General features: G+C 37.4%; 1 pseudogene; it reads right to left on the bottom strand.

Moving 5' to 3' along the window:
• Nucleotides 1–24,935: 24,935 nt before the first annotated feature.
• On the bottom strand, nucleotides 24,936–53,739 carry LOC122755191 (annotated as a pseudogene).
• Nucleotides 53,740–72,089: the final 18,350 nt, after the last annotated feature.

Here is a 72,089-nt window from a genome sequence, read left to right as displayed (position 1 = left end):
TTAAACCCAAATCACTCTAGCTTTCACTGATTGGCCAGTCATAGGTCCCATACCAAGCCTCGCTGGCTCATTGTTTGGGTTTTGATGGTTCAGAGTAACTGTAAAGAGCAACTATTTCTGTTTAGGCCAGAATCTCTGAGGGTCTTTCTCTCCCAAATTGATTCTTAGGCTATCTTTTGCTTCAATTCCTACCTAACCCTTAATTATTGAATGGATGTTGCCTCAGACAAACTGAGACCTGGAAAAGACCCCTTGGTTTAAAAAAGTCATGGTCTCCCACTGCATCTGGGGTCATCTCCATTCATCTTGACCTATGTTTTGCCACTAGACTTCAAGAACTCAGGAGGAGAGAATAAGGCTGACTTTGTACAGCTCTGCCTCACTTAAATCCAATTCACTTGAAAGTCAAGACATCACCCTTCCGATGTCATTGGTCCCCTTCAAGAATGAAGGACAGAGGGGCAGCTAGATGGCGCAGTGGTTAAAGCACCGGCCCTGGATTCAGGAGTACCTGAGTTCAAATCCAGCCTCAGACACTTAACACTTACTAGCTGTGTGACCCTGGGCAAGTCACTTAACCCCCATTGCCTCACTAAAAAAAAAAAAAAAAAAAGAATGAAGGACAGAAAACAAATCCATCTTTTCACTAACACATGTCTTACCATGTGATATTGGTTTTGAAGATTCTAATCTCAGTGCCCTTCCCCAGAAGAACTATCCAGGGAAAGACTTACATGAATTAATGCTGACTGAAAGGAGCAGAACCAGAAGAACATTGTACACAGTAATAGCAACATTGTGTGATGAATGATGGTGATAGACTTGGCTCTTCTAAGCAATGCAACAATCCAAAACAGTTTCAAAGAACTCATGATAGAAAATGTTCTCAACATCCAGAAAAAAAGAACTGTGAATTATGAATGCAGATTGAACCATACTGTTTCTACTTTTGGACTGTTTTTCCCCCTTCTTTTTTGAGGTTTTTGCCTTGTGCTCTGATTCTTCTTTCACAAAATGACTAATGTAGAAATATGTTTAATGTGATTGTACATAAACAACCTATATCAGACTGCTTTCCATCTTGGGGAAGAGGGAAGGAAGGGATGGTGGGAGAAAAAAAATTTGAAACTAAAAGTCCTGAGAAAACAAGTGATGAAAACTATCCTTACTTATATGTAACTGGAAAATAATAAAATACTTAAAAAAATAACTATCCAGGGGATGTATTTCTAGCTATGCTTTAGGATTCATTCAAACTAATAGATTCAAATAATGCCAGTCTGCATCCCTGTGGCAATTTGGAGAGAAGGTTGCTTTATGAAATGATGAGGGAGCAGGTTCAAGTTGGGGAAGGAGGAGGAGGGGATTGGCCAACTCCTTTAAGCCCATGACTACCAGGAGTTGGGTTACCTCTTCTTCAGACTACTTGTCTTGTGCTCCCCCTTCTACCCACAAAAACTCTTTGGGGACACAGGGTAGATTTTCTAGGGATAGTCTCTCCCTTCTAATGGAATTTAACAGATGCCTAGATTCCTAGTCTCAGCTTTGGCACTGAGTCCCAGATATCTCAATGATCTAAAAACTGTTTCCTTTCTAGCATGAATCGCTTCATTATATACTTGATCTGGTCCAGCTCCTACTCATATCTTAATTTTTTTAGTGGCATTTGTACTCCCTTATGTACCACGCTAGGGAGTATGATGCCAGAGTGAAAATCCATTGACTCCAGTATGAATGATGGAGAAAATGGTTTGTTACTGAAATGTTGACAGATCTTTCTTCATCTTTCATTTGTTTGTTGTACTCATATTTTTATCCTCAAATGCTCTTGGAATAATTTGGCTTGAGTCTCAGATCATGTTCCACATTGGCATCTAGCCATTCAACCTATTAATCTTCCATCTCCCTTGTTTCTGATCTCCCTTTTTCCTACTTGGATCAATTTCCAGACCAAACCACCAGAAAAAAATGTTCTCAGTCCCTGAAAGAGGGACTCATTCCTGGACCCTGCTTTGGAACTAGGTTTTCTTGACTACTGAGTGCATTCTCAACTAGACTATTATATGAGGCAAGTCCTAGACCACCAGGGAAAAACATGCTTCATGTTATATCTAGCAGTCTACCTTGGCCATATTGCTATGTATCCCATCATGCATAATCCAATCCTATTTCCACCTCTTGCTCTAAACTGAATAAACAAATCTATGCTGCTATATTACCATTGTTCCTGGAAAGAGTACATTAACTGACTGCCTTATGAATGAACTCACCATTCCTGGAACTCCCCAGGCACTATCTTCCTTGATACCACCCCCCACTCCCATATATAGCCACTCCCATTAGAATATAATCTCCTTGGGGGCAGCTAGGTGGTGCAGTAGATAAAGCACCAGCCTTAGATTCAGGACATCCTGAGTTCGAATTCAACCTCAGACACTGGACACTTACTAGCTGTGTGACCCTGGGCAAGTCACTTAACCCTCATTGCCCTGCCAAAACCAAACACACTAAAAAGAATATAATCTCCTTGAGGGCAGGGATTGTCTCATTTCTGTATCTGTATCCCCAGCACTTAACTGAAATTCTGGGACATAAACACATAATAAATGCTTTTCATACATTCATTTATTCGATTCTGATCTTCCTGAACAGTTTCCCACTCCATCCAACCCCTTTCATTGATTCTCCCTATTCCTCCTCCCCAGGCAGTATTTTCATAATTTGCCACTACGCTTTTCCATGTGATTTTGCATATGAGTATTCTAGACCAGTTTTGTCTCTGGCTATCATATTTCTTCACTTGGCAGAAATCTTAAATCTTTGCTGGTTGAGGCAATTTCTGGGTCTTTTTGTCCTTGTCATGGTAACTACTTTATATTAATTAAATTTCCACAAGTCTATGAACCATCTAGCCCATTGGAGCAACTTCCTGGTAACTTTTGTTTTCGGTTATAGTAAGAGTATCCTTTAACATCCTTTGGCTTCTTCAGAAGTATATCAGATACCCACTGATCAATGAACAAGGATCTTGCACCTAAAACACCAATAGTTAAGTGAAAGTTTGTAGATTGTGTCATAAATCTGTTATTCTTAACACTCTGCCCTCTTTTTAGTCATCTGGACATTGTCACTGCAGAAGCAGATAAAAGGGCTCACAGTACTGAGTGTCATTCTGCATTCTCCTTTTATTTAAGGATTGCTCTTACCAAAAAATTAATCACCAAGTGGTCATACCGGTGGTGATGTGTCTATTGTACCCACTAGACTTCATTTCCCACCCAACTAATATCTTTAACTTTGTCATTTTCTCCAATCACTCACCTTCCTGCAAGATGGTATCATCTCTGAAGCTCACACCTCATCAATACCGCCTAGGCTGGGAACCTCTTCATTCCCTCTATTTGGAGAAGTTGGAGGGTAAATATCAGAGAGCTTCTCTCAGATCTTCCATTTAAGGAGGGGATGTAGGGCACTATCCCATCATTTCCCACCTTCATCATGATTCCATACAAACACCTCTCTCCTGCCCCTGCTTTTTAACTTCTTTTTGTTTATTATCTGCCCATTATATTGTGAACTCAAGGGTAAGTACTACTGTCTTTTGCCTTTCTTTGTATCCCCAACCCTTAGCACAGTGCCTAGCACATAGTAGACATTTAATAAATGTTTATTGACTGATTGAATGGATTCATATTCATAAAGCAGATGTAGTCTGTCATGAGAACAAACCTTGAGGCCTTCTTACTTAAGCTGATCTGCCATAACTCGTACTTCATTGAAATAGACACTGAGAACCCCAAGACCACAATGAGGCATCACAGAGTAGGACTATTATAAAGGAAAAAATAAAATTTAATAAAAATAAATGTAAAGCATTACACTTAGGTCTAAAAAACGCTTCACAAATACAAGATGGATATAGAAAATGGTTCATGTGGAAAGAAGATCTAGGGATTCTAATGAATTGCAGTCAGCTCAAAAAGGTCAGTATTGTAATATATCATCAAAAAAAGCTAATGTAATTTTGGGCTGCATTTAGAGGGCCTAGTATCCAGAAATTGAAGGTGGTAGTGGAGCTGTACCCTGTCCTGCTGAAACCACATTTGGAATATTGTCTTTAGCTATAGGTCCTACCATTTTAGGAAGGACATTGAAAAGCTGAAGAACATCCAGAATGCAATTTTGTGATTTTGAAGCCAACCAAGAACATGAGATAACTAGAGCACAAGCCCTTTTAAGATAGACTGAAAGAAGAAATCAAAGCTATCAATAGTCATATAAAAATGTTCAAATCACTATTGATTAGAAAAATGCAAATTAAAATAACTGAAGTACTACCTCACACCCATCAAATCGACTAACATGATAGAAAAGAAATATGATAAAGGGTAGAGGGGATATGGAAAAATAAGTATACTAATGCACAGTTACTGGAGTTATAAACTGATCCCATTATTCTGAAGAACAATTTAGTACTATGCCCAAAAGGCTATCAAACTGAACATACCCTTTGACCTAGCAATACCACTACTAGGTGTATATCCCAAAGAGATACCCCCCCAAAAGAGAAAAAGACCTATACATTCAAAAATATTTATAGCAGCTATTTTTGTGGTGACAAGTGATTGTAAATTGAAGGAATGCTCATCAATTATGGAATAACTGAAAAAGGTGTGGCATGGGATTGTAATGGGATACTATTGTGGTATAAGAAATGATGAGCAGAATGGTTTCAGAAAAACCTAGGAAGACTTTTTTGAACTGATGCAAAGTGAAGTGAGCTGATCCAGGTAAGATTGTACACAATAACAGTGATATTTTAACGATGCTACTCTGATCAAGACAATTCTCTGATCCAAGAAAATTCCAAAGGACCTGTGCAATCTACCTCCAGAGATGAATTCTAAGTACAAATTGAAACATATTTTCATTTCCTTTCTTTTTCTTGCTTTTTGTTTTGTTTTTGTTCTTTTGGGCTTTTTACAACATGGCTAATATGTAAGTATGTTTTCTATGACTTCACATGTATAATTGATATCAGACTGTTTGCCTTCTCAAAGGGTAGAGAAGGGATAGGAAAGAGAGAATTTTTTAAAAAGAATGTCATATATATGTATGTATGTATTTTTTAACTAGACAAAGAACTGCAAAGTAGAAGACGTGATAGCTATATACAAGTATTGTAAGAAAGATATGTTGTGTGAAAGAGGGATAGTACTTGTTTTTACTCAACAGGCATAACAATTAAGGACAATTCATTCATTAACATGCATTTAGTAAGCACCTGTTATGTATTAGGCACTGTGCTAGATGCTGGTAATGCAAGGATAAAATGATGGCTAGAAAGTTGAGAGAAAGACTAGGGCTTAATCTGAGGGAAAACATCTTAACAATTAAATCTATTCAAAAACAGAATTGACATGGGTAGGGGTTTACTGGGTTTTCCCATCTACCTTATACAAAAGACTAGATGACTTCTTGTTAGTGATGTTGTAGTAGTAATTACTATTCTGATATTAATGGATAAATGGCTTTCTATGTCTTTTTTCAGTTCTGAGAAACTATTCTGAGTGGACAAGATCTCAATAGAGAATATGGGAAGAGGAAGGAAGAGAATTGAGTTTTGAGATAAATTCATTTTTAAGGACTGTATGTCAACAGCACTGACTTCTGTTACAAGAGTATCCTTAAAAATTAAAATTGTTTGATCAGCTTAATATCAGCCAGATTCCTCCTGATCTCTTTGTCACCATCAGCACAGACAGAGAAGAGCTGACTAAAGAACACAAATAAGGATACCTTCTCAGTACTTCTAACCAAGGGATAATGCAAGTTAAATGGACACAGAACAATGGGCACCCATAGAATCCTGGAACATTGTCACCACATTGTATTCAAAATCTTCACTCACTTGTTCATATTTCCACCCTACTGTTCACCTTCCTCCCACAGAATGATATTACCAGTCTAGAATCATCATCAACTGACTTATCTGTTCTTTTTCTTTTTTTAAAAAAAGTCAATTAATTATAACTTTGTAATTATTTTTCCTAACAAATAATCTAATAACTAATAAAGATTTCATGATCTATACTCTACTCCACATAATAATGTGAATAATGTGATAATCTTCCCAATGTACTACTATGATCATATAACTCTTACAAACAACAATAACAACTACAACAACCACCTCCAGGAGCTTTCTTATACCAGAATCAATAAAACAAAAAACTTCTCATTTTGGTATTTAGGGTCCTACAAAATCTAACTGAAGTGTAACTAGCCTTATTTCACATTCCTTTTTATATATTCTACATGCCAACCCAACTGGGCTAATCTAGGTCTCTTGACTCTGCTTTTGCTCATGCCTGAAATGGACTTTCTCTTTCTCTCTCTCTCTCTGTCTCTCTGTCTCTCTGTCTCTGTCTCTGTCTCTCTCTCTCTCTCTCTCTCTCTCTCTCTCTCTCTCTCTCTCTCTGTCTCTCTCAGCAATGAGGGTTAAGTGACTTGCCCAGGGTCACACAACTAGCAAGTGTCTGAGGCCGGATTTGAACTCAGGTCCTCCTGAATCCAGGGCTGGTGCTTTATCCCCTGTGCCACCTAGATGCCCCCGACTTCCCTTACTCCCAACAACTTCAGCTGCTGATGTCCCTTTTCCTTCAAGGTTCACCTACAATGCTACCTCCTGCAAGAAGATTTTTTTGACCCTCTTCCCTAATTTCTCATACAATTAATTGTGTCTGAATTTCACCTGTGTACCCACATCACTCTGCTTTCTATTAAATTAGATAACATATGTAAAATGTTTTACAAAATGTAAAGCACTATATAAATGTTGGCTATTATTTTTTCATTGTTTGAAAAACTTGGGTTTCATTCTTCTCATTGTTTATCATGGTTTTTCATCTACTTGTCCTTCCTCTCATTAAATTCTAAGTCCTCTGAGATCATGACCTGGGCCATATCTATTTTTATCTCCTGGTGTAGTGCCTGGCATAATGCCATACGGTAAGTGCCTTATAAATGTTGCTTGAATTGAATTTTGTTGACTGTGAACCATAGGTTAGTGGGCAAGCCATTATGCTTAAGTGGCTGTTGTGGCCAGAGTCCTTGCACTGAAAGCCGAAAAATGCTCATCTTAATTCAAAACCCCTTGTTGAGAGCTTAGCACAGTGCTTGGCAAACAATAAACACTTATTAAAAGCTTATTGGTTGGGGCAGCTAGATGGCACAGTGGATAGAGCACCGGCCCTGGATTCAGGAGGACCTGAGTTCAAATCCGGCCTCAGACACTTAACACTTACTAGCTGTGTGACCCTGGGCAAGTCACTTAACCCCAATTGCCTCACTAAAAAAAAAAAAAAAAAAAGCTTATTGGTTGATTGATTAGCTTCTCAAAAGCTAAGATTAAACTTTTAAATGTTATAAAAGTTTAGTTATTTCACTAATATCAACTAAGCCCTAAATACAATAAATTAGCAAAACTTTTCTTAAAAAGAGAAAAAAATTCCTCTTCTAAAACTCACAAGACATACTTTTAAAATATTTTGGTTCTCAGAATTGTATTAAGAATAAGAATGGGGCGGCTAGGTGGCGCAGTGGATAAAGCACCAGCCCTGGATTCAGGAGTACCTGAGTTCAAATCCGGCCTCAGACATTTGACACTTACTAGCTGTGTGACCCTGGGCAAGTCACTTAACCCCCATTGCCCCACAAAAAAAAAGAATAAGAATAGGATTTTCTTCTATACTCAAATCTATATTATTAGCAGAACCAGTATAAACCTTTTTCTTCCCCTTTCTTTTTTCCCTTTTCTATAGCAAGTACATAGGGGAAAAAAATCTTAATTAGAAATAAAAAGAATTAAAATTTTAAAATGCAATTGCTTGGCTATCTTTTTTAACCCCTGCCCACAAATTACACAAATGTGCGCATTTACGCACACGCGCGTGCGCACACGCGCGCACACACACATAAATAATTTAATACCTCACAGGGGTATATAATTGACTGACTTAAAAGGGAAGAATAAACATATGGATACTAGTATAATTTAATAACATTTGTCAACATGTTTTTATGAAGTTTTAAACAACTAACCATGTTTTCTGTTTTTAATAGTAGTCACTGGTTAATATTAGTAATATGTGAATTCCTTAGTCCATCCTTAAAGAATATCTAAGATTGTTTTTAAGCATCTTTCCAACATTTCCTCTTCCTAACACTCAAATTGCCCTCATGACATAAAAATTCTGGAAAAAATGGCCAGTTTATTGTTATAAAGAACAAAATGTGTAAAAACCGTCGGATGATCTGAAGCCTTATAAATATATTCAAAACCAAATCCATCAAAATTGTAGCTGATTAGAGCTTCCAAAATTCTCATTTGAAAGTAATAAGCCACCAATCTAAACAAATTGTATACATACAGTCTTAAAGAACTTTCCCCGTTGACTACAAGGTATTTATTCATTTCTACATGCTGTACCTAGGAGAATGGAACAACAGAACTGAGTGCAAATGGTATAACACGCAGGTGCAATCCATGAACTGAAACCAATTTCACATGTCTAATTTTAGATATGACAACCCAGACTCTTGAAATAACCTTTCAGAGTGGCTAAAAGCAGCGTGAGAACCTTTAAGTGTGAAAAAATTGCATTTTAATAAATATCCAACGTGTGGCTGGTAAATCTCACCATCTGCCATCTTGACTGCTGCAGAATGCTACCAGAGGAAGTCACAAAACCATGCTGCTGGGTACATGACAAATTCATGCTAAGAAACTTCAACTCACCCCTCCCTGAATCCTGTCATTCACCTTTGACTCCCTATCATACTCCCCACTAGAGCTATTCCAAACCTGTCCCTCCTCTTTTCCTCAGGAGACATCAGGACTCCTACTTTACTGAGAATGGTCATCTGTGCTGACCTCCTTCATCTTCCCTTTTCTATACATCAGCATTTTTCCTGTCCTATCTATTCTCTCATTCCCCTAAATCTCAGAAGATAAAGTAGTCAAAAATGCACAGGAAGGTGGGCTAGCTGTACCAAATCTGAAGCTTTACTATAAAGTAGCAATCATCAAAACTATTAGGTACTGGCTAAGAAATAGAGTGGTGGATCAATGGAATAGGTTAGGCACAGGAGACACAGTAGTAAATTACTTCAGTGATGTACTGTTTGATAAACCCAAAGACTCCAGCTTCTGGGATAGGAACTCAGTATTTGACAAAAACTGCTGGGAAAACTGGAAGATAGTATGGCAGAAACTAGGCATAGACCAACATCTTACACCTTATACTAAAATAAGGTCAAAATGGGTACATGATTTAGACATAAAAGGTGATACCATAGGTAAATTAGGAGAGGAAGGAATAGTTTACCTCTCAGATTTATGGAAAGGAGAACAGTTTATGACCAAACAAGAGATAGAAAATATTGTGAAATGCAAAATGGATTATTTTGATTACATTAAATTTAAAACTTTTTGTACAAACAGAAGCAATGCATCCAAAATATGAAGGGAAGCAGGAAGCTGGGAAACAATTTTTATGGCCAGTACTTCTGATAAAGGCCTCATTTCTAAAATATATAGGGAACTAAATCAAATTTATAAGAATCCAAATCATTCCCCAATTGAGAGATGGTCAAAGGATATGAACAGGCAGTTTTCTGATGAAGATCAAAGCTATCTACTGCCATATGAAAAAAATGCTCTAAATCACTATTGATTAGAGAAATGCAAATTAAAACAACTCTGAGGTACCACCTCACACCTATCAGATTGGCTAACATGACAAAAAAAGGAAAATAATAAATGTTGGAGAAGCTGTGGAAAAATTGGAACACTAATGCCTTGTTGGTGGAACTGTGAACTGATCCAACCATTCTGGAAAGCAATTTGGAATTATGCCCAAAGAGCTATAAAGCTGTGCATACCCTTTGACCCAGCAATACCACTTTTGGGTCTTTTTCCCAAAGAGATCATAAAAAAGAGAAAAGGACCCACATGTATAAAAATATTTATAACTGCTCTTTTTGTAGTGGCAAGGAATTGGAAATTGAGGGGATGCCCATCAATTGGGGCATGGTTGAACAAGTTGTGGTATATGAATGTAAGGGAATACTATTGTGCTCTAAGAAACCATGAGCAGGCAGATTTCAGAGAAGCCTGGAAGGACTTACATGAACTGATGCTGAGATGAGTAGAACTAGGAGAACATTGTACACAGTACCAACAACATTGTGTGTTGATCAACTGTAATAGACTTGACTCTTCTCAGCAATACAATGGTCCAAGATAGTTCCAAAGGACTTATGATGGAAAATGCTCTCCAAATACAGACAAAAAAAGAACTATGGAATCTAGATGCAGATTGAACCATACTATTTCTATTTTTTGTTGTTTATCTTTTTTGAGGTTTTTTTCTTTTTGCTCTGATTCTTCTTTCCCAGCATGACTAATGCAGAAATATGTTTAATGTGATTGTACATATATAACCTATATCAGATTGCTTGCTGTCTTGGGGAAGGGGAAGGGAGGGGAGGGAGAGAGAAAAATTTGAAACTACAAATCTTATAAAAACAAATGTTTGGGGCAGCTAGGTGGTGCAGTGGATAGAATGCTGGCCCTGGATTCAGGAGGACCTGAGTTCAAATCCAGGCTCAGACCCTTGACACTTACTAGCTGTGTGACCCTAGGCAAGTCACTTAACCCCAATTGCCTTACCAAAAGAAAAAAAAACCCAAAAACAAATATTGAAAACTATCTCTACATGTAACTGGAAAATAATAAAATACTTTTATGAAAAAAGAAGGTAAAGTAGTCTTCCTTATAGAATATAGCCCTTCCACATATGCCTTTGATCCTACCACTCCTTCATCCTCTGGGATCTTGCTTCAGTGATCATGCCTTCTCTTTCATCTTCAATATCTTTCCATCTACCATCTCCTATCTGCTTTTTATATATGCTCAGATCTCCTCCATTCCAAAAACAAACAAAAAAGCACATTCTTAATTTTTTCTCCAAGCATATATTCTACTCTATATCATACTCAAACCTCCACAGCTTCTCAACCTGTGCAATTTTTTCTGTTTTTATGCAAATCCTCCATAAAGGATCCATCTAACACCCTCTTTTACTTCTTTTAATGTTTTGTAGGTGCCAGTGCTGTAACCCAACATGTTTTTAATAATAAACATTTATAAATAAATAAATAAACATTTTTATTTATAGTTTTGAGTTCCAAATTTTATCCCTCCACTCCTCCCTGAGGCAGTAAGCATTCATATATAGGTTATATGTGTATGATTATGTAAAACTCTACCATATTAGTCATTTTGTGCAAAAAAACTTGAATAAAATTTAAAAATGAAAAAGTGAAAAACAGCATGCTTCAGTCTGTGTTCAATCAATATCAGTTCTTTCTTTGGAGGGGGATAGTATGCTTCATCATTAGTCTTTTGGGATTGTCTTAGATCATTGTGTCGCTGAGAATAGTTAAGTCATTCACAATTCATCAAACAATATTGCTGTCTCTGTGCACAATGTTCTCTTGGTTCTGCTTAATTCACTATACATCAGTTGATACAAGTCTTTCCAGGCCTTTCTGAAATCATCCTGTCATTTCTTGTCATTTCTTATAGCAAAATAATAGTCCATAACCATCATATACTACAGCTTGTTTAGCCATTCCCCCAATTGATGGGCATTCCTTTGGTTTCCAATTCTTAGCCACAACAACAACAAAAAAGCTGCTATAAATATTTATGTACAAATAGGTATTTTTCTCTCTTTTGGGATGTCTTTGGGGCATATACCTAGCAATGGTACTGTTGGATCAAAGGGTATGAACAATTCTATAGCCCTTTGTCTCAACATGTTTTTTATTATTTTTATGCTTCTCAATGTGGACTGTTTTTAGTAATATGTTACAGCTTTCTGAAAACACATAATTCAAGTGTGTGTTATCCTTTTGGTCAGTTACAATTCTGATTTGTGAGAATTCATGGCATTCCATGAGTCAAGGCCCTATAACTGAATATTGTTATTAAAAACATGAGCTACTATGGTAGTTAACAGCTTAGAATCACTAAAAGCACAATGAAATCACTCAGATGTAATCTATCTAAATATCTTCATCCCATTTTTTGCCAAGTTCCTTGTCTGTCCACAGTGTTTGTTGAAGACATAGATTGACTTACTCAGTGTGGGTATTTCTACACTCAGACATGTTCATTTGAGGAAATAAATAATTTTAGACAATGTTTTTGTGGATAGAAGGATAAAACCAACATCGGATTAAAAAGGTTAAAGACAAGAAAACACTGAACAATTTTAACAAATTTAACCTTAACACCCAAACCAGTTGACAATATTGAAAATTAGGAAATGGAAAAAAGTCAAGATATTCCTTATCACCATCTCCTACAGAAGTTGAACCAGTGTAAAGTCGTTGCTACAAAAAATGGTTATACATGACCAGAAATCCCCTTAGTCAGAAAATGTTTTCCTTACTAAGCAGAGAAGAATCAACATCCCTTTATAATGCAAACATTAGGGAAGATGGCAAAAGATTATGAAATTACTATCTCACAAGACAGTGAAAAGCAGTGGAGACAAAAACCAAATCTTTGGAAAGGTTGGCAAGAGACCCAACTGAGTAACATCATCCCAACAATATTCAAAGATAAAACTAGCACCAAGTCAGTAAACAGATGAAAAATGGAACGAATTTGTCAAGTCAATAAACATTTAATGATTTGAGTTGATATGCCATATAGCAATCAATTTTCATCATCAATGACAATAGAACCTCCACATTTTAAATTCTCACATCTCAGTTTCCTATCTGTTTAACTTTGCCAATTTCTTGGTTTTCAGTTTGTTGGTAAAGTTAAAACTGATGTAACTCACATATCATGCTTTCTTCACATCTTTATGTGTAAGGGTAGGATCAAAACCACCCCACTCTATTTTGGCCTTGATACCTTAACCAGGTGAGAACATGTCTCAACCAAGCAATCTTGCATAGGTCTTAGACTAAGTGTTAAAAGGCTTTTAACTTTGCACCAGAATTGTGAAAGAATAAGCCTGAGGAAATTGGGTCACACTCCAGGGATCATCAGTAAATTATCAAGCAAGTTGAGAAGGGACTGAATTTGAGAAATTGCAGTAAGCATGGAGAAGGAACTACTTAAACAAGAGGAGAGGACTTGGTATCAGTCTTAGAGAGGTATGTTTCCTCTTCCCCAACCTTTTTGACCAGAAAAGGACTTTCAGCTTTGAATGGATCTAAAGAATGTTTGATTTCCCATCTTTACCACCCCACAGCTGTTAGCAGTGTCTGCATTATTGGTATTCAAGAACATAGTGGACCCAACTGCTGTAAAAGGAGCCCAATAGACAGATTTCATCTCAGCATCCCACGAATGGAAGAAAGGGACTTGTAGCAACAAAGATTTGCTATAAATTATCCCTTTGTCACATATGATCTTTAAGCTTGAGTCCATTTTCTTCTGGATTCAGTATGTACATGAGGGAGAGTGTGTCACCAACTTTTGGTGGGATGTTTTATACCAACTTGAGAAATACACCTTTCTAACATATATTTAAGGCTGCCTGACTAAATTATTCTTAACTGATAATCTTGGGAAGAAGTACACTGGCAAAGGCTTAAGCCAACTGCATTGCAGAATTATCTGTGACCTCACAAGGTTACCCCTAGGACCCTGAAGGACAGTTGTAGCTAGCCAATTAGGTTCTGTGGGCTCAACAATGGGAATAAGTTAAAGTAATTGTGCATCAGAGCAACAAGTACTTCATATGTTTTCTCCTACTTTGGCATTGATTTTGACTTTTGTTCTAACCAGTCAATCAGAGTACATGGAAGATGGCTCATCCTGAAATTATCACCACATAGATAATTAGTCATTTCCTTTCCATTAATTGGGTATATACCTAATTTCTGTGTATGTGTGTGTGTATTATATCCAATACCTTATTCTTGATGTGTAGATGGGAGGCTTTTGAGAAGACTACAAACCTTTGATCTCTTATATTTATTGATCCAGGCCAGTATTTTTCAAACTACTTTTTGCTATCCTTCCCTGTAACTACCTTTGTAGTAATATGAAGTTATATTTTGGCCTCGTTTGGAGCATCTTATCAAATTTTTCAAAGACTTAACTTTCATTAACTACAACAACTTTGGGGGCAAAATCTGACATTGTCTTTATGTTGGGCTGTTTGCTTGTGACCATTGTGACTCATAATCATTGGTAGATGAGATTGCCAAATCTCATGAAATATCCTTTTGCCTATGCTCACATAATGTAATAACTCCTTTATTTGCACAAATTCCCTGGAAAAAACTTATAAGCTGTCCCTTCATATGCACATTCTTAATTCAATTCAACAAATATCCATTAAGCACTTTTGTCTTCTGTCTTCATTTAAAACAAAATGTCAACATAGATTTGGTTAACTTCCTCTAGAGGTATATCAACACAATGCTTACTGACATTGCGCATTAAAAGACTCAATGATTAAATTAAAGCTTTGGACACTCTATGAACTGTTAGATTCTTAGCTCATCCTGACAACATCACTGAGGAAGTAGAAGGAGATTGCTCAGGATTAAGGTCTGTTTTATGATTTTCCTGAATCATTATGGATAGTAAAATTCAACCTAGAATTATTATCATGATCTCCTTTCCCTCTCCCCTGATTAAAACCTGAACAATGATACAAATTAAACATGCTTTCCAGAAAATGAGTACTTAATAATTACCCTTTGATTATGCAGTAGATAATTCAATCAATTAACAAAAACTAAGCACCTATTTACCATATTCTGCCTATCATCCTTTGGTGGACACAGGGACTCAAAAAAGATTAAGGCAGACCCAGCCCTCAATTTCTTAAAATGTTTAGAGTCTACTTGTAAACACATGTCTAACTCATGGCTAAAACTGATTCGTGTAACACAATAGGTAATCAATCTAAAGCTCTAAAGAATTCATGATATATTACAAGGAGTGGTTTCTATGCTAGAAAAACGAATTTTAGGTACATAATAAGTAATAAGAATTTTTATTTTGAAATAATCTGTTGTGACAATGAAATCAGCAATAGTATTATCTATTCCTCACTAATACACAGAAAGGTATTTTTGAAAAGTATAAAGCACCACAGGAGGCAATGAGACAGAGTGGATAAAGAGCCGATCTTGAAGTCAAGAAGACCTAAGTTTAACTCTCATTCTCTACAATCAAATCCATCACCCCTTTGTCTTATCGTTGATCATGCCTTATATATTCCTCTTACAATCCTCTGCCTATGCTCTTATTCATGTGAAGCTGAATCCAGGGTCAGTGCTTTATCCACTGTGCCCCCTAGCTGGAGGAAATAAGGAAACTGTGGCAACTATTTCTACAACAAATTTATGTTTACATAATCCAAATTGGCCCTCACTGCAGCCAGGCAATCCTTTCACACCTCCATAATCATTTCACTTTCCTGCTCAGCACAGTGGCTTTTCCTTCTCACACCTCCTCAGGGCTCTGTATCCTTCTTCCCTCAGCAAAGGATTTCACCTAATGTTTCACTGAAAAAACTGAGACAAGAACTCCCTCTTATCCCTTCCTCCTCATCTCCCATCACTAAGATACTTCCCCAACTATCTCTTCTCCTCAAGGAGAGGAATATAGATACAGACAAGCATCCATATGTCTGTCCATGTGTTTGTGTGTGTGTGTATATGTATATATATGTACATATATACATATATATATATACATACACGATGTATGTGTTTGTGTATTCTCAGTCCTATCCTGTCTTCTCTAGACTGTCATTATATCATCACCACTCTTTCTAATCTTCAATCTCTACCTATTTGCTTCTTTCCCGACACTAACAAACATTCCATGTACCCTATTGTTAAAAAAAATTCTCACTTGATTCTACCATCTTTTCTAGCTTTATCTCTTCTCTTCTAAGCTAAAAACCTTGAGAAAACCATTAATACAAGTTACCTCCACCCACTTCTAAACCCTCCAACCTCATCATTCAATTGAAACTGCTCTCTCCAAAGTCACCAATGATCTCTTAATTGCAAGATCCACTTGTCTTTTCTCAATCCTCACCCTTCCCAATCTCTTTTTATTCTTCGACACTGTTAGTCTACTTCTGAATACTACCTTTTTTCAGGGTTTTCATGACATTGCTCTCTCCTGGTTCCTTTTCTCAATCTTCTTTGAAGAATCTTCATCCAAGTAGTGTACTCAATGGTGGATGTCTCCCAAGGCTTTATTCTGGGCCCCTTTCTTCCATCCCTGAAAAATATTGTGAATATTCAGAAAAGAGAAAGATAATTGTTGTCTGTGATACTAAGGAAAGGCTTAATGAATGAGTTGAGATTTACCAGATAGGAAATAATAAAAATAACGGTGATGCAGAGAAGGGCATTCTAGGTAAAGAATCAATAAATTCATGGTATGGTGTCAGAAGTAAGACCCTGACCATAGGCAGACTATTCCTAAAAATAATATCCAACTTCTGACTAACCAAGAGACTTTGACTTTTTTTCTAAAGATATTTCATTAATCACTTCCTCCTCCTCCTCCTCCTCCTCCTCCTCCTCCTCCTCCTCCTTCTTCTCCTTCTTCTTCTTCTTCTTCTTCTTCTTCTTCTTCTTCTTCTTCTTCTTCTTCTTCTTCTCCTTCCTCTCTCTCTCTCTCTCTCTCTCTCTCTCTCTCTCTCTCTCTCTCTCTCTCTCTCTCTCTCTCTCTCTCTCTCTCCCTCCCTCCCTCTCTGGGGCAATGAGGGTTAAGTGACTTGCCCAGGGTCACACAGCTAGTAAGTGTCAAGTGTCTGAGGCCAGATTCTTCCTGAATCCAGGGTCGGTGCTTTATCCACTGTGCCACCTAGTTGCCCCAATCACTATCTTCTTAAGTGCTTTTGATGAACTTTGATGACTAGGGCAGGAGGAGAAGGAAGAAAAAAATAGAAACTCGATCCTAATCACTCAGCAATCTGTCTTCCTTCGAAGTTCACACTGTACCTATATTATTCTCTTTAGCTCCTCTTTGCCATAAATTGGCTCGTGTGACTAAAGCTCTGGTTCTTGAAATGATTTCCTGATCTTTCAACTATAAAAAGTCATGAAGAGTTCCACTTGGGCCTAATGTGTTTTTTTCTGGTGGACTATCATGAGCATCTCAGAAGCAAAGAAAGCCTTAGCTGAATCATTGAGGTGTTATACTGAATATCTTTGTTGAATATCCTTCTCCTGCTATGGCTAAGTAAATTTTGTTTTGTTAGCTGTGAGATTTTCTACAAGTGTTTCCTTTTGTTCTGATAAAAAGCTGAGGTACCAGACTGACCTAATTAGCTTTAGCCTGCAAAAGGTAGGTTGCCATGGATTAAAATTTACAAAGGAAGTAAGCCCAGTTTGGATTGGAAGCTCTCAAGAATTCTATTTTTTTTTTAAGAAATCTAAGAGGGGGGGGCAGCTAGATGGCGCAGTGGTTAAAGTACCAGCCCTGGATTCAGGAGTACCTGAGTTCAAATACGGCCTCAGACACTTGACACTTACTAGCTGTGTGACCATGGGCAAGTCACTTAACCCCCATTGCCTAAAAAAAAAAGAAAAAAGAAAAAGAAAAGAAATCTAAGAGAAATTAAGAGGAAAAGGGACATTTGTCTGAAGAGACTGATGTAGACACACTGGGAATTTATCCCATGAAAGCTTGAAGAGATTAGAAATTTTGGAACAGTCACCATGGAGAGTGGAATTGTGAATCAATTAGGGAGGAATAAAAGAATGTCTTGCTGTAATAAAGATCCAACTGGGACAAGATAACATAAATCTGTAATGGACCAAAAGCAGCATGGATCTGTGATTGTCTCTAGCTCTTTTTCGTAGCATATAAATCCAGGATTGAGGTTTGTAAGGTATGATCATCAAAAGAAGCAAGGGAAAAGGGATATAGAATAGAGTGTAGAAACGAGTTAGTTCATCATGAGGTTGAAAGAGGAAAGGGAGAAAAGTGCAGCTATTGCATGGGCTGTGACCTGGGGGGAAAGCACAGTGCTTGGCACGCAATAAACACTAAAAAAAATTCATTCCAGAATGTTAAATCACAGAATGAATTGAGGCTTGTGAGGAAAGCAAAGGACAAAAAAATATTTTTTTAGCTACATTGGGGAAAAGAGGATTGCCAAAGAAAGAATAGGACTCCTTGCTGCAGGTGGGTGGGATGATGCTAATTAATGCAGAGAAAGCAAAACTGTTCACCTCTTATCTTGCTTCTGTTTTCTCTGCCAGTAAGAATAATCTTTGAGCTGGAAAGGCCAGAATAAACACAACAAGTAGAGAATTGATACCCACGGTAAGCAAGGCCATAGGAAGAGAGAACCTAACTGCTTGTAAAGAATTCAAGTTACCTGTCCTAGATGAACTAAATCCTTGGATTTTGAAAGAATGGGCAGAAAATGATTACTAAGTCACTGTCAGTGCTCACTTAAGGATCATATAGAATGGGAGAAGTAACATAGTTCTCATCCTGATTTTGAAAAAGAAGAATGTGAAAACTATAGGCTTATGAGCTTGACTTTGTTTCCTGGCAAAATTCTAGAATATATTATTAAAGGAATCCATGAATATATAGAAAGGGGTGAAAGTGATCACAAGAGCCAGTGTAGCTGCAGTAAAAACAAATCATGCCAGGCTAACCTTATTTTTTCTTTTAATAGGGTTACTAGACCATTACATCTTCAACAAGGGAGTGCTTTAGAGCAGTTACCTAAAGCTATTTTATAAACAGGTTGGAGCGATATGATCTAGAAAATAATATAGTTAGATGGATCCAGAAAAAATGAATGAAATAAGAATAAACATTAATAGTTCAATATTGATTGGGAATTAGCTCTACAGTAGAATCTTCTAGCAATCTGCTTGGATCTGTGTCATTTCATATTTTTATCACTAACTTGGATAGGGGCATTAATGGCGTGCTTATTTACATATTTACAGATGGCACAAAGCTGAGAATAACCAACATACTGAAGGATTGAGTCAGTATTCAAACCAATCTTCACATGTTAGAACACTGCAACAAATGAATGATGAAATTGACTGGGATAATTGTAATGTTTTGCACTTGGTTTCAAGAAATCAACTTCAAGATAGAGAAGATACAGTCTGACAGCCTTTTCCTGAATGAGATTTGGGGTTTTCAACAGTATGAAATGGAAGCCGAGATAGTTAATGCAAAATTAGAGACCGTTAAGAAAGGCATGCTGCCCAGGACAATGGAGATGATGATTCCATGATTTTATTCTGCTCTGGGCTAGGGTTACTGGAGTATTGTATTAAATTCTAGGCACACTCACCTCCTAACAGAAAGGTGATGAACTTAAAATACGGGAAGAGACAAATTTTTAGACATAGGATGTGAATTTGGCTGGACTTGTGTTGCTATGTATTGAAAGCTTTATTTTTGGTTTTATTTGCTGACTGGGAGAGGGATTAAAATGTTTGTTAAATGAAAAATAACAATAAACAATAAAAAAATAATTCTAGGGACTCCATTTTGAGAAGGACATTAATAAAGTTTAGAGGAGGGCAATTAGAATGGTATTGAAAGAGAACGGAGACCACATTGCATGAGGATTGAATGAGCTGGGAATATTTAGTTTGGAACAGGAAACTGAGAGGAAACACGATAGCTGTTTTCAAACATTTAAAAGGATATCATGTGGAAAGATTGGTTTTACTCTCGCCTCAGAGGGCATTTTTATTCTATAGTCATTTCAGTTGTGTCCAACTCTTTGTGGCCCCATTTAGGGTTTTCTGGGCAAAGATACTAGAGTACTTTGCCATTTCCTTCTCCTCATTTTTTTTTTAGGTTTTTGAATAGAATTTTATTTTTTCCAGAATATATGTAAAAACAAAATTTTAACATCAATTTAAAAAAAACTTTGTGTTCCAACTTCTCTTCCCCCCTCCACTCCCACCCCCCACTCACAAGAACTCAAGTAATTCATAATAAGTTATACATGAGTAGTCATGGAAAAATTCCCATATTAGCTAGTTGTGAGAGAAAACAGTCAAAAAAACTCAAAACTTCAGATTAAGGAATTGTCAAAGAGGAAATGAAAAAAAATGTTTTAATGTGTTTCCATCTGTTTTCAGATACTATCAGTTCTTTCTCTACAGATGGGCTGCAATCTACATAATTCTTTCAGGGTTATATTGGATCATTGCCTTGCTGAAAATAACCACATGCTTCCCAGCAGATCATCCCCAACTATTGCTGTTATTTTGTATACAGTACATTTCATTCTGCTACAGTTCGTGTAGAACTTTCCAGGTTTTTCTGATAGTATCCTGTTCATCATAACCTTTATATAGTACCTTAAGCTTGACAGAGAATTTCCTTCATAAAAGCCCAGCAAAGTAGGTACCATATGTTTTGCCATTATAATCAATCATCATAACTATTTCCCTCCATCCCACTCCCTTCCCATGGCATTTACTCTATCTTCTTTCTACCTATTCCTCCTCAGAGGTGTTTTACTTCTGACTATCCTCTCCTTCACTCTGCACTCCCTTTTTTCACCCTTCCTTCCTTATCCTCTTCTCCTCCTATTTTCCTGCAGCGTTAAATAGATTGCTCCTCCCAATTGGGTATGAAAGCTATTCCCTCCAAGAGCCCACTCCAATGAGATCAGGGTCCCTGAGCTAATTCTGTGTTCTAAATTTTTCTTCCTCCCTCCCTCCTCAACCCTCCCTATGAGATCAAGCAATTCAATATATCATACTGGTGCAGTAAGGCAGAACATCTTCATCTTCCTTGAAAGTGTTTTGCTTTTTACTGTTCTCTCCCCCAATCTGCCCTTTCTTCTTTCCCTTCTCCCCCGCCCCTTTTCTCCCTCCCCCCCCCAGGGCAAAAATATATTACTATACCTACTTGAGTATGTATGTTAGTCCTTCTTTGAGCAAATTCTGATGATATTAAGGTTCACTCCCTCCCCAACTCCTTCCCCCTCTTCTACCCTCCTCCATAAGCTTTCTTATTGTTTCCTTCATGTGAACTACCTCTCCCCACACCATCTCTCCCCTTCTCCCTCCCCCAGTTTATTCCTCCTACACCTCAACCCTATTTTAATGATGTCATCATGGATTAGTTGGGTAGAACAGTGGAGAAAGCACCAGCCCTGGACCCAGGAGGCCCCAAGCCCAAATCCAGCCCCAGACATAAGACACCCCACCCTGTCTGCCCTACAAAGAACAAAACATAAATGCTTTACAGATATCATCCCTTCATATTCAGTTCAGTCCTGTCTTCTGTGAATTTCTTACTGAGATAGTTATTATGATTTCAAAGTATTATCTTCCCATGTAGGAATGTAAACAGTTTGATCTTTTAATATCCCTCATGAAGTCTTTTTCCTGTTTACCTTTTTATGCTTCTCCAGGATCTTGTATTTGAAAGTCAAATTTTCTATTCAGTTCAGGTCTTTTCATCACAAATGCTTGAAAGACCTCTTTCTCATTGAAATCCCATTTTTGCCTCTGAAAAATTATACTCAGTTTTGCTGGGTACATGATTTTTGGCTGAAGTCCCAATTCCTTTGCCGTCTGGAATATATTCCATGCCCTTCAGTCCTTTAATGTAGAAGCTGCTAGATCTTGCTTTATCCTTATTGGAGCTCCACAGTATTTGAATTCCTTTTTTCTAGCTGCTTGCAGTATTTTCTCCTTGACCTGGGAGTTCTGGATTTTGGCTATAATATTCCTGGAGGTTTTCCTTTTAGGATCTCTTTCAGGAGGTGATCAGTGGATTCTTTTGATTTCTATTTTAGCTTCTGCTTCTAGAATATCAGGGCAATTTTCCCTCACAATCTCTTGGAGGATGGTTTCTAAGCTTTTGTGTTGGTCGTGGTTTTCAGGTAGTCCAATGATTTTCAAATGATCTCTCCTAGATTTATTTTCTAGGTCAGCTGTTTTTCCAAGGAGATATTTCACACTGCCCTTTATTTTTTCATTCAGTTAGATTTGCTTTACTGTGTCTTGGTTTCTCATAAGGTCACTAGCTTCCATTTGTTCAATCCTAATTCTTAGGCAGTTATTTTCATCAGACAGTTTTTTAATCTCCTTTTCCATTTGGCTTTTCAAAATGTTGACTTTTTTCTCATGACTCTCCTGCATCGCTCTCATTTCCTTTTCCATTCTTTCCTCCTTTTCTCTACATCTTCTTTCTATTTCTCCTGCTTTCTCTTCAAAGTCCCTTTTGAGAGCTTCCATGGCCTGAGACCAGTTCATATTTTTCTTGGAAACTTTGGATGTTGGAGCTTTGACCCTGTTATTATCTTCTTCTTCTGAGGTTGTATTGTGGTCTACCTTACCCCCAAAGAAGTTTTTGATGGTCTTCTGCTTTCTCTGCCTACTCATCCTTGTTTACTATTGCTTGGCTTTTAACTCCTTCTTAAAGTGTGGAGCTGCTTCCAGGACACACTGTTGAAGCTACAGCATGGCCCGGGGGATGGTTGGGCTTCTTCTCAGCTTGCCTGGCCTTGCTTTCATTTGATTTTAAACTCTCCAGTGGGGGGTTGGGAGGGGGAGGGGGAGGGGGAGGGGGGGCGCTGCTTCTCAGCTCCACTCCTGTTCTCAGCTTCAGAGGGTCCCAGGTGTTTTGGGTTGGGGGGCGGGGCAGGCTTTAATCTAACCTGGCCTGTTCTCAGGTCCAGAGATAACCTCAGGCCTACTTTACTAAGCTACCAACCAGCAAAGCTTTCTGTGGTGTGGTTCTCAGTTTCTGATGAGACTGCTCCCCTGCTCCCCTCCCCCACCTGGTTCTCCCACCACTCAGGATTTCTTCCTGGTTCCCCGCTGGGGTGGGACAGTTGAATCCTTCCCCCCAGTCCACTGGTACCCCTGCACTTACCCCCCCCCAGCTGTTCAGTCCGACCACACACTGTTCCAGAAGACACCGGTGCTGCAGCCGATTCAGAGGCACTAGGGCAAATTCCTCAGGCAGGTGTCTGGTGTGTCGGCCCAATTGCAGGGTTAGGCTTTGTTCATGGCCCAACACGGCCCCCTAAAATCTATCTATAGCTGGAGAAAACTCTCAGCCCATATTTTTGTGTGTTTTTCTGCCCCAAGGGTTCTTTTATTGCTATTTTGGGGGTGATTGTATCAGGAGCCCTGTGGGTTTAATGTCTTTCCTCCTCCATCTTGGATCCGCCCCCTCTCCTTCTCATTTTAAAGATGAAGAAACTGAGGCAAACACGGTTAAGCGACTTGCCCAGGGTAAGAGGCTGCATTTGAACTCAGGGATTCCTGACTCCAAGCCCATTGCTCTTTCTACTGTTCCACCCAGCTGCCCTCAGAGGGCATAGAGAGAAGCAATGGGTGGGAATTGCACAGAGGCAGATTTAGAGCTTGCACTTCCTAACAATTAGAGCTAACTAAAAGAGGAATGAGCTGCTTTGGGACATAATGAGTTCCCCTCAATGGAGTTCACCAAATAGAGATTAAATGACCTTGACAGCCATGTTCGACAGCAGTGGTATCCAAGTCAAATAGAAACAGATCCCTGTGGGCAGCATCTTGACTTAGAAAAACACAAAATAGCATTATCTATGTCATATTGTAGTTTTATTTTGTTAACCAATTACCAATTCCATTTTCATCTGTTTCAGACTTCATTGGGGAGTTTTACCAGCTCTGTAGGGCTCAGTTTGACACCACCATTGTAGAGGGAATTCTTTCAGGAATGGGTTGAACTAGATGACTACTAAGGTCTCTTCCAATTCTGAAATAATCATGTAAGTCTCTTTTCCAGCTTTATTTTACACTACTCTCCTTTGCATATTCTAAATTCCTGTCAATCTGGACCATTCATTAGCTGTCCCCTGTTTTTTTCTATTTGTCTTTATTCTCACAGGTTGTGTCATTATTTGGATTATACTCCCTGCTCATTTTCACCTTTCAGAAAACGTATCCTCCCTCATAGCTTAGCTCAGCCATCTAGCCTCTATCCTCAATTATTTCTAGAATATTTAATCTGCATCTCTCCTTTGTCTCCATTACTCCCTACATTGTACTTATTGTCCTCCCTCCCCATCACACTACCTATGTCCCCCAAATCCCTTTAATAGAACATAAGGTCCATAAGGTTAGGAACTATATAGTTTTTGTCTTCATATCAAACCAGTCAAAAAACATTTATTAGACACCTACTATGTGTCCAGCACTATGCTAAGCACTGGTACCTATCACTATGGCTAGACACAGTAGATGTTTAACAAGTATTTGTTGAACTGAATGACTACAATTATTCCTGTCACCCTGACAACTATACCCTTCCCTCTTTTTCCTTCTAATCAGTTGTTAAATCTTATTATTTTTATCTTGGTAGTTTCTTTCATATTTCTCCTCTAGTTCTTTATTATACTTCCCATGGACTAATTGTTCTCCTTGTCCCCAGTGTTGCAATCTTACAATTCAATTCAATTCAATCATCACCATGATGCAAAGTATCTAGGAAACAAGGAAGAAAAAAAAAATCCATTTACAAAAACCCCATAATACAATCTAGCCTATGCATGCCTCCATTGATTCATAGCATCATAGGATTTAGAGTTGGAAGAGAGTTCAAACTAAACAATCCCCTTGATTTTATTTGTTTACCTTTTGACGAGGAAAATGTTTCTCAACCTTCATTTCAAACTTTAATTAAAAGCTTATTCAGCGTAGTTAGTCTACGAAGAATGAATTGGGTATTAGCAATAAATGAAAAGACTGCAACAGTCAGGGGGTTTAAAAATATTAGATTTGTAATTCTTGAGATCCATGAACAAGAGAAAAAAGTGGAAATATAACTTTTCAATTCTTAACTTTGAGAAGTTGATAATTTAGTTGGCATCATTATTAGAAACCTCATCAAAAATTTCAATGAGACATGGCATGGTATTATAATCATCCTTCCCATGGCAAGTGGTGCTTTTTCACTAATGGGCTGTTTGGGCAGAGCTTTTGCCAGTCTTTTAAAGCTAGTCAGACTGTCAGTTCCAATCTAATTTAAGATGCCAGAGAAAATAGGCTGTTTTGTCTCAGTATGGTTTGTAATAATGAAAGAATTTTTGTGCAACAATGCCTGAACATTAGGGATGTTAAAATGGATCAGTGTTATCAGATAGGCTAATATGACCAAAAAAAAGGAAAATAATAAATGTTGGAGAGGATGTGGGAAAACTGGGACACTAATGCACTATTAGTGGAGTTGTGAACTTATCCAACCATTATGGAGGACATTTTGGAATTATGCTCAAAGAATGATAAAACTGTTCATGCCTTTTGATTCAGAAATACTACGGCTAGGTTTATATCCCAAAGAAATAAAAAAGTAAGGGAGGGAAGGACCTATTTATACAAACATATTTAAAGCAGCTTTTTCTTGTAGTAGCTAAGAACTGGACATCAAAGGCATGCCCATCAACTGGGGAATGGCTAAACAAGATGAGGTATATGATTGTGATGGAACATTTTTGTGTTATAAGAAATGACAAGTAGGAGGATTTCAGAAAAAAAAACCTAGAAAGACTGACATGAACTGATGCAAAGTGAAGTGAGCATAAGAAGAACATTGTACATAGTAACAGTAATATTGTGTGATGAAGTACTGTGAATGATTTGGCTGTTCTCAGCAATACAGTGATCTGACAATTCCAAAAGACTCATGATGAAGCCTGCTATCTGTCTCCAGAGAAAGAATTGATCCTGTGTGAATACAGACTGAAGTATGCTATTTTTCACTCTTTCATTATTTTTTTATTCATCTTCAATTTATATGATTTCTATGATATTAAATGTTTTACATCATTGTACAAGAATAAACTATATCCTATTGCTTACTATCTCAGGGAGGGGGAGAAGAGATGAGGAAGGAGGGATAGAATTTGGAATTCAAAGCTTTTTTTAATGTTTAAAAAATTGTTTTAACATGTAATTGGGAAGGGGTAATGAAATACTCTTTTTTTTAAATGGATCAGTGTTCCTACGTTGGCAAACATATTAACCTCTTAAATATCAGAGATATTGTTTATTCCATTTTCTTTCTTTCTTTGAAACAATTGAGATTAAGCGACTTGCCCAGGTTCACACAGGTCAGATTTTAACTCAGGCCCTCCTTACTGCAGGGCTGGTGCTCTATCCATTGTTCCATCAAGCTGCCTCTACTCCAGTGTCTTTAAGAAAAAGTGAAGAGGCGTGTAACGATTGGAATGACGCCACCTGCTGGAGACTTACTGTAGAAAAGCTCCACCATGAGGTGAAGACTTCTGAGGGCAAGCCATGTGGTCAAGGTCCTTAGCATCAGGAAGTGACGTTTGCTCGTGGGTACTGTCTATCAAGGCTACCAGCCAATCAACTTGAGGAGCCGCCCATTTCTGGGAGGGGGACATGAAGTAGGAAGCAGATGCTGGTGGAGGGGTTCTGTCTCTTTTGGTTCCTGACCTCGCCATGGTGGGTTGGATGATAGGATCTCTTAGAAATAGTTAGATTTTTACCTTTCTCTCTGATCCTAATGCTCTTTAATAAATATTTAAACACTTAAATACTCTTGCTAAAGCTTATAATTTATTGGCTATCACTCATTAGATTTTAAATAGTTTAGCTAGAATTTTAGCCCTTATACACAGCTAGGTGGCACAGTGGATAGAGCACGTGCCCTGGATTCGGGAGGACCTGAGTTCAAATCCGGCCTCAGACACTTTACACTTACTAGCTGTGTGACCCTAGGCAAGTCACTTAACCCCAATTGCCTTACCAAAAAAAAAAAGAAAAGAAAAAGTGAAGTTTCTTATCATCTACTATGGTGTCTTACCTAAGAAGCACCTTCTTTCTTGGGAAGTTCCTTTTCTACCAATCCACACCTGTGCCTGCAGCTTGGCAATTTTCTCTTGATTCATGATTGTCTTTTATCTTGACATAGATAATTTGGAGCTGGAGAAAGAGCTGACAATAGGAACACATATGTAGGTTAGCAAGATGGCAGCCAGAGAGAGGCCTGAACCCTCCATTTTATACATTAAGAAACTGAGTCCAATGAGGGAAAGTGGCTTGTCCAAACTTGAAGACAGCTTCAAACTCAGGTACAAATCTATGGCTTTTCCCACTATACTACATGATATCTTCTATTACCCACTGAGTAAAATGCATAATTCTTAGCTTAAAATTCAAGGCCCTTTGCTGTTTGGCCATAACTGCTCTTTCCAACTTTATTTTCCATTATTACCTCTAATATTCACTTAACTCTAAATAAGCTATTTGTTCTCTAAAATATACCCTGTGCTGGTCCTCCCTCATGCCTTTGCTCACAATTCAAGTCAGTTCAAAATAAGGAACATTGATATACCATATGCACATTTGTGCTAGGTTCTAGGAATATAAAAAAATGAACAAAATCATTCCTGCCTTCAAAGAGTTTACATTCTACTGATGTTACAACATGCAGACAGAAAAATATAGCATTAACTGAAGAGGGATAGAGAGCATTGAGCAGGGACAGGGAAAGGGTTTCTGTAAGAGATAACACTTGAGCTAAGCCTTTAAGCAGGTTAAGCATTCTAAGGGAGGGGAAAGGGCTTTAACAGGCCTGTGTTGAGACAAGAAGAAAGGAGATGGAATTCTGACTTTGCAAAGATTCAGTAGACTACTTGGGATAGAACATGGAGTACATGGAGCTAGGAGAGTATTTAATGCTGTAGAGAGTTCAAGAAAGATGAAGAATGGAAAAATTCTATTAAATTTGGCAATTAAAAGATCACTGCTCAGGGGGTTGCTAGGTAATGCAGTGGATAAAGCACTGGCCCTGGATTCAGGAGGACCTGAGTTTAAATCCAACCTCAGACACTTGACACTTACTAGCTGTGTGACCCTGGGGAAGTCACTTAACCCTCACTGTCCAGAAAAAAAAAAAAAGGAATTATATAGGGGCAGCTAGGTGGTGCAGTGGATAGAGCACTGGCCCTGGATTCAGGAGGACCTGAGTTCAAATCTGGCCTCAGACACTTGACACTTACTAGCTCTCTGAACCTGGGCAAGTCACTTAACCCCAATTGCCTCAACCAAAAAAAAAAAAAAAAGATCACTGCTCACTTTGGAGAGAGCCATTTCAGTGACTGATTAGATCAGAATACAGATTGCAGAACCTCTGCGTTTCAGGAAACTATCTAAGATAGTTATAGACAGACAGGTTGAGATTTACACTGGTGATAAGAGTCTCACATTCTACAGTGTCACAGGCCCTTGACCTATTACCCATATCAGTGTATTATTTGGCAATCAGAGACAGTGACTAAGAATTTGATACTATGATAAATATTCTATTCTATCTACCTCACATAGGTATTGAGGACCACTGCATTTATGGAAGTTACACTCTGAAAAATACCTTATGTTGGGGGCAGCTAGGTGGCGCAGTGGATAGAGCACCAGCCCTGGAATCAGGAGTACCTGAGTTCAAATCCAGCCTCAGACGCTTGACACTTACTAGCTGTGTGACCCTGGGCAAGTCACTTAACCCCAACTGCCTCACCAAAAAAAAAAAAGTGTATAGTTTTGGGGCAGCCAGATGGTGCAGTGGTTAAAGACCATGGGCAAGTCACTTAACCCCCATTGCCTAAAAACAAACAAACAAACAAACAAAAAAAAAAACCTTATGTTAGTTATGGAAAAAGCATCAAATAAACATAAGAATCATGCTAGCTTAGAACTTGTTATAATATTTATAGAATGAGGGGGAGGAGGATCCTTCATTCTCTTTCACTTCAAACTTGATGAATTAGAGGTATCCTAATGATGAATGTCCTGTTCATGTGTACCATTCAATAGTCTCTTGATCTCTTACTGTCATATTCCTCATTTGAAAAATACATGGGGGAGGTAGTGTTTCCTAGATGGGAAAGCATACTATCTGGCTTTCCCAAGATTGCTTAGTGGGGCACTAATATATTCAGTAATGGAAACCAGAACTTCCGACTTTCATTCCAGAACTTTACCATACTCAAATTACCTTGGCAACATTATACTGTCCCCAAGTTGGAAAATGACAAAAATTTAGATAGTAAAAAGGAATTTAAGGCTATAGAAAAACATGTCTAAATAACATCTGTAAGTATACTAAACACCTTAAAAGTGGTTATCGAGGAAAATATTTATGTACCAATAACTTGAATTCTATACTTGACACAACCTTCCAAGGAAAGTACTCCAAGTTGGGAAGGGAGAAATGAAAAGAATGCCCCCCAAAAGGTCATAAGATGAACAATTTTACAGATACCTTCATCTAATGACAGGAATTCAAAACAATAGTCTGAGTAGAAAAGTTTATTTGAAAAAAAAAAGCAGGGGAGAGATTTGTTTGATTTTATCTAACAGTCTTCCTGCCCATAACTATGTCTACTCAGAAACATTGTATAAGCAGCTCAGTTTCTCCAAAATCCAGCTTCCACCTACCATCCTAAGTACAGAAAATGAAAGAAACAAATAATGTTGTGCAATAGAAAAAGGAGGAAGAGAAGGAAATGCAGTTTCATTGTTAAGGTTTTTATTGAGAAATAGGGGAAGAGGGTAGATTAAATGATCTCTAAAGACCTAATGCCAAGATACCAGCATTGTAAGATTCTCATTCTATGGTATTTCAAAGGTCTATCATTTTGTCTACGTGAATACTCCATAGTACAAGAGGATTGCAACCTGTTTACAACTTAAAAGACAGTTTTTGAGAATTGCCCTGGCCAAAATAATTAATCACTCTGTTGCCCAGTTTTTGATAAACCTTTTTAGGGTTTAGCTAGGCTAGTTCTAAAATTGCACACACAAACTCTGTTGTGATGATGTGATGATATTTAAATTCTCTCTAGCTTGGCAGGCCCTACCAGAACTCACTTTAGTGACAAAGCCTTCAAGAATCCAGCCATGATGAAAGAATATTGTCCTGATTCTAAACTGTTACAAAATGAGTACCTGGCAAAAACGAGGTTTAGATAATCAATATTCGGTATTATTGCCTCAACAAGAAGTATAAGGGAACAAAACACAAAAGAAGAAAAGTAGATGATTTTTTTTTCAAGAGTAAGGAGAAAGACGGAGAAAAGAAAATTCTTACTTCTTCAAAAGAGGAGGGGAAAAGCCAGTAGACCTTTGTTTAAGATGTTGTCCTTTTGAGCTACGTATGGAGCAAATGGAGCCAAAAGCAATATGGAGGCAAATGTAAGAGATTCTTAATATACTAATTACCATGCAGACAGGAGGTAAAACAAAAACAAATTCCCCAAACCTCACAATATTTACTGAGGTCATTTGTGTTTAGGTTCTCTAGAAAGAAGAATCCAAGCCAAAATTTTAACATAGGAGGGAGCATGAACCAAGAGTCATAGTAAATCCTGACAATTTCAGTTTGCCAGTCGAGGTACCTCAATTCACATGAGCTTTTGATATGTTTCTAGGTGTGGATTTCTCAATTCGGCACATAGTGGACTAGTAATCACCGCCTTCTTACATCTTCTGAGAAAGGGTGGGAGACATACAATACATATTCTGATAAATAGAAACATAATGATTTGAAGAGTAGAAGCACTACCAAATAGGGCAATTAAGAAAGACTTCCTGATTACATCTGAGCTGAGCCTTGAAGACAAGTAGGAATTCTAGGAGACGAAGAAGAGAAAGAAATGGATTCCAAACATGGTACACAGTGTGTATGTGAAAACATGAAAGTGGGGAAGGAAATGCTGAGTCTGGGGAACAGTAAATTGACTCATTTAATTAGAACATAGAATATGTAAAAAAGATGAATGCAAAATAATATTGAGAAGGTAGGCAACAGCCAGATTGCAAAGAGCTTTAAATGCTAAGCTGAGTCTATATTTTATCTATTAGAAAATATAAGATTCATGAGTGAAGAAGTAATACGGTCAGACCTGACCTTCGGGAAAAGTATTTTGGCAGTCGTGTGAAAAAAAAGGATTAGGAAGGGGAGAGACTTGAAGAAGGTTCATGTTGCTAGTAATGTGTCTGAGGCTGGATTTGAACTCAGGTCTTCCTGACTCCAAGCACAACACTTTGTGCATTAGGGTGTCACCTAGCCGTTTCCTTTATGTTGCATATATATCAGGGTAATTCTGGTATTCTGGATCTATGGACTTACTGAAATCTTGAATATAAAAATAACCAAAGGGCTTTTCAGTAATGACTGTGTCAAAAGATCGGTTGCATCTTCAACAACTCCTTAGCTATTCCTTATATTTTTAGATGCACCTATAACAAAACATAGAATCCTTGTAGTTGGAAGTTGTAGAACCCTGACATGACCAAAAAAAAAAGAAGAAGAAGAAATTTCTTTCTTTCCCTTGTTGGAATAACATTGCACAGTCCTTTAGTGGTCTGATTACTTATATAGTCAGATTTATGGGGTCAGGTTAATTATTCTCTTGGAAGTCACCCCTCAGCTTGCCACTTGACTCATTGCTATATATTTAATTCCTATAGGAATCCTATGATGTAAGGATATAATTCTTATTAATTAGGCTTGCAATCTTTCTTATTCATTAGTTAGCCTAAGCCCCACCCCAGTTCACTCAATATTGGTTTCTGAATGAATTAGAGAAATTTCTTTTTCAAATTTTACTTTTATATAATTTGTTAACAAATGAAACTATAATAAAGACAAATATAACTATTCATAATATTCCAACCATGTAAAATTCACTACCAGAGTCACCTCCACCCTTGAATATATAACAGCAAATGACATTTCTTCATTTGTCTGGAAATATCATTCCTCACCAATAAATTAACTCCAGATAGTGACTAAACTTTCATAAGAATCTTCTTCATATTTCTCAAGATAAGAGTTAGATTCAGTATCTTAGGAATTAAGCTATTTTAATCCTTTTTACTTGTCTCTTCAGTAATCACCAAAAAAAGGATCTTTTCAAAATATAATCTTTGCCAGCTTCTCAAACTCATTATAGCATTCTCTCCATACTATTTCTTTAAAGTTCTGAAGAGAAGTTTCACCTCATTGTCAACTCCTCCCATTTTCATTAAAGAACCTATTTTCCTGACCATTACTCCTCCTCAACAGGGAGTGTATAAATTAGTTCCCATGTATTATTCCCTACTACTAATGTAGCTAGTATTTCCAAATGATCCAATAGCTGGGTAATTCAAGGAATACTGGCTGGATGGATTCATCAGGCCTGATCATACTATGAATTAATTACCTTGCAATTTCCCAATCCTTTGCCCTTTCAGTATTCTTAAAATGTCCTTATTTTTATTCTTTCTGTCTATTCCTAAAATCAGGGACCCCTTATGACTTTCTAGTTCAAAAAATTATAAAACATATTAAATATATTAATCCTTATCCTTAAAATGGTGATAGTATGAATTTAGATTTAGTAAACTAATAAGAAGTAGGTGGCACAGTGCATAGAATGTTGGGTCTAGAGTCAGAAAGACTCATTTTTTTTAGTTCAAATCTGGCCTTGAATACTTACTAGCTGTGTGACCCTGGGAAAGTCACTTAACTCTATTTGTCTCAGTTCCTATCTGTAAAATGAGCTGGAGAAGAAAATGGCAAATTACTCCAGTAGATTTGCAAAGAAAACCCCAGATAAGGTCACAAAGAGTCAGAAATGACTGAACAACAACAACAAATCAGTAGGCACACAAATTCTTGGCATTGTCAGGATCCTATCACACACTTTGTATATAGATTCTATAAGGACATACATATGGGAAAGAACAACAACAAAAACCCTTAAATATCCTAGACATACACACTTCAATATAAAATATATTACACTTTCAAAAGACTCTACTGGGGAAGCTAAGTGACACAGTGGATAAAGTACCAGCCCTGGATTCAGGAGGACCTGAGTTCAAATCTGACCTCAGACACTTGACACTTACTAGCTGTGTGACCCTGGGCAAGTCACTTAACCCTCATTGCCCCGCAAAAAACAAAACAACAACAACAACAAAAAAAAACCCTACCACAACAGAAGTTGGGCCTGACTGACCTGAGGCAAAAAAGTATTTCAACACATAGAGGAAATCAGAATTTTACTCTATAAAGGAAATGAAACAGTGGCTTGATAATTCATCTCCCAAACTCATCTTTATACAGTATTAGAGATGTATTTTGATTAGTTTAAAACTACAAAAGGATAGCTAAATATAGCAAAATATTAATAGCTGGAGGACGTCTATAAATTATATTTAGGTTTTCATTAAATCATGCCTTCTGCAGATCCTCACATTTCACACCACTCTCCTTGATGACTTCTCCCAGAAGAGATTCACAACCATACCATCTGGCTGTGTCAATGTGATAAATACCACATTCTTTTAGGGCATAAACCACAGCATTATGGGAATAGCCACCAATTAAAAAGTAAGAAAAGACAGGAAAAAGGCTGATTACCGATTATTTTTTCCAAAAAGATATTTATATAATTTTCCTATTATTTTGGGATCCTTTAGGTCAAATTAATACTTTATTTGTAGAGCTATGTGAGAATTTTTATGATTAAGCTAATAGTGCTCTCACCATGAAGTCATTTTCTATAATAATTTGGACACCATTACATAATGACACAGACAGACTCAAACTTATATATCAGTCTGAATATAAGCCAATCTTTCACCAAAAATTTTGACTTGCACAAAAGATGAGTATAACCTATAGTTGGGATGATTTTCCCATGTGTATATATATATATATATATATGTACATATGCATTTATAGAGATATGCACACAAATTGCTAATAAATGCATACATGTTTGCATTTATATGTGCACATATATACATATGTATTTATGTATGTGTTTGCATATATACACATGATGTAGCTTTAAAGAGATCTCATTTGGGGAACTATTTCACTTCCCACTTCGATGCTTTTGCACAGGTTGATTCTGTATTCAAGGAATTCTCATCTTCCTTATCTCTGCATCCTGGAAGTCCTAGATCCTTTTCATGGCTCAACTCAAAAAACACTTTTTTCAAAAGGCCTTTCCTGATTTCCCCTGGTTGTTTGTCTCCCACCCTCCCCCCAATAACTTAGTATTTCCTATTTGGTACATATCATAGGACCATGTTGTATTGCCATAGCTAAATATAAGTTTCTTAAGAATAGGAACTGCTTCTCTTTTGCATTTGTAATCTCAGCATCTCAAACAGCACCCAGCCCATGAATGCATGTTGAGTGACATTCAGACCAAAATTATAATGTAATTAAAATATCTCATAATTTTATGACAAACTAGGAAAACAGGAAAAACACTAATCAACAAATCTGTTTCTCTTTTTCAATGAATAAATGAAAAAAAGAATTTATTAAACTCTTACTCTACACCAAGAATTATACTAAGGACTAGAGATACAAATGCAAAAAGCTCCCTACTGTGGAGCCTGTCGTTAATCCTACTAATAGCAATCTGGGGATTGTCTAGTATCCTCGGCATAGAACACTAATTAGAATATTGAACTTAGGCAGGTTGGATCTTAAAGCAGGCATTTCCAGACTTTTAAATTATGAACTTGACAAAATCAATAACATGAACATTTCTATATACCAAGAGCCTTTAATATAAAACCATGGATATCATATATTCCTTTTTTAAAACAATGGTATTGTGCCTGATAAACTTGACATGAACATTTCCTTATAGTAAAAACAGAAAAAAGATTGTATATGACTCTATATTCTCCAATATCCTAAACATAAACACTTCAATATTAACTATATTATACTTATAAAGGACTCTACTATATCCTACCACAAAAGGAGTTGGGCCTGACTGACACTGAATCTCTGTTAATAATTAGCTTATTTTAAATGGAATAAACATAAGCAAATCATCTTATGAAAGAGAATAATAGAAAGATAAAACCAGTTTATTTAGTTATTTAGTTATTATATATTTTTTGCAGGGCAGTGAGGGTTAAGTGACTTGCCCAGGGTCACACAGCTAGTGTCAAGTGTCTGAGGCTGGATTTGAACTCAGGTCCTCCTGAATCCAAGGCCAGTGCTTTATCCACTGCGCCATCTAGCTTCTCTAATTTATTTATTTATTTATTTATTTATTTATTTATTTATTTATTTATTTAAAAACCAGTTTTTAAAAAATCTTGGCAAGATATCCTACTATGTAAAATTATTCCAAGGGCATTCAGTGATAATAACAGAAGGAGCGCTACAAACAGAAGAAAAACAGAAGATATTTGCAAAAAAAAAAAAAAAGAATTTTAAAAAGGAGAAGAGTAGTCAGCCTTGCTTTGGGAAGTTCATTAAGATCTTTTATTGACCCCAAGCATCCCAAAAAACAAATGCCCATCTTTTATATGTTAACATTTTACCATTACTGATATATGGAAGCAACACATGGAACATTATTACTTCCTCTGCAGAATGAAAAATGAGTATCATATAGAGAGCAATGGCAAAACACATGATAGGCATGAGCAGACTGCAACATACAACCAAAGAGAAACTCCTAAAAAGAACTAGAGTAAAAAGATGTTATCAAGGAACTGAAAGACAATGAGGAAACCCTGGTCATGTGGTAACAACAAAAGATAACAGGTGATCAGACAGGGTGTGTCACAGGTACCCTCCCTATGTTGAGAGAAAACAAGGAAGATCCTGGCTATTAGATGGATCTTCTCTGGTGAAATTTTAGGAGACCGTGGGAAAGAGTCAGAGAAGATGAGCAGGCATGAATACGATATGATCTTCATTGCTGAAAAGAAGTCTTAAATTTAACTGCTTATCTCTGCCCCCTTCTGAATTTCTTTCTGATCTCTTCTGTATATTTACTAAATATTCCATTGACACCATTTCTTCTTTTTTGCATTATTATTACCACCCAGCCACATCCAAATAACCATCATCTTTGTAACTAATAAGTACAGTCAAGCAAAACAAATTCACATATTGGCCATGCCAGAAAATGTACGTCTTGTCCTTTACCTATTGTCTACCATTTTTCTCACAATGGGTAGAAAGCATGCTTTATCATCACCCATCCTCCAGAGTCCTGATTAATTATTGCACTGACCAGAATTCTTATGTCTTTCAAAGTTGTTTCCCTTTACAATACTGTAGACATCGTATAAATTGCTCTTATGTTTCTGCTCATTTCCATCTGCATCAGTTTATATAATCCTTTGCTTATTTTCCTGAATCTATCCCTTCCATAATTTCCTAAAGACTGATAATATGCCATTAGATTAATAAACCATAATTTGATTAGGCATTTCCCCATTGATGGACACCCTTTGTTTATATTTCTTGTGAATGGTAAACGCTGCTATAAAGATTTTGTGGGGCCTTCCCTTCTGTCTTTGTCTTCCTGGGGATAAATGTCTGATAATGGTATCACTGGGTCAAAGGACATACACAATTTGATGACTTCTTAGCTATAGTTCCAAATTGCCTGACAGAATAGCTAGACAAATTCATGGCTCTATCAAAAATGCATCAGTGTGATCATCAAGTAAACAAGCACTTATTAAGCTCCTACTGTGCATTTATTAAGCAGGTACTGTGCTAAGCACTGGAATACAAAGAAAAGTTTTAAAAAATGAAAGTAAAAAAATAAAATAAAATAAAAGTCGCTGCCTTCAAGGAGCTCAGAAGCTAATGGGGGATATAACCTGCATAAAGCTATGTAAAAATAGTAAATATACAAGATAAACTGAAGAGAATCTCTGAAAGAAACCATTAAGATTAAGAAAAACCAGAAAATACTTTTATAGAAGATAGGACTTCAGTTAAGATGATTTAAAGGAATCCAGGCAACCTAGGAGGCGGGATGAGGAGGAAGTGAGTTCTCAAGCACAGGGGTTTGCCAGTGAAAATGCCTGAAATCAAGAGATGGTGTCTTATGTATAGAACAAAAGAGAGGCCAGAGCCACACTGAATGAAAGAGTATGTGAAGGAGTGTAAGGTATTAGAAGACTGGAAAGGTAGGAAGGGGCCAGGCTATGAAGGATTTTAAAAGTCAGACAGATGTGCACAGTGACAGAAATATTGTTCAATGAAAAACTGTGAATGACTCAACTATTCTCAACAATATAATGATCCAAGACAATCCCAAAGGACTAATGATGAAGCATACTATGCACCTCCAAAAGAAAAACTAATATTGATTGAACACAGACTGAAGCATTCTATTTTTCACTTTCCTTCATTTTTTCTTTTATTCAAGTTTTTTTAAAACAAAATGACTAATATTGTAATGTTTTACATAATTGTACATGTATAACCTATATCTGATTGCTTACCGCCTCAGGGATAGGGAGGGAAGATGGTTAGGAAGGATAGAATTTGGAACTCAAAACTTTAAATAAAAATGTTTATTATCCAAAAAATGAATGAATGAAAGTCAAATTAGAGGTTTTTGTATTTGATCCTGTAAGTAACAGAGAGACCCCCAGTAACTGTCAGTTTTCCATTTTTGTCATCTTTGCCATTCTGATAGCTGTGAAGTGGATATTCAGAGTTGTTTTAATTTGTATTTCTCTTACTATTAGTAATTTGGAGCATGTTATATAGTTCTTTATAACTTGCATTTTTTTTTCTGCTGAGAACTGCCTGCTCATATCCTTTGGCCATTTTATCTTGGCTCCTAATCTTATATATCTGTACTAATTCCTTCTATATCTTAAATACAACACTTTTATAAGATACATTTTCCACACAGATTTTTGGGAAAGGTCACTGTTCACTTTGAATTCTAATTATACTGATTTTATTTGTGCAAAAAAATGTATTCTTATGCGATCAGAATCTTCCATTTAATATTTTATGATCATTGAGATCTATTGCTTAAGAATGTTCTCCCCGATCCTTAGCCATGAAAGGCATTCTTTCTCTATTCCTTTCATTTCTTTATGGAACTTATTATGACATATGATGTGAGATGTTGATTAAAAGTCAAATTTCTCCCAGAGTATTTCCCAATTTTTCTGGAAATTTCTAGTCAAATAGTGAGTTATTATGCCAGTAATTGGTACCATTAGGTTTATGAAATATTATGTTAATCAATTTATCTATTTTTTAAGCAGTACCAAATAGAGATGATGATTACTGCTTTGTAGCATAGTTGATGATATAGCACTGCTAGGTTTCCTTCCTTTTCTTTTTTAATTATTTCCCTTGAGAATTTTGATGTTTTGTTCTCTCCAGATGAAATTTGGTTTTATTTGTCAAGTCCTATAAAATAATTCTTTGGTAGCGTCATCAGTATGGTATTGAATCTGTAAGTTGATTTAGGTAATTTTTATCATATTAGAATGAACAACCATGGGGAGGGTATTCTGTATAATTCTGAATGTGTCTTAAAAAGTAGATTTCTAAATGTCTTATATATTCTGTACCCACATCTGCGGGGGAATGATCTATGGAAAATATTCCCATAGATTAATTATATGCCATTGCTTTGAACTAATTGTGTCTGGCTAGCCAGAAAAAAAAATGGAGACACATAGATGGGGACCATGAGCTATCATTTTGAGAAGATAGATACCCATAAAATTCCTTAATACCCGAGTGGTTATTCTGAGTACCCCCACATGTAAGAAGGAGATATCACAAGTACTATAGGTGAACAAATCAAAACAAGAATAATTTTCTAGTTGTTTATTTACAGAGAAATTTTAGAACAGTGTTTTTTGTTTTGTTTTGTTTTTTGGCAGGGCAATGGGGGTTAAGTGACTTGCCCAGGGTCACACAGCTAGTGTCAAGTGTCTGAGGATGGATTTGAACTCAGGTACTCCTGAATCCAGGGCCAGCGCTTTAACCACTGCGCCATCTAGCTGCCCCCCTAGAACAGTGTTAATCAGATGAAAGGAATTAGAACATTGGTCCCCCTCTTAGTTTAATCGTCTAATAATCTTATTAATCAAATAATCTAAATAATGCCAAATATGTCAAAGTAAGTGACACTTATTTCTGGTTTTCTTTAAAATTAATTTTATGGGGCGGCTAGGTGGCGCAGTGATAGAGCACCGGCCCTGGAGTCAGGAGTACCTGACTTCAAATCCGGCCTCAGACACTTAACACTTACTAGCTGTGTGACCCTGGGCAAGTCACTTCACCCCAATTCCCTCACTAAAAAAATAAATAAATAAATAAATTTTATACTTTAAACAAAAACCAAAAGCCTTTTGTTACTAAGCCTGTCAGTTGAAATTTAGTAATTTAGTAATTAAAATATTTAACTCCATGAATAATTATTATAACTCATTAATAGTATATTTTAACCAAAAGTAATTTTTATATACATACATACATACGTGTGAGTATAATTTGGTCCTCAGAACATTTCTCAGAAGTACATTGTATAAGCATTACAACCTGCATTTTTCAGATGATTTTCCTGGCCTCAGAGGTTAAATAACTTTTCCAAGGTCACACTTCTGGTAAATGGCAGAGCCTGAACTCAAATTTTGAACTAAGTCCAATGATCTCAATAGTATGTGTTAAGCATAAAAAAGTTCTTAGTAAAATCTCCTCACTAGAGGATTTTAGTAAAAGTTGAAACAGCACGAGGCAGTGTAAAGAGTGCTGGCTTTGGATGCAGGGAACCTACATTCAAACATTTTTTGTTGTTATTTTCAGTCATGTCCAACTCTTTATGATGCCCTTTGGGGGTTTTCTTGACAAAGATACTGGAGTGGTTTGCCATTTCCTTTTCAATTTTATAGATGAGAAAACTGAGGCAAACAGGGTTAAGTGACCTACCTAGGGTCACACAACCAGTGAGTGTCTGAGATCAGATTTGAACTCATGAAGACGAATCTTCCTAATTCTAGATCTGGCACTATAGCCACTTCACCACCTAGCTGCCCCTCTGCTATTTATTACCTCTATGGTATTAGGCAAATCATTTAACTTCTCTGAGTCTCAGTTTCCTGATCTATAAATGAGGGAGTTGTACTAGAACACTCCTGAATGTTCTTCAAGCTCTAATTTAATGTTCCTATGATCAGGAGTATTTTAGAGAAGGTTCAGGAACAAACTGGACTAAATGAATTCTGTCAATATCTATTGACTTATTAGTATTTTGCACTTTATTTCAAGGTTCATATGGTTTTAAATTTACATGAATTATAAAAATGCAATAATTTACATGCCTACAATACAAGTAACTTTCTAATAATTCTATTCATATAAATTGGCATATTTTAAAAACTAAACTGTGACAAAGGGGAAAAAACTACTTTGGGCCATTTTTGAAAGGATTCCATGACAGTGTTAAAACTGTACATGCATAAATATATGCAGATATATAATATCCTATTAAATGATTGAAATGTATTCTATTCATTTAAAAATGTCCTTAGATGATTTTGTACTGATAGGATGGAAATAAGAAAAATGTATAATTATGTAATCATTAGGCTAAAGTTACTATGGTTTTTCATAACAACCATTTAGCTTTTCCTCTGCTGGTAATGACGCCAAAAGAAATTAGGTTGTGACTATTGTTGCTCTCTGAGGCTGAATAGACATTTCCAAGTACAGAATGAATGAAGTTCATTCAGAGGTCTTGCGAAGGGACTGTGGTCCCTTTTTCATGCATAATGATTCCAGTAACAATATTTAGGGCGACACCAAGTTTCACTTTTTTTTTAACCCTTTTAATGGTGGACTGGAGATGACAGCCTTTAACTTTCTGTTTGTTTAATAATAAGAGAACTGTGAGCTAAAATTGCTTCTAAATGTATGTCTCCTCTTTCTTTGCATCCAACTTCCATTTATCCAGGAAGGGCAGCCTTGATACATATTTTATTGGGAAGGTATCTAATTTACTATATACAGCTTAAATCATAGAAGATTTGGACAAAAGATAATCTACACTTAAATAAACGATGCATAGCACTACTAGACAGACATTTTAGAAATGGAGCAATGTGAAAATACTGGTCAGAAATTTCCTTAAATCTGCTTTTCATTTTTTTTTTAAATTGTATATGAATACATATACTGGAACTTTTTTTGTTGTTGTTAAGGCAAGATTTCTACGGTTAGGTTAAAAAAAAAAAAAAGTCTGTCAACCACTTCCCCCACACCCTCTTGCCCTGACACTGGTGTTTGTGGTCTTTAATCTTTCAATAGCCTGGTTCATTATGACTAGACTATTAAGAGGCAGGCAACTGCCATTAGCACGTTATCGGAGTAAATGCATTTTATTTTATGAAATGTGCCTGTTTCATTTGATTTCACTGCTGATGGACTGGTAAAGTTGTGAATAATGCTCCAATCCTACAATCTTTGCACAGTGGAAGTAGATTGTGCTATTAGAAACCTTAAAGGTCAACTAGTCCAAATGACTCATTTTACAAATGAGGAAACTGAGACCCATAGAGGTGAATTTTGTTTTTATTTAGTCGATTAGTTGTGTCTCATTCTTTGTGAACCCATTTGGGGTTTTCTTGGCAAAGATTTTGGAGTGATTTGCCATTCCCTTCTCCAGCTCATTTTACAGATAAGGAACTGACACAAGCAGAGTTAGTGAAGTGTTCAGTTAGTGTCTGAGGTCTGATTTGAACTCATAAAGATGAGTCTTCCTGATTCCAAGCTCTATCCGTTGCCTAGTCACCCCTGTAGTGAAATAACTTGCCAAAAGTCACATTGTTAATAGTAGAAACAGAATTAAAAGGCAAGTCTCCTTACTCAGGTTATATTCCTATGCAAAAGAAGAAAGAGCTTTTAAAATTAAAATATCTTTGATTCAAGGGTCTCAACCCTGAAAAAAAAGGAAAGGTGCTGATAAAATGTTTTGTTTATAGCTAAGATTAGCATGGATCTCCAAATTATCTGTAGCTTGAATTACAAAAGCTACCTAATAAAGAATAATGCCTTCGAGGGCTTAGTGCTAAAACAGAAATTGTCCCTCTAATCTGTACACACTAAAAAGAAAGGTCTTTAGCATTCAGTCGTATTTTTGCCAATAGTAACTCAGAGCAGGCAGTGAGGTGGTGCAGTGGATAAATCACCAGCCCTGGATACAGGAGCACTTGAGTTCAAATTCAGCCTCAGACACTTGACACTTACTAGCTGTGTCACCCTGGGCAAGTCACTTAACCCTCATTGCCCCACAAAATAAATAAAATTAAAGAATTATTTTTAAAAATAGCAACTCAAAGAGAGGGGCACAGAGTACAATATGGATAAATGGTAGTATGTTTTCTCCTTGTGAGTTCCTTAAGCACAGGGACTGTCTTTTTGTATCCCTAGCACTTAGCACAATGCTTGGCAAAATATTCAGTCCTTTTTTTCAGTTGTGTCCAACTCTTCATGACCCCATTTGGGGTTTTCTTGGCAAAAATACTGGAGTGGTTTGCCATTTTCTTTGCTAGTTCATTTTACAGTTGAGGAGGCAAGCAGAGTTAAGTGACTTGCCCAGGGCCACACAGCTAGTAAGTCTCTGAGGCCAGATTTGAACTCAGGTCTTCCTGATTCCAGGTCTAGAACTCTATCCATCAGGCCCCCTAGCTGCCCATTGGCAAATAATAAGTGCTCAATAAGTATTTATTGAAATTGAAATTGGAACACAGACCCCAGCACTTCATCATTTAGAATACTTCCTAATTTAAAAAGAGAGAATACTTCCTCTACTGATACAGACCTAGACCCATCAGTGACTTAGGAGATGGATTGTTGTAGCCCAAAATCTCATCACCCAGCAAAATTCTGTCCTTAGCCTAGCTTGTTGTTGTTGTTCATCCTTCATTTTCAAAAACCAATCACATACAAATGAGTGATGTCTTGATTTGTGTGTGAATTGAATTTAAATGGAGTTGTGTAAATCAGCCTCACTCTATCTTCCAGAGTCATCAAAGTCCAGGGGCAAAACAAAAGTCAGGACACCTGGCAATGGTCCGGGATGCAGTGAATGACCTTGGCATCTTTGATATCTTAGCAAGCTTGAAGTGCTCCACAGCAGTTGCTTCAGCTACCTTCAATGGCCAATGGAACAAATTGTTCCCATATGCCCATTCTGCAGGGAGATGTGTTCACATGCTTAGGGTAGCCATCCCCCTGATTTACCAATGGGTTTAAAGCCTGTTGTCTGCTCTCAACCTGGTTTACATCTATTGCTGAGCTTGTGCTCATAACCTTTCCAGGTAGAGAGAATCTTATAGAGCTTATAATCAATTCTGCTGACACAGCCTTCCGGAGCCCAGGTACATCTCCAAGGCCATAATTAGGCATCAAGTTAGAGCTTCATGCCTTGCTTATAGAACACAAAAGAACAAAGCAAACTGTGCTCTGCTTATTCCAACAAAATGTGCCTTTCACATTATTTCTTACTGCACCATTTTGATATGGTAAGAGCTCCTTTTTAATGACTAGAGACTAAAGAACAATTCAGAGAAGAAGGGAGAGCCTTCTAACCTAAATTAGCTTTCTTAAAATCATCCCTCCCTGAAGTTTTGCTTTGAAGATATATGGATTTTTCTTTTACATGCTACCCCAGGACAGAGAGGAAATGGAATGACTTTTTTTAAAATAAGTCCTTTCTCTTTGAAGAGTCAAAGAAGCAACAACTTCATGGAATTTCCACTTCCATTCCAGCAAGAAGCAGTATGTGGTCTTTCTTGTTAACATTACCAAGATAGTAGTATGACTTTTGAGAGAATATCAGCAACTGTATTCTTATTAGCAATGCTGACTCACTGTGTGGTTAGTTTCTTTGACTTTGGGTTTTCTCATATGAAAAATGGCAATATCCACCTTTCTTTCATTTGAGTATTGTGAGAATGAATAGATCACAAAAGTGGTCTTTAGTCTGTAATCTACTTTATCTTTCTAATTAATATTAAGAAGGTACCTAGGGCAGCTAGATGGCACAGTGGATAGAGCACCGGCCCTGGAGTCAGGAGTACCTGAGTTCAAATCCAGCCTCAGCCACTTAACACATATTGGCTGTGTGACCCTGGGCAAGTCACTTAACCCCAATTACCTCACCAAAAAAAAAAAAAAAGGTACCTAAACAATTAATTTCTAGATTCTCAGGACTAGAAACCACTTCTGTAAGCTATCCTAACAAATACCCTTGTGACCAATGGCTAATAATTAATCAGAATCCTTCTTATTGAAATTTATACCCTGATCTTTCTTCTGTTGTTACTCAGTACAGAAAGAACAGTGAGAAAAATTGTTGAGCTTTCTACAGATTTCGTAAAGTCTTACTATCTAAGACAATCAGGGAATAGGGGTGTTCTAATTAAACCAGAATTTGGCTTAATGGAGAAATACTACCTAGGGATTATCAATTTTAAATAATTAAAATATACTTGGAATTCAACTTATAGTTACAATTTAATCTTTGATGGCATTTGGGTATGCTATAGCACTTTTGCAGTATTATTATGAACATAAATTATCATCATATTAAGGAAGTATAAATTGTCTATTAATAGAAATTTCCACTTGACAGGATGTTAAGTGAGCCAATTTGACTTGTGTAATACTTCTATAGTCATGAGGCATATTAAGCTGTTTTCAACTTTGTTTTCAGGTTAAGTGCACAGGACCATTTAATCTGCTTTCACCAAATCCAGGGTACCCCAAACTGTTAACTATTTGGGGATGTAGAAATTATATTCCTGTTGTTCCCTTGGGGTGCCACAGGATTAGGCCACAAAGTAAAGAAAAATGCTCTACTTTATCCACTGCTGTTATTTTTCCAGATATGATTGCAACTTAAGACTGGTTAAAAAGTATTTATTAAGCATATCCTATGTGCCAAGGATCATGCCCAATCCTAGGGGTACCAAAAGAAAAGGCAAAACATACCTTGTCCTCAAGGAGTATCGCAGTCTTAATGAGGGAGATGAGATGTAAACAAGGTATGGAGAGTAAATACAAGATAATTTCAGAGGAAAGGCACTGACGGTAGGGGGAGCGAGGAAAGGATTTCTGCAGAAGGTCAGATTGTCGCTGAAATCTGAAGAAGACCAAGGAAAGGAGATTTGAAGGAAATCAGAGGCAGAGATGAGGAGGGACAGAATCAAGGCCTTTAGGCCAGTCAGTGAAAATTCATGGAGTCGGGTGATGAACAGTTTTTTGTGAACAAAAAGGAAACCAGTACCGATACATCCCAGAGAACATGGAAATAGGGTGTAAAATGCAACAAGACCAGAAAGGTAGGAAGGGGGACAGGTTAACAAGGGTTTTAAAAGACAAACTATGGGGGCAGCTAGGTGGCGCAGTGGATAGAGTGGCCCTGGAGTCAGGAGTACCTGGGTTCAAATCCGGCCTCAGACACTTAACACTTACTAGCTGTGTGACCCTGGGCAAGTCACTTAACCCCAATTGCCTCACCAAAAATAAATAAATAAATAAAGTTTTAAAAAGGAAAAAAAAAAGCCAAACTACAATCCTTGTGAGGTAGGAAGACAATGGGAGATAAGGGGGAAAAAATGGAGACTCAGCTTTTTGTTTGCCATTGTCATTGAGAAGATCATAAAATCAGTAATTTAGGGTTGGAAGGGACCTTCAGGCCACCTGGCCCAAACCCCTCATTCTGTAGGTGAATTTTAGGCCTACAGAGGTTAAGTGACTTGTTCAGGGCCAGGTAATGACAAAGGTGGTATTTAAACCCAGGTATCCTGATTCCTAATCCCTTGCTCTTTACATTGTACCATTCTGCTGTGAAGATCAAACATGATGTGATCCATGAATATCAAGGGAAAGAAAAAGGGTAGAAGAAAGAAACATCATAATTATGGTAAAGTATTACCAACAAATCAAATGGCTTCTCTCCCCAAATCCTCTGGCTTCCAGAGTTTGTGCAATTCTACCCAATGTCTTCTGATATTTTCTCCCTTTCTAAGCTCCCAACTCCCAATAAGAAAAATTATAATTAATGCTAAAAAAGACTAAAGATTCCATCTCCTTCAAATTGTGGAATCTGAAACTAAACATGGTATTCTTCTAGGAGTCTTAAACATGGGAAAAGGATAAGTGACATTCAATGGGCTTTCAGTTGTAAATGAATTGGAAACAAATTGAGTTTCCTATTCACTTCCACTCTACTTGTAGAGATTAAAGGATCTGAGATTTAGAGCTGGGAAGGAACCTAAGTGATGATCCAATAAAAACCTCCAGTTTTACAGATGGAAACTGAAGCCCAGAGAAGTGAAATCATTTCTCTAAAGTCCCACAAGCAGTGAGTCTCAAAACTGGGATTCCAAACCAGGTCCTCCAACTCCAAAACTCAAGATCTCTGGCATCATACCGCATGATTCTCTCTCTCTCTCAACTTTTAATTTAATATTTTTCCCAAATTATATTTAAAACAATTTTAACATTCTGTTTCAAATTTTGAGTTCCAAATTCTCTTTTCTTCCCTCTCCTCTCCCTCATTGAGAAGGCAAGAATTTTTGACATAGGTTACGCATGATTCTTGAAAACAAGTTTTGTAGAGGGTAACCAACCCAAATCCAGGAGTCATGTCCGGACCATGTCATAGAGGGAAAAGCATTGATTGGGAGTCAGAGGTTCTGAGTTTGAATCTGGCTCTGTGTTTCTTTAAAACCTGTATGACTTTGCTCAAGTTTCTTAGCTTCTTTAGGCCTCCATTGATGGTTATTGATGTTGTTGTTGTTGTTGTTGCACTCTATAAAATGAGGAGGTTGGACTAGATTGTTTCTAAGGTCTCTTGAAGCTCTAACCCTATGACATTCCATTTGAAAAGTCTCTGCCTCTATAGCATGTGTTCTCCTAGGTGTAGTTTCAAGTGCTTGATGAAACTTCTGTAGTACATATCCCATTATGAGGAAGTAGTTCAAATATTTGTTTCATATCTGATGGTATACCAAGTGGAGTTCCTGTATCAGATATTGAGAAATATTTGAAATGGGGGGAAAAAAAACCCTAAAATCCTATCCTTCTCTCCCATTCAAGGATTCCAGCAGTTCAAAATTGAAGGATTTTTTTCATATGAAATAAAAAACCAAATCTCTTTCTTATTTTTAGGTTCTAATTTTTGTATCAGGGACCATTACACATCAAGGCTTACTTGTCCTTCTTTCAGTAATTAAAAGAGTTAAACTGGATACATACATAGAGCATTTCTTTTTTTCTACTAATAGATTCAGGCCTAGATTTTATGACACATGTTAAATGATCAGTTCATCAAGTAACAGCAATTGTGTGTGTGTATATATATATATATATATACACACACACACACATACATATATATATATTATGTGATATATTATGCTATATTGTGCTATGTTATATTATAGTTCAGCAAGTAAAAATAAACTGAATACTGAAACTGCTCTCTCCAAGGTTCCCAACTTGCTTAACTACTCACACCAATGTTCTCAATCTCCCTTTCACTTGATTTCAGGGAAGCTTTTGACACTCTCAACTCTCCCTCCTCTGGAGTAATATTCTCTCTTCTATGCTCTGTCCTGGTTCCCTTCTTACTTCTGTGATCATTTGTTGGCCTTCTTTGCTGGTTCACCTGTCTGTATTCTGACCCTTAATCTAAGGCCTCCTTTATGCACTCTTTTGGTGATTTCATCAGCTCTCATCAGTTCTATTTTTATGTCTATGAAGATGAATTCCACATTTATATGTCCAGTTGATCTTTTTCCCAAGATCTTTATTTCTTTATTATACTCCTATATTACCAGATGTGTTGGAGATCTATCTAGATATCTCATAGGCATTTCAAATGCAGCACATTCAAATGGAACTCATTGGGGGCAGCTAGGTGGCAAAGTGGATAGAGCACCTGCCCCGAAGTCAGGAGTACCTGAGTTCAAATCCAGCCTCAGACACTTAACACTTACTAGCTGTGTGACCCTAGGCAAGTCACTTAACCCCAATTGCCTCACCAAAAAAAAAAAAAAAAAGAGGAACTCATTGTTTCGCTTAAAATCTAGCCCTCCTTCAAACTTTCCTATTTCTATTGAAGGTACTGTACTCAGTTCGATTCAATGAACATTTACTAAGTTCATTCACCCATGTATACAACTTACATTTATTAAAATTACACTTAAGGGGGCAGCTAGGTGGCACAGTGGATAAAGCACAGACCCTGGATTCAGGAGGACCTGAGTTCAAATCCAGCCTCAGACACTTGACACTTACTACCTGTGTGACATTGGGCAAGTCACTTAACCCTCATTGCCCCACCAAAAAAAGATTTTTAATTAAAAATCAAAAAATTTAAATTACATTTAAGTCCATTCAACCATGTTACATCTTCTGGGTCATCTTTGACTCTTCCATCTTCCTCAACATTTATCCAATCATGTATGAAGTCTTATCAATCCTAGCTACACCATACACCTAGTATATGTCTCCTCTTAAGGGTTGCCACCACTCTAGTGCATACCTTCATTACATTTCATCTGGACTATTGTCTGACTACATACAGTCTGACTATTGGTGTTCCTGATTCAGATTCTCTCCCTATCAATCTAGATTCCACACAACTGCCAAAAGAATCTTTGAAAATCACAGAACTGATCATGTCACCCACCCCCTACTTAAAAAAAAAAAAAACCTTCAGCAACTCCCCAATGACTCAAGTATAAAATTCAAAACAACAACAAAAAAACCCCCAACCCTTCAGTGTGGCATTTAAAGCTCCATATGATTTGGCCCCCACCTCCTTTTCCAGACACTTAATTTTACTTCCCTTTATACATTGTAAGTTCCAGATAAAATGCCCTAAACTCAGTGAATCACCTCCTGTCCCCATGTCTTTGCACAAGTTATGTTCCTCACCTGGAATGCATTCTGTAAAGACATCATTTAACGCCAGCTATTCACTGACGTTCTCCATTTGTTATGTGTTACAACCTGCTCACAATCACCACACACCTCTCTCCCCTGTTCTTTATATGATAGTCATTTTTTAAAATTCCTCTGAGCAGCCATAAAACACCACAAGACAAATACCATTGTTAGAAAGTTGGCCCTATGTTTCTGGAAGAAATTTGGGGTCATTGGAGGAATAATACCCTAAAGTTAACCATTCACTCTCTTTCTCCTGATTAAGGTTAGGTCTAACTCAAATATTTATACTGCCTGTCCTTACACATAGACATAAACACACACACACACACACACACACACCCCTCTATATATTATCTAACTGCATGTCATGCCCTTTGTATATCTTGCATGTGTAAGCAAAGTGATCATTCAGAATTTAAAGAATATTTCATTTTTTTAAATCAGAAAAAAAATCTATCATCTTTTATTCCTCCCTTAACTGAGAATGAAAGAAAAATAAAATCCCTTCTACAAATATTTATAGTTAACTAAAACAAATTTCCACATTGACCATGTCCAAAAAATATATGTCTTATTCTACTGTGAGTTTTTCACCTCTCTATTAGGAGGTGGGTAGCATGTTTCATCATTAGTCCTCTGGAATAGTTAATGATTAGACTGATCTGAGTTCCTAACTCTTTCAAAGTTCTCTGTCTTCATCACATTAATGTCATTATAGAAATTGTATAAATCTGTTCACTTCACTACAATTTAAAATTAATATCAAACCATATCTACCCCAATAATGGTACAATACTACTTTTAAGCTTCCCCCATAAGTTTATATTAAAGCAATCCTTGATCATATTTATTAAGTTGTTTCAGTCCTGTCCAATCTCTTGTGACCCCAGTTGGGGTTTTCTTGGCAAAGATATGGAATGGCTTGTCATTTCCTTCTTCACCTCATTTGACAGATGAGAAAACTGAGGCAAATAGGGTTAAGTGACTTGCCCAGGGTCACATAGTTAATAAGTAGTATCAGATTTGAACTGAAGAAGATGAGTCTTCCTGACTTCAGATCCAGGACTCTGTCCATTGTGCCACCTAGCTGCTGTTGATCATATTACTTATACACATACAAAAATCCATAAAATTGTTTATAACAATCCTCTGCCACCTGGAAACATGTGGGAGTTATAGAGATTTGGTTCCTTAGCCTGAGTAAACTCTTGGGAAAGAGGACTGTCCTTAGTTTGGTTTCAGTGCTATCTTCTTTCAGGTGCTCTTTTCCCCTCTAGCTAGCTTTCTCTTGCACCATCCTCCAACTGTGATTTCCATGCTAATGTCCTCTATTCCTTCTTTATTCCCCATGGTGGGAAAGAATCACTGTCTGACAATTTTTTGTGAGTTGAGGTGGAGTTCAGGCTGAGTCAGCACTATGGGAGGCAAGGGGTATTGGCAGAGATCCCCACATCTGGACCCTGCAACATAAAACTTCAAAAATTTTAAAGCATTTTACATATAAAGGGTGGGCCAAAAGTCATGATGTTTTAATAGCTTTTTGACAATGATGTTTTCTTTATTTTTTGCCATTTAGGAGATCTGATTTTTCACATGTAATATAAATTCATTTCCTACATATGCTCTATATGATGTTATGGCATTGTAAATTAAAAACAAAAAATAAAGGAGTTATTAAATATTGAACCTTTTTGTGACTTTTGGCCCACCATATATATATATATATATACATATATATATACATATATATATACATATATATATACATATATACACACACAAATATACAAATATAGGAGTTATTAAATATTGAACCTTTGTGTGACTTTTGACCCACCATATACATATATATATGTGTGTGTGTGTATGTATACATACACACACAAATATACACACAGATATAAAGTATATTATATTATGTTATGGCATATTATATATTTATTGTTTATATTATATATATTATTCCATATGTGCCTCACAAAGTCCCATAAAGTAGATACAACAAATATTATTATCCCCATTTTGAAGATGAGGTTTAAGTAACTTGTTGGTAAGCATCATTCAAAACAGCTGAATCCAAAACTTGCTGACCAATAGAATTGACCATTTCTACTGTACCATGATGCCTTGTGTGCTACACACACACAGTAAGCACTTTAAAAATGTTTCTTGAGGGACAGCTAGGTGGTGCAGTGGATGAAGCACCAGTCCTGGATTCAGAAGTACCTGAGTTCAAATCCTGCCTCAGACATTTGACACTTACTAGCTGTGTGACCCTGGACAAGTCACTTAACACTCATGCCCTGCAAAAACAAACAAAAAAAAAACAAACAAAAAGAGTCCTGGAAAGAGAAAGGGGACAATAACTATCATACGGGGCAGCTAGGTGGAGCAGTGGATAAAGCACCGGCCCTGGATTCAGGAGGACCTGAGTTCAAATCTGGCTTCAGACATTTGACACTTATTAGCTGTGTGGCCCTGGGCAAGTCACTTAACCCTCATTGCCCCACCAAAAAAAAAAAAGTCTCTTGAATTAAAATTAAAATACTCAGCAAATATTTTTATTATCTAAAGATTCACACTGCTAAGTGTCCAACACTATAAGAACTGTTTCATTTTCAAGCTGAAGGCCAAAGTCCTGGTAACACATAAGAAGAAGCAGGTCAAAAAATCTATTCTGGAAGAAGATGAATACAGTAATTTAACTTTATAATTTCATAGGCTTATGATCAGTCATTCTAGCCCTAGCCCCTAAAGATAAGGTAAGAAAAGATTTTAAGATACTATCAAAATAGTTATACCAAAGGAGAAAAACTTCCAACAGTTACTGCTTTAATTAGAACAATAAGTAAGGAAGGGCAAGGAAGAACTTATATTTACACAAAACTTTACCATTAAAAATACTCTCCTTACAAGAATTCTGTGAAGTAGATAGTATAAATCCCCATATGTTACAAAGAAGCTGATGTTCACATGCAAATATACTTAAGTTAATCAATGAGAAAACACAGTCTAATCTTCAAAGTATTGTCTTCTCTAACTCAGCACATGCCACATGAATGCTAAAAGGATCAGATTTTTAAATGGTGGTTTGCTGAGCAAAAGTCTTATTCAAAAAGAGGGGAAAAAAACAGAAACTAGGAGGAATAAATGAACTTTTTAATTATGGGCACCAAAAAAGCATATCACTTGCTGGATCATAGAGACTATGGCTGTAAATCTGTAAAAAAAAGGAAGATACATATTGATGTTATACGGGGAGATAAACTCAAAATTTCCCCCAAGTAAGAGGAGACATAGCATCAAATTTTTCTTTGCATTAATTTCTAGAGATGGAAAACCATATCTGATTCTAAGGTAAGATAATATCTGGGAACCAAATTTGGTTTGATCACGTATGATAGTTGACAAATCTGGTTTAATTTCTGTCCTTGAAAGTCTGATCCTGGTAATAGAAATGACTGTAATGTATTCACTTAGTTTCTATATAGAGTCTTTGTTAATATAAGGTACTAAGGAGGTGATGCAAGTAAAGACAAATAGTCTTTGGTAATTTATATTCAGGAATTTGGAGCCATCTAATTAAGTTGCTGAGTTGACTCTAGAGCCATCCTGTGGTACTATGGAGACAGTGGAAAAAAAAAAAAAGGAGGAAGAAAAGAAGTGGCAAATGAATTTTGCTGAGGCAGGAATTTTATTTTTATTTTTATTATGTCATGCAGGAACCAAAGAAAACAGGACTTCTTGAAAGCTTGTCACCAAAAGTATAAAAGAATAACATTCTTTCCCTTTTCTTAGCCCATCAAGGGAGGACTGATAACTCCAATCAGGGAAAGTAGGATTATCCCAGCAAATAAGTTGGTGTTTATTTGCTTGAGTTCCAAATTCAACATGCACTTTCAGGAATCTGTATTTAGTGTTATAAGGTAAAACCATGAAACAAATAAGAATTTCTTTTAAAAAAAATCAGTAACTTCCTCAAAGCACATTGTGTATGTGTATGGTTCACTGCATATGCCATACACACAAGTTTAATAAGTATAGTCTCTCTGTTCTCTAAATGTATTACAATTTTCTTCCTAACCTCTAAAAAGCATCAGATTAGAAAATGTTTTAGTAGAAGTCTAATTTATATTGAATAGAATAAAATAATTTTGCAACTTTTATGTTGTAATCCTTCTCTATATCCCCCTACTATGAATAAAGTTTTCTTGCTAAGTGTTATAGGGATGTTATCTTGCTAACCTATGTTCATCCTGTATGAATGGTGACTTCTAGGTCTTTTTTTAAGATGGGAGAAAAAGAAAAGGAAGAGAAAAGCCACCATATTCCATCTGCCTGTCTCTGTCTATGTCTCTCTTTGACTCTCCACCACTACCATCACCACCACCCCTATTCTCTTCTCTCTCTCTCTCTCTCTCTCTCTCTCTCTCTCTCTCTCTCTCTCTCTCTCTCTCTCTCTCTCTCTCTCTGTTTCTGTTTCTTTCTATCCCTGACCTGAAAAAAAAGGAGAAATTTCTTCTGTAGCAGAATAAGTTTATGGAAATGAATGCAGGATACTGAGTAAATAAATATAAAATTTCCACTGTCAGCTTATTCAGATCCTTTGGAATACTATAAACATTCTCTTTGTCTACTGGGTTTTTGATGGAAGGAGAGGGGGCTCTCAGTCACTGATCTCTTGGTCTGGAAGGATCTCTGGTCCTGTCAGTCCCAGATTGCTCTTCAGCCTTCTTCTCTGCCCAGGAGGTAGAGAGATTCCCAGTGGTCACAGCTACAGCACGTGCAATGCACTCGTAACCCTTCTTGTTTTCTTCTTTTTTCCTATTTTCATTGGCAGAGTGTTTTTCTGCCCAAAGCATAGTTCCAAATGGAAGCAGCTGCCCAACTAGGAGGAAGTATAAAGCCCCAAGAAGAAAGGAAAGGGAGGTCAAATAAGGAGAACAGCTGGTGCCAAAACTTCAACAAGACTCCTAGCAGGTCTGACTGGGTAAAGGTCTCCAGAAGAACAAATACAGTGGTGGAGATGGGTGGCAATAATGTAAAAAGTGATGTTCAAGCAACACTATAAACTGCTTTAATACTTGCAGAATTGAAATTCCAAACTGAATTCTCAATTCCAGAATATTTAACACAAAATTGAATCTCTTACAATGAACTTTTTATTTACATGTCTCTATCACATATGTCACCTATCTCAGTAATGTCTGAATTCTGTATAGAATGGAATTTTGTTTACAAGAAATGGTCCCACTAACTTTAGTATAAGGAGGGCTAGGAGTTTTCTTGTTTGGTTGCTTTTTTCCCCCCTAAGTATTTTTATTTAGGGCTTCCATTTCAATAGATATGCTTAGGGGATTCAAAATCAAAGCATATCAAATCCTAACATTGCAAGTATTTTTATATGGAAGATAGCTTAGAAAGGAATTTTGTAAACTTTTTTCCTACCTAGAGGGAAAAAAACCTTATTAGGTTTAAAATGGAAATTTCATGGAATATTTCCGTATGAATTCTGATGCAGATAATTTAAGATTTCTAGGCATCTACTTAGTTACCATGAGAATTTCATAGTATACAATGCAAACTAGCATGTAAAAATTCCATGTAGACAATGAAAAGCAGAATGGACACTGTAAAGATTTTCTGCCGCCCTTGAAAGACTAATCCATTCACATATCTACATTTTAAATATAAATAGTTCTTTTTCCATTACCATGACCTTAAAATTTTACTTATGAGTTCATTGAAGCCTGCAACCAGACCTGCAAATCAAAAAGGAAGATAGATACAAATGTTTATCTCTGTAGAAATTTCATAAACTAAATTGTACAACAGTTATTTAAACACTTTTGTGGAGAGGCTGCCAAATCTTGAAGCCTTTTCTTTCAGTCACTTTCCCACCATCGTAAGAACTATTTCTCATTAACAACCAAATTGTTTTCAGATGCTCTGCTGTAAGAGGTTTCCTTAGAAACCATTTGGTAAAAGACTGTGGCTTTCTTCCATTGAAATCTCAAGCAGTGAAAAGGCAGATTTTCTGGCATAAATCAAACCCAATTTCTAGGGTTCACTAAACCTTTTCTCTCTAAAATAATGTTTTGTGACTTGATCTTAGCAGTTAATAGTACAAGAAGGATAGCTGGTGTGAACCAGTTTTAAATGATTTTCATTCCATTTCTTTTGTTATCCAATTGAAATCAGTTCCAGCACTTGTTTCACCTTGCTACGGCCTTAAGAGCACAACTAACAAACATGACAATAAATTTAACTATGTGTAGTAATTTGTTCTATGAATAGTATCTTCAGAGTTTTATGGTAACACTTACAAGAGGTTTTTTCTATAAATGTTGACTAAGTTAAAGAATTCTTGTATTGACAAGTTAATACAATTACTTACTATTACTATTGTTACTATTACTATGACCATTGGTGCCAACAATAATAATCAAATGTCACACCTGAATAGATGTCATTGTTCTGACCCATAGAATGTTAATAATCGAGTTCATGAAATCAAAGGGAGATAGCTATTTCATGTATGAGATACATCTATGTAAAAAAGTTTCAGGTATAGTTCCAAGTAATTATTTTATATATGATTGATAATAAAGAAACTTTAAATTTGGAAAGCACTGTTGAAACATCTTTTAAGTACTTTAAAAAAATCTGTGTAATTGGGGCAGCTAGGTGGCACAGTGGATAAAGCTCTGGCCCTGGATTCAGGAGTACCTGAATTCAAATCCAGCCTCAGACACTTGACACTTACTAGCTGTGTGACCCTGGGCAAGTCACTTAACCCCTTGTTGCCCCACCCCCCCAAAAAATCTGTGTAATTAACTTAGGGAGAGCAGGGTTGTTTTATTTTAATTTTAAAAGCCATAATACCATTTTTTTTTTTGGCGGGGCAATTGGGGTTAAGTGACTTGCTCAGGGTCACACAGCTAGTAAGTGTCAAGTGTCTGAGGCCGGATTTGAACTCAGGTACTCCTGAATCCAGGGCCGGTGCTCTATCCACTGTGCCACCTAGCTGCCCCAATACCAAATTTTTTAATGCACTTAATGAATGAGATGTCATGAGAAAAGAACTATTAACATTTCCTATGAACATATTAAAAACAAGTCTTAATTAGAAACTCATCATTTTCCTCTCCCCAAACTCCTTGTCTTTCTTAATTTCCTGCTTCTTTCAATCCTACTCCATCATTCTCTCTATGCCTAAAGTCTTCCCTCCCACTCTCTCCTTCCTCCATGGTAACACTGTAGAAAAGAGTACAAAATCAGTTGGTCAACTAGCATTTATTAAGCACCTACTGTATGTCAGACACTAAGGATATAAAGAAAAAGGATGAATTATCCCTACTTTTGAGTTTATATTCTAAGGAAGAGGATAATAAGGTCATACGTATATACAGAATAAATATGAAGCGAATAAATATAAATAAGGTCTTAAATGCAGGGTCATAAAAAAGTAAGGGGATCAGGAAAGACTGTACAGAGAAGGTGGTACTTAGGGAGCATCCTGAAGGAAACAAGGGATTTCTATGAGACAGAGGTACAAATAAAGCCAGGAAGAGAGTAAAGACCTAGATTATGGTCTACCAACATCAGAAACTGAACCTTGGGGCTACACATGCTAAATTAACTATTTCTGACATATGTGTACTACTTTTTCCCTAGGGCTAATGTGTCCCTCTAGTTTTCTTCCCTATTTCCTACTCTCTTAATCCCAATTATTCATATCTACAATCTGAGCAGTAAACTGTGGATATTCCTTATATTCCTCCACCCCTTAAAATACTTCCATCCTAGGGGCAGCTAGGTGGCTCAGCACCGGCCCTGGAGTCAGGAGTACCTGAGTTCAAATCCAGCCTCTGACACTTAACACTTACTAGCTGACCCTGGGCAAGTCACTTAACTCCAATTGTTCTTGTATACAAGAACATAAAGGTATACGGTGTATACGGTGGGGAACAAATGCCCTTAATAAGCTTAATCACTTCCCTTTACATCAATTTCTATCTCTTTGCATAAACTAAAATCTGGAGGTTTCACATCTCTGGGAACCTGTCCAATGCAGACTGTTCTTGCAAGCCCTTTTCAGGGCTGCTCATCTACTTTTGATGTCTGTCTGCCACCCTACTCTCACATGTGGCTCCAAGAAGCTGTAGCATGTGCAGGGCCATACCCTGGGAAAACTGCCTCAGCAAACAAGCTAAACTAGGTTGAGGGTAATCGATAGGCCTCAAACTGTTGGTGAGTTGTAGGAATGTCCACACCAAACATGTGAACACTTCCCCCCCAGGCATAATAGGCACATGAGAATAATTTGTTCCAATGGCCTTGAAGGCAGCTGAATCAGGTGTTCTGGAGAGCTTAGAGCTTCATTGAATATCAAAGACACCAAGACCATCCACCACATCCCTGAACTTCAATGACTCTGGAAGAAAGAGCAAGAGTGACGACTTTTCTCTGCATCACTTAAATCCAATTCATGTGAAAGTCAAGACATAATCCTGTGATATCATTGATCCTCTTTGAAAACAAGACAAACTGCAATAAGAGAACAGTCTGTACCTGTTATAAATGACTGCTCATAATGATAAAAGTTTATTTTTAGGTCATAACAGTTTTACAAAGTATTTTTATACTATCCCATTGAGGTAAGCAGTCAATAATTAAAAAGAAAAGTATAATCCCCAATTAAAGATGAGGAATCAAAAGTTCAGAGACTCCACTTCCCAATATAAATGAGCAGCCTGACTATTAGGGAGGGGGGTTGTTTTTGCTTTTTTGGACAGATGAAATGATTTGCTCACTGCTACCAAAAAGCAAAGCTAGGATCCAAACTGTAGTCTTCAAACACAAAGCCTGTGACCTTTACATTATACCACACTGTCTACCTTATAATTTCTTTGAACAGGGGCCCCACAGACTAGAAGGGCCCCAAAATCTACTACTGGTAGATTTCAGAGCCTTAAATGGTAAGGCTTTGAACCCACTGCTCCAAGTCTCCTAGGATCACCGGTGGGGAAAAGGTTGTAACTAAGTCTTCCACCCTTCAACTAATCTCAAGTAACCTGGCATATATTTTCTTTGAATAAAAAGCTTGGGGAACCCTGACTTAGAATAACGGTATTCAGTTTATTGTTACTAGCTATATATGTACCAACTTCTTTCACAGGAGCAGCTAGGTGGTGCAGTAAATAGAATGCTAGGCCTAAAGTCAGGAAGACTCACCTCCCAGAATTCAAATCTGCCCTCAGACACTCATCAGCTATATGACCCTAGGCAAATCATTTAACCCTGTTTGCCTCCGTTCTTCATCTGTAGAATGAGCTGGAGAAGGAAATGGCAAGCCACTCCAGTACTTTTGTTAAGAAAATGCCAGAGAGTCAGAAGCAACTGAAAGACCAAACAACAACAAAACTTTCTTCACTAGTCTCATAAATTGGCCCTGAGAAAATGGATAGGAAATGGCCGGTTTACTTGACTAAAAATACAGGTATAAATATAGATATATAGGTATATAAATATAGGTGTATAGGTATAAAATATCCTTCACTCCACCACCCCCAACAAAAACACAAACACAGGAAATGAGGACTTGAGAACCAAAAGCAAATGATACCTAGAAACAGATAAGATGATGTATGCTTTTGTAGGTATCATTGACCCACCCCAATCCCCCAAAACACCCATCCTAATTTAGCCTTTTTTTTAAACTTTCATCACCAATGCCAGCTCCTTACACTAAGCCTTATACCCCACCTATGCCACAGTACTTTCCTTTCTTTTCTTCCTTTGAATCATGAATATATTCTAATCAAGAGATCCACAATAGGAATTTATCAGTATTTCCCAACATGATTCTCTAAATCCATTTCCTATCCACTCCCATATTTAGGTGATAAGAGAAAAGACAGAGATCCATCATCATTCCCTTTGGAATGACCCATGGAGTATAGGCCTCTCTTCTTTGCCTGTCTTGATGTTTGTTCTTTCATTTTAGGCAAAGGAAGTTGGGGCTACAATCTTGTGAGTTCTGAAAGGTCAGAAGAGAGAGTGAAGCAGGAATCTGCAGTCAAGTCCATGTTAAAGACTCCTGTGGTATCAAAGCTGCATTTGGATATGAACTTTGTAGTATCAGTGATATGTAGAAGTTGTATTAAGTTTGATCCCAGTTTTCCAAGAAACAAAGGTGCTATAGGAAAGAGTATTCCTCTGAGGTATATGTGGGGAAATGTTTCTATTTCATTTCTTGCTGCATTTTCAAGGTAAATATCCCTTTGAAAAATCCAATTGGTAGGGGGCAGCTAGGTGGCACAGTGATAAAGCACCAGCCCTGGATTCAGAAGGACCTGAGTTCAAATCCAGCCTCAGACACTTGACACTTACTAGCTGTATGACCCTGGGAAAGTCACTTAACCCTCATTTCCCCACCCCCTAAAAAATAGAATTGGTGTTTATTGGTTATATGGAACTAGAGTACTAATTACTGGTACCTAACAATGGGGAGGACACAACCAGTGGAGACTCAAGGCAATCGCACTAGAAAAAAATACCCCAACCCTTATAGGGGCCCCTAGATCCTTAGAAGATTGATATTTCAGTCTGTCTTTTGGATAGTGAGCCTAGAGAGTTTTCACTATAGGTTTAATAAGTAAGGCTTTGGAATGGTGAATTTTTAGACAGGTTGTAAAGGAAGGAAGGGACATCAGTGAGTGAAGACTCACTAAGACTCACAGAATTAACAGTTAAGCTTTCCTGTCTAGTACAAGTTTTCATTTTTCTACTACTTCAAAGATGTGATAGTTCTTAACAAAAAGCTCATATTTTTCCTTATTGTCTCAAGGGTCTTCATCTTTCCTCCCCAAGACTATAAGATCCTTGAAGGTAAGGACAATGTGTTCTTATACTTAGTTGGCATGGCCTGCAATATTCTCTACATCATAAACCTTTCTATAAACATTGATGTATTGATGGGACCATTGATTTGGCTGCTGTGTACTCCAAACAAGCAGGTAAGATGTTCATGATGCCCTTTGGCCAGGGAAAGTTGGGAAGGGATAAAATGAATAGAGGAAGAAGGGCAGCTAGGTGGTGCAGTGGATAGAGCACCGGCCCTGGAGTCAGGAGGACCTGAGTTCAAATCCAGCCTCAGACATTTAACACTTACTAGCTGTGTGACCCTGGACAAGTCACTTAACCCCAATTGCCTCACCAAAAAAAAAATGAATAGATGAAGAGGTTTGAGTTCCTTCTCAGATTTAGTACTTGAAAGGATCTTAGCCCAGTAATGATTAACCTTGGAGCCACCAGAACCCAGGGGGACCATTGCATGATTGAAAGAGGTCTATCCCATTAGGCAACTCAATATAATAAATCTTAAACTCAGAGAGGCAGCTAGTCAGTAAGACCCAGGTTAAGGTTCCATCTATGTCACAACAGGCATTTATCCTTCATGCAACTCTCTGAAGACTGCAAATTGTAAAGACCATGCTGAACTGCAATGGGAGAGTATGAGGAGATTTTGAGAGAGGTTCTAAGAAGGCATACCAGTACTGAAAGAATCACTAGTCAGGCAGTTTATTACTCACAGACATAAGCATGTGGTTCCCCAAGCCTTTCAGTGCCATGAGCAAGAACAGGAGGTGGTGGTATGGCTATAGATAGTGTGGGATACATACCTCCACTTGATGAGCTTCTGTCCTATGGACAGATTCACAGAGACTGAGTGGGAAAGGGTCAATCTGTTGTCTACTGTTATAGTACCTCCCCTTCCCCTTATCAATCACAGGGCACTGTGATTGGAAAAGCATGCTAATCTTGCATATGGGGGTTACATGAACTTTGTCAAAATGATTATAATCAGGAGAATCTTGCATTCCTTGGCTAAATAAAGTTTACTAAACCAGTTATTGAGAACATAGGAACTTCCTGGTACATAGCTGGGTCAATCAATGATCAAATAGGAGTCACTTCTGTTCACTAGGGTCTAGCAATAGGCCAATCCTCTCACAGAGGAAGTTACTCACATGTAGTATCTTGCGCTGATGAAATCAGGTGCTATTAAAAAAACACATATGCACAAAACTTGTTTTGTAAAGATTGAATAAATAATGTGCTGTATGAATATGTATTTTCAATTTTCAATGTAGATATTGTGGTTAATAAAATATGAATTTTAAAACTAAAACAAAAAAAGATATTTTAGAGGAAACCATATAAGTCAGTTACGAGTAAATAACAATGCCACAAGCCCACCAATTTCACTTTCTTGACCACATTATATATAACTATATATAAGTTAATGATGAGGACCACAATTGCATCCTCTTACAATATTCATTCGATGACAATCACCAGAGCCAAGATATATACATGCTTACCCACTCTTTTTACTATTCTGACAACAACACTACATTTGGAATCAAGAGACCTTTGTTGTACCCCCAGTTCAGCTCTTTACTATCTGTATGACTTTAGGCAAGTCACTTACTACTCTGAGTCTCAGTTTCCATATCAGTAAAATAAATGGGCCCCTTCCAACTCTAAGATCCTGTGATCATTACTGAAGTTCAATAAACTCCAATGACAGTTATGTGAGCTCCTGAGGTGTAGCCTCCATTTCTTTTGGTAAACAAAGTCAGTGTGATCTAATGAAAAGAAGAGTTGGCAAAGCAAGAGACAAGGAATCTTGTTTCCAATCTCACTCAGCTCTATTACTAAATAATGTGTGTGACTGTGGTGGGCAAGTCATTTAATTGCTGTGTGCTTCTGGCTCTTCAAATGTAAAATATAAATAATCCAACAGCTAGAAAATTACTTGATGATATCTTCCACAGGTAATGTAAATGCCAAGGAATCTTTACCCATATGAATTGGCTTCCTGTTTGTGGTGAGCAGATACAAAAAGTCCCCAAATGGCAAAGGCACATCAGTGGTGTACACCACAAACACATAGAATATGAGTCCTCTGAGGAAGTAGCAACTTCTTATACTCCAAGGAAGGATGGTATGTATCCACAGATGGCATCCAGAAAAAGTGAATGTAGTAAGGATGAGAGGAAGAAAAGATAGGTAGAAAAGGCAGATGATTCCCTATTGAGGGGTACCAAGGTGGTCATTTTTCAACCTAGCATGAATAATAAAGAGGAGGTTAGTTGTCTCCCCAGGACACAAATCAAGGATGTGACAAAGAGTCTCTTATGCCTGAAGAACTACAATCTATTCCTGGTGATTCAATTTTTGTTCCACCCCAAATTTATTTATTTTAAACTTTGAGTTTCAAATTCTTTCCTTTCCTACAGCCCCTCCCTCACCAATTGAGAAGGCAAGCAATATTTAAATTATATATGTTAAGTCATGCAAAACTCATTTGCATATTAGCCATGTTACAAAAAAAATCAAAAGAAACAAAGTGAAAAAAGTATGCTTCAATCTGCATTCAGAGTTCAATTCTCTCTTTAGAGGTAAATATCATTTTTCATCATGGGTCCTTTGGAATCGTCTTAGATCACTGTCTTGATCAGGGTAGTTGAGTGTTTCACAATTGATCATTATAATATTGTTGTTACTGTGTACAATGTTCTCCTGGTTCTGCTCACTTCAGCTTGTATTAGTTTGTAGAAGTCTTCCCAGGCTTATCCTGAAACTATCCTGCAGGTCGTTTCTTATAGCACAATAGTATTCCAGGTGATTTGTTTTTTTAAAAGCAAATGTTGTGATCCAAATAGCAATGGAGAGATTGCATGGACAGGACAATAGATTGCAGCACATTTCCACTGGTAACCTAAACCAAGAAGTGATGTAAGGAATACCATTCAGGAAATGTATGACCAGAAAAGGAGGTAGTGTGGTCATGGAATAAGATATAGAGATAACAAGAAGCTAACTAGTATAGACCAAGAGCTATACTAGTACACATGAAATAGAGGAAGATATAGAAAAAGCCTCTATCATGTTGGGTGGATCCTCTAGGAAGGATATGTGGAATATGAGTAAGAACTGCCCAAGATAAAAAGATGGACCACATGTTGCACCAGTAGAGAGAAAGAATACATTGACAAGATCAGAGACTGACTTATAGTGAAAGTGATGCACACATAAATAACTGTGATACAAAACAGAATAAGTGAATCACACCAATCCAAAGTGCTAGATGAGAGATGGTAGTTTAGTTCCAACTAGGAATGTCAGCATTTAAACATCAAGGAGGAGGTGGCATTGAAATTAGGCCTTAAAGAATAACCAAGATTTCAATAATTGGAGATAGAGAAAAAGGGGGAAGTTCATTCTGGCAACAGGCAATGAAACATGAATGGCCTAGAGCCATGTGTAACGATTGGAATGACGCCACCTGCTGGAGACTTACCATAGGAAAGCTCCGCCATGAGGAGAAGGCGTCTGAGGGCAAGCCACGCAGCTTTTCTTTAGTGTCAGGAAGTGACGTTTGCTTGTGGGACGAAGAGGGGGAGAGAGAGGCTGGTTCTCTCTGCAAGGACTGTCATGGAGAGCGGAGAAGGAGAACTGTAGCTCCCCAAGATAGATAGATGAATCTAGGCCTTTCTCTCTTCATCAAATTCTTATTCTCCTTAATAAATGCTTAAAAGTCTAAACTCTTGCTAAAGCTTATAATTTATTGGCAACTATTCATTAGATATTTTAGACAGTATAGCTAGAATTTTAGCCCCTTACAGATGGCTGACCACAAAGAGGAAAGCTAAATCTCAATCTTCTGATCTTCCGGTTGGGTAAGAAATTTCCCCTACCCTGTCCCTTTAAACTAAAAAGTACTGGCTGTTTTCTATTTAAATTTTCAAATGGGTTTTTTCAACTCCCTAAGTACCCTATTTCTGATTTTAGTCTGTTTAACCAGACAAATGGGGGATAAGATCACGTTAGTGCTTTGTTCTTGTGGATTTTCTATTTTTATTTTTATTTTTATTTTTGTTAGAAGAGCAAACAAGGTGCTCACACAAGGGAATATAAATATCTCCCCCTTTCCCAATCATGCCTTTTCAGAGAAACCTCTGACTCCTGCATTTTTTTCAAATTCTAATACTAATAGTTTCTCTTCTTTTGCATGCCTGGAGGCAATGCCCCAACCGCATCTAGAAGCAGTGGGGGGAGGGAAAATCAGGCCTGAGTTCCAAACCAAGCCTGATTCCCCAGCTGTGCACCACGTGGGAGAGGTGGTCCCCTCCCCTCCTCTCGGGACCCCACCTCCTCCCCCTCCTCTGGGGCCACCTCCTACTTCTCCCATGGCCATGCCCCTTGATCCTCCCACCAGGGAAGTCAAGAGATCCTTCTCAGGTCCTGAGCTTGAGCATATGCACCTTTTTCTACCTGCATTTCCAGCTTCTACTCTGTTACAAGGGCAAACAGCTTTGACCCTACCCCAGCTAAGCTGTGATTCTGACTCGACTTGCTGTGGTTCTCCCAAACCAACCTTAGAAAACCCTCTAAATTCCAGATATGCTTATTTTGTTAATTTGCTTTTGTCTTTAATTAGTAACCTTATAAAGCATTTGTATTATGAAAAAACCGACAGACAATGTAGAGGGGTTAAAGAAGAAAAACTTAAGCTGAATAAAAATGACAATCATCATCATATTTCAAGAAGACATATTTTACAGAAATGTAGAAGTAAGCAGCAAGGTATTAATATGAGTATTGGGGATTTTAGATATTGGAATCAAAAGTGTTCTAAATTCATTGAGAGAAATAATGTCAGTTTAGAGGTTACATAAAGATTTCTGTACTACTACATCTACATATTGAAATTAACAGTATGGGTTTATTTTCATAGAGATTTTCATGCTTTTGAGATTGTGTTTTATACTTAGCTTTAAAAAAGGGTGAATATTTGTAAAAGCTTTTTATAGTCAAGTGATCAAGTTTATATTTTGTAATACTCTTATTAATGTTAAGTTCATATTCACTTAGATTTCCCTAATTTTAATTTCATTGTCTTTCATTCTTCCATGTGTATTTTGTTGTATTCATTTATCTCTATTTTAAAACAATGCAAGATGGTTTTGATTTCATAATACAATGTTAATTCTGGGAGTATTGTGCTCCTATATTCTGAGTTGTTTGTTTTTGTTATTTTTTTCCCTCAACTGATTATTTGATCAAACTCTATAAAGCATTTCCCTGGCAAATTGGTTTCCATGACAGGTGTACATTGATTCTAGAAGTATGATTTTTGATAAGCATATTCAAAAAAAAGAGGGGAACATTTATAAAAGTTTTCTTTTTTCAAAAAAAGTGTTCTTTAAGATTGTGTTGTGTTTTAACTTGTTTTTAAATATGTTCTGATTTTTCACAAAAGTAATTGTATACTTAGTAAAAAAAAGGTATTATTTGAAATTATTGCATAATTGTATATTATATTCTGACTCAAGGTACATTCACATTTTTAGCAATCATTATTATTCTCAATTTTTAAATCCATATGAAACTTGGATTATGGGAACTTATCATTTAAGACAATAATTGCCTTTATTCTGAGTTATCAGATGCCAGTTGGTCAGGATGCCATCCAATCACAAGAGGAATACATGCAAGAGCAAACATTGAACTGTCACATGAGGGGAGACACGCATGAAGTCAAGATACGGCTGTTAAGGCTAAAATTCTAGCTAGTCTGTCTAAAATCTCTAATAAGTGGTCACCAATAAATTATAAGCTTTAGCAAGAGTTAGACTTTTAAGCATTTATTCAGGAGAATAAGAATTTGGTAAAGAGAGAGAGAAAGACCTACATTCATCTATCTATTAAAGGGAGAGAGCATTCTTAGCTCTGCTCTCTGCCAGAGTTCACAGGAAAAAAGCCAGCATCAGAGCGCCAGGCTCCCCCTTCTTCCTCCCACACACAAACGTCACTTCCTGACACCAAAGAAAAGATTCATGGTCTTGCCCTCAGAGACCTTCACCTCATGGCGGAGCTTTTCTACAGTAAGTATCCAGCAAGTGGCATCATTCCAATCGTTACACGGCTGAGGGAACAGCTTTTGACAAATGTTGAGGTTGGTTTCTCTTGGTTTAATTTTTTTCCCACAATATTGTACAGATGGCTGGAAGTTTTCATCCCACCCACCTCATTCTACACATGGCTTATATGCCCCCTCCTTTATGCCTGATGCCATGGAAATCTCAATCCCATGCATCTGGTTAAGTCTGACTCAGTTTCCTCCAATATGTTCAGTGGCATGGACATATATCCCATCCATCTATTTTAAGCTTGGCATACTGCACAGGCAGTATATATTGCTCAAGTGTGGGAATGCTCATATCCCATCATTTCTCTGTTCTTTTATGGTAACCCCCATAATTATCTTAGGTGTCATGATAAATACAGTGTTGGATTTGGCCTTGACATCTGTTACCAATTATATTAGATTCTTTAATTTCTCATAATGGCATGAGGATAATTAGGCAGATGATGAAAAAAGTGATGAAACAAAGATAAAAATTATTTTTTAATTAATATCGCAACAATTGTCTTCTCAATTTATCCTCCACAAGGAGGGACTATAGTAATATTAAGTTTTAGAGAATGTTTCAATTTTTGTTTTATTATATGTTTCATGTGTGACAACTAAGATTCTGAATTCCCTTAGACATGTTTTTAAGAACTCTCATTTTTTGATTTGATTATTGACAAAGCTATTTTAAAGTTGTGTTTAGCTCAGTTTTGTAGGAAAGTTTCCTGGCTTATTACCAGCATCCACACATCAACCCCTGAAAAGACTTCCATTCCACAACTACACCCAGAGGACATCTCAAGAATCATCTGAGAAAAGACTTTCAAAGACTTTAAATGAACAGTTTTGTTTCGTTGATTTTTATTCCCTTCTGTTGTTATGTACACCATTTGTAATATGTATTCTCTGCAGAGGCCCTCCCTCTACAAGCCAGTGTCAAAGAGCCAATTCATGAGGGACCGCCCCTCTGGACAAAATTTCCCCTTTCTCCCTTTTCTATATTGTTATTAACATATTGTTTGTTAGCATAGGGTATTATATTCTGTTATTTTTAACTGTTTCATGAAGGAAACACCCCATGTTTCTTGAAGAAACAAAGGGGGGGCTGTAATGATTGGAATGATGCCACCTGCTAGAGACTTACTGTAAGAAAGCTCCACCATGAGGAAAAGGCATCTGAGGGCAAGCCACACAGCTTTTCTTTAGTGTCAGGAAGTGATGTTTGCTTGTGGGAGAAAGAGAGGACGAGGCTAGTTCTCTTGCTCTCTTTGGCCAGGACTCTCATGGAGAACGGAGCAGGAGAACTGTAGCTCCCCAAGATAGATAGATAAATCTAGGCCTTTCTTTCTCTCTTTACCAAATTCTTATTCTCCTTAATAAATGCTTAAAAAGTCTAAACTCTTGCTAAAGCTTATAATTTATTGGTGACTGACCACTCATTAGATATTTTAGACAGTATAGCTAGAATTTTAGCCTCTTACACAGGGAAGGGTAGAACAAGTTAAGGAATGGATGGTGAATTGTTGTGTTTGATGAGGGAATAATATATGAACAAACACTGTTAGATGAAATTGGCAAGGTAGGTTGGAGATGAATTGGTGAAGATGGCTAAAAATGTGGACTTTATTTGGTAGACAATGGGAAATTGTTGAAGATTTTTTAGTAGGGAGGGGCAAGTCCAGTTATACACTAGGAAGAGATCCCTGGCAGTGGTATGTAGGGAGGCATTACAATGGAGAAAGTGTAGAGGTAGGGAGACTAATTAGAAGCTTATTATTAGCTATCCCAAATTAAGATAGTAGCAGTGAAAATGGTGTGCATCTTTTCATCTTTATAACTTCCCTAACACTTAGTATAATACCTTCTACATAGTATATGCTTAACAAATGTTTAAATGAATTGAATCAGTCAAATACAAACCTAGCAAATAAGAATTTAGTCATGAAAAAATATCTCCCTGACTATAGTGAATAAAATCTTTATTAAAGTTAAAGCTAATGCTTTTCATCTTTAAAATGCTGTTATGTGTGGTTAACACAAAAGCATTAACTGCACATAACAGGTTGAGGTTAAAAAACCTCAATAATTTAATATATTCCATTGACATTTAAAATGCAGGAAATTTGAGTCTGGTGGAAAGGATGCTAGGCAGAGCATAAAAGACCTAAATATCTGGTGTTGGGTTTTTTTAAAACACTTTTCTACAAATTAGGATAAGATATTTAATTTTTCTGTGTGTCTCTCTCTTTGTATATTGTTAGGGGGGTTTTAAAAGATCCCCCAGGTTCATTAAGCCCCATAAGGGCCACCAATCTATAAGGGCCTAATTTAATATGGGATCTCTTCCACACTGCCCCCTCCCCAACTGTTCCTCCCAGACTGATAAGAAATGAGATTTAAAGGCCCCCTTTCAGATAACAAAACGAACAGGGTTTATTGATGTGGGAACAAATTTAGAAATAAGAACAAAGACAAGTAGGACATACGACCTGTCCGTGTTTAACTTTCTCACCTGCCACTGCCCTCTCTCTGTCTTCTTCTCGTCTCCTCCTTCTGTCATCTCCTCAACTCTGCTCACTATGTCTCCTCTCGTCTCCTCAGTCGCTCCCCCCTTTTTTCGCTTGCTCTCTTCCTCCTCCTGGTCCCCCTTCTCTACCCCCACTCCAGAATAAAAAACCCTTCTCTAACAGGAAACTCAGGTCAACCACTCACACACCCCAAGCTAATTCATTAGCACCCCTAGGGGTGGCGCCCAAGGCTGGCTAGTACTTGAGCTTTCCGTGCGGGGCGCGCCTGGGGCTTGGGGTTTCTGTGCATGCCCCAGCTGGGCGGAGGGAGCCATATGGGGCGTGCCCAAGGCTTTCTAATTTTAGCCAAAGATGGGTTCCAGAATCGCAATCGATTTTTACAATATACATGTATATGTATATATCTCCCAACTGAAACTAAACTATATGTATAATAAGAACATAGATGTGTATAACTGTGCATATGTATTTATATGCATACGTGTACATATATATACAGAGAGAAATAGAACACATATTCATAGAGAGAACATATATACATGTATATGTAAAAGTTCCATCATTTATAAAGAGAAATAACTTATTTCTGAATGTTAGATTTGTATATGTCTTATATATTCCTATGTAGCAAAGACTTCTCTTCCAACCCCAACTCACATTAGTAAACCAGATCCCCAGAGAATGTGTAACATATCTTCCTTAAAATTGTAGAGGTAGCACTGACAAGTTAGAGGATAGTTTTTTTAATGCTATACATATAGCCCATGAGTTCCTATCAGCGTGTATCCCTCCATGATTATCTTTGCTATCAATTAGTCAGCATGACTTAGCTTTTTCAGAAGAGGTATTGACTAAAGTGGTATAATAAAAATAAAGAATAGTTGGTACAAAACATCCTACCAAAAGTCTATGACACACTTCCCAACAGAACATATGAAATCTAGGGTAAAGTGGGTTCAAGTTTATAGAGCACACGTGGCAAAGGGCTAATGCAAAGCTCTTGGCCACTGAAAGTCCTTTTCTCTCCTTTGTAGGATATGCAAAAAGTTCCCCTTCAGTATGGAGCAGTTTTTTCTGCTTGGCTCCTTGTTGGGCTCTTAAAACTGCATTTCCTGAGTTTATCTAGCTTATTCTTGGTTCCGTTGCTATCCTGGGGACATTGCTTAGGATACTGATTTTAAAAAGCCCCAATCCTGCAGTCCTCTGGGGTTTAGGAGGTCCTCTTCTAGCAAGGTAGGGGTGGGGGGGAGATACAATACAGAGGCCAAGGCCAGGGTTCTTTTCCTTTACCTTCAAGTAATTCCTTCTCAGGGTATATAGTTGGAGGTTTCCACCACTAAGCTGTCTGACAATCAAAACCTTGATTCCAAATTAGCTTTCTGACTTTGTACAGACCCCAAAGGACATAACCATCAATCTGAACAGACTTCTTACTGCAACAACATGAAGCCTTGATTGACCAGAGATGTGTAGGTTTTATCTATATCTTGTTCATACCTCTGATCAGTACAATGGAGATGTGTTCTTACTTAAAGTTATCAAGCAATAGCATCTTATCAGTTAAATTAAGTTAAGGTGAGGTGGGATGACTTTATTGAGTGATTCAATCAACCCTCCACTCCTTAGACATATATGTGTGTATATATACTCTAAGGATGGATATATACATATACATATTTAGAGTCTATGTTTTTTTGGGGGGGGTTTAGTGAGGCAATTGGGGTTAAGTGACTTTCCCAGGGTCACACAGCTAGTAAGTGTCAAGTGTCTGAGACCACATTTGAACTCAGGTCCTCCTGAATCCAGGGCCAGTGCTCTACCCACTGTGCCGCCTAGCTTCCCTGAGTCTATGGTTTTTTTCAAGAGCCATATTGTTTTGTTTATGTCTTTGTCTCCTCAATAATTAGGTTCCTGTTTTAACCAATGAATCAGTAAACATTTATTAATCACCTACTGTTGTTGTTATTTGTCCTTCATTTTCTAAGAGGACCAATGACATTGGATTTAAGTGAGGCAGAGTTGCACAAAGTCATCAGTCTCACTCTCTGTTCCAGAGTCATGAAAGTCCAGTGGTAGGACCAAAGTCAAGATAAGTAGTGATGGCCCAGGATGCAGTGGATGACCTCGGCATGACCTCTCCACAATACCTGTTTTCAGCTACCTTCATGTCCATTGGAACAAATTGTTCTCATCTGCCCATTTCACTGGAGGTAGTCTTCACATGCTTGGGTAGGCACCCCCTTCATTCACCAATAGGTTTGTGGCCTGTTGGTTACCTCAACATGGTTTAGCTTGTCTGCAAGATGGTTTACCAGGATCCGGCCACTGCACATGCTATAGTTTCTTGGAGCCACAGGTGAGAGCTGAGTGCCAAAGGTAGATGAGCGGTTCTGAAAAGGGCTCAGCAAGCCCTCACAGCAGAGGAGCATAGTCCTTCAACACCCATATACCCCAATCACCTATATAACATAACAGATGAAGCAGCTAGGTAGCATAGTAAATAGAGTACCAGGCCTGGAGTCAGGAATACCTGAGTTCAAATCTGGCCTCAGGCACTTACTAGTTGTGTGACCTTAGGTAAGTCACTTTATCCTACTTGCCTCAGTAGTATTTCTGTAAAATGATGTGGAGAAGGAAATAACAAAGCACCCCAGCCCCAAATGGGGTCACAAAGAATCAGAAACTACTGAAATGACTGAAAAACAAAAATGTACCAGGCACAGTACTAAGCTGGGGGAAAAAGAAGAGGCAAAACACAATCCCTGCCCTCAAAGAGCTCACAATCTAATGGGAGAGACAACATGCAAACAAAGTACATACAAAATATATATAGAATAAATAAGAAATAACTAACAGAGGGTAGAACAAAGAGGATTTAAGAGAGGCTTCCTGTAGACAGTGGGCTTTTAGCTGGAACTTACAGGAAGCCAGAGAAGTCAATGGGCAGCGTGGGAGGAGAAAGCATTCCAGGAATGGAGACAACAGCCAGAGAAAATGCCTATAGGAAAGAGATAGAGTCTCTTATGCATGTAACAGCCAGAAAACCAGTGTCACTGGGTCCAAAGAGTACATGGCAGGAAGTTGTTGTTGTTTGTCCTTTATTCTCAGAGGACCATGACATTGAGGTGACGTCATGACTTGCACTGAATAGGATTTAAGTGAGGGAGGGCTGTACAAGGTCACCAGCCTCACTCTCTCCTCCAGAGCCATCTGGCAAGATATACATCAGGATGACTGGAGATGGCCTGAGATGGTTAAGGCAATTAGGGTTAAGTGACATGCCCAGGATCACATAGCTATTAAGTGTCTGAGGTGAGATTTGAACTCAGGTCCTCCTGACTCTAGGACCAGTGCTTTATCCATTGTCCTTCCTAGCTGCCCCATGGAAGGAAGTAAGGTGTGGGAAGAGTGGAAAGGTAGGAAAGGGCAGGTTATGAAGGTTATGTACTTGATCCTGGAGGCAATTGAAAGCTACTGGAGTTTATTGAGTGGGAAGGGGAGGGGAGGTTGAAATAACCAGATCTGCAATAATCAGATTTGGGAAAAATCACTTTGGTGACTGAATGGAGGATGGATCAGAGTTGGAAGAGGCAGGCAGAACCACCAGCAGGCTATTGCAATAATCCAGGAATGAGGTGATGAAAGCCTTCACTAGAGTGTTCTCAATATCAGAGGAGAGAAGGGAGTAAAGATG

The sequence above is a fragment of the Dromiciops gliroides genome, chromosome 4, assembly GCF_019393635.1.
Source record: "Dromiciops gliroides isolate mDroGli1 chromosome 4, mDroGli1.pri, whole genome shotgun sequence".
Taxonomy (NCBI): Eukaryota; Metazoa; Chordata; class Mammalia; order Microbiotheria; family Microbiotheriidae; genus Dromiciops; species Dromiciops gliroides.
The sequence above is the reverse complement of the archived record's forward strand: the minus strand, read 5'-3'. Positions and strand labels throughout refer to the sequence as shown.